Below are 69,448 nucleotides of genomic sequence, written 5' to 3'. Positions count from 1 at the left end.
CCGGGCGCCTTCCACTCAATCTTTCCACACCCTCCCCCAAAGTCCTGGTCAAAGCCCTGTCACAGGCACAAGATGGTGACATTTGGCGCTCTGGGGGAGAGGGCGAGACAGAGCTTGAAAGAACCAGCACCCCATCCCCTTCCCAACAGGACTGGATGGGGGTAGGGGGGCATGTGCCCACTCCCCTTCAGACGTTGTGGGCCTCCCTGCTAAGTCAGAGCAGTGTAGAACAGGTGGTCAGAGCAGCTTAAAATGTCCAGCAATTAAATCGGCGACCAGGGCTGCGGGGACAGGCATGGGTCGTGACAGTACGATCCAGGAGCCCACGTTCTGCGGATGCCATGCAGCGCGGTGGTAGGCAACCCGGCCCCCCGGAGGACCAGGGTGAGGACGACGACGTGACTGCCCACCTCCCTGGGACCAAGAGGCTCAGAGGGCACGCGGTTCCCATCAGTGCCAAGAAAGGGGATCGTGACTAGTCGTGGAGGCCCGACCCGCTGGTGCCAGGGGGTTAGGTGATTCTGCCTCTGCTGGAGAGCTAGAAGCCGCCCCTGTCTGACTACCCCAGAGAAGGCGCGCTGAGCCGCGGGTGCCAGAGAATGACACCCCCCCCCACCCAACCGGTGACAGACCCCGGACGCCGGGGGCGGAGCCCCCCATGCAGAGCCCAACGCCAAGACAGCCCGGATCGCCAGCGCGCGGTGACACCCCGCCCGGGTCAGCACCAGGTGGCCGAGGGATGCTTGCCGCCGCCGCCGCGCTCACCTGTGTCCGAAGAGCCGCAGCCCTGGGAAGCGCCGCTTGCTGAGACGCCGCGGCGCCTTGTCCGGCTCGGGACCCGCGTCGTGCTCGGAGCCGCTGGACGAGGCGGAGGCCGACTCGGAGTCGCTGCTCCGGGCCTCGGGGCTGCCGTCCCGCGGCTCCATCCGGCCCTAGCCCCGGCCGGCGGCGGGCCCGCGGGAGACGCCCATGCTGGGCCGGCGGCCGGGGCTCAGCACGCCGGCTCCTCAGCGCCCGCCTCGGCCATGGCGCGCGCTGACTCCGCCCGCCCCGCGCCGCGCGCCCCCGCGCCCCACGCCCAGGTGCCGGGGAAGCGGCCGCCGCCGCTCCAGGAAGTGCCGCCAGCTGCGGCCGCAGGACCCCGCATAGCTGGCCGGGCCGCTGCCTGCCCCGCCGCCGAGCACGCCCCCTCGGTTCGGCCCGCCGCGCCCTCTGCCGGCGGCCTGCCGAGACGCAAGCCGCCTGGGCCGCCAGAAGGGCGGGGCGGGACTGAGAGGACGGGGTGGGGCCGCAGAGGCCACGCCCACGGGCCCGAGCGGGTCCACCGCCCACGAGCCCGAGCGGCTGCCCCGCCCACAAGCCCGAGCGGGTCCACCGCCCACGAGCCCGAGCGGCTGCCCCGCCCACGTGCCCGAGCGGCTGCCCCGCCCACGTGCCCGAGCGGCTGCCCCGCCCACGAGCCCGAGCGGGTCCGCCGCCCGGATCCGATAGTCTCCGGCTTGACACGCCCGCGCAGCGCGCGAACCCGGACACGCGCAACCTTGTTTTCTTCCTCTCAGCCCCCGCTCCCCCCGCCCCCACCGGACCACCCACATGCTCACAAGTGAACACTCGCGAGGGGGGCTGTCGCCCTCTCCCCTCCCACGTCTACAGGGAGTAGACGCCTCTCTCGCACACCCGGTGCCTGTCACGGCCACTTAAAGCAGCTCAACCCCTACTCGCTCGGCTCTCCGAAATCACGCCCACGGGAACAAAAGTCACACGGCGCTCCCGGTACACACGGAAACAAACACACCTCACACACGATTACGCTCACCCATTACTCAGTCGAACACTTCCCACCCCCAGCTTCTCACACTTCAGAGACTTTATACCAGGACCAAAGTCACTGAAGGACCCTGGCGCGCATCAGTGACATGTTTGTTACCCAAATTCATCTTTCCACATCTCTTCAAGGCTGTTTCTAACACTGTCACACTCCCAGTACATGGCACTTTCCCAACACAATATGCAATGGGACCTGACTCACCTGCATGTCTCTTACACAGAAATACGTACACAAAAGGGAGGACCGCACTGTCATTCCCCAGCATACATGGTGTCAGGAACACATACGTCTTTCTTGCTCAAATATAACCCAGGACAATGGTTACATTTGTTGCATCCCACTTAAGTGTACTTTGTGCGTTTGTGCTCAGCCGCATACAACAGTTTGTGACTTCATGGACTGTAGCCCATCAGGCTCCTCTGTCCACTGGATTTTTTCCAGGCAAGAATACTGGAGCGGGTTGCTGGTTCCTCCTCCAGGGGGTCTTCCTGACCCAGGGATCGAACCCGTGTCCCCTGTGACTCCTACCTTGGCAGGTGGAGTCTTTACCATTGAGTCACCTGGGCTTCCCTCCATATACCTTACTCACCCAGAAATATACCTCAGAGACATACAAACACAGCCCCTCAGACAGCAAAGCGTGTCCCCTTCTAGAGATGAGGAACCAGAGCCGTCACCTGTGTGTGGTTGGCAAGGCCAGCACACACACACTTGGGAATCAGCAGCTTGGGGGCTGCCTCTGATAGCTCCTGCAGGGCTGACAGGAGGGGGCCAGGCGGCTGGAGAGGATGGTCTTCCCCCTCCAGCACTGCCAGCCTGATGCCCATGTGAGGTGCCCGCTGTTCTGTTAGCACTCCTCTCTGCAAAGCCACACCCTGTGCCACTTCACTTTCACCCTCTCTGGGGTTCTGGCAGCCCATTTTCCAGCCTCAGCCAGCCACATATAGCCAGTGCTGGGAGCTGTGACATGTGGGCAAGCCTGCCGTTTGGAACCAATAGTCACCATCCAGAAGCTCAGAACCTTCTCCTGGCTTCCTTCAAGTTTCCTCCTGGCCTGGACCAGGCATGGGGTACCACCCCCCGGAGTGCTCCCACCAGCAGCAGGTGCCACGGTGGCAGTGAAATCCCCCAGGGGGCTGGACATGGTCCTCCTCGGGTGCCTGAGACCCTTTGGGAAAGTTTCCCAATGGCTCTGACCCAGCTCTGAGTGAGGAGATCAGAGGCAGCTGAAGACCCTGGTGATTCTGTGCAAGACATCCACTGCCACATTCCTGTGGGGGCTTCTCTTCCAAGATCCCATTGCTCTTAGATCCCTCGACTCCGCCTTCTGCAAGCTCAGCCCCCTGCCACACCGCCCCCCAGCAATTCAAACATTAGAGCCCCTCTTACACGCTGCCAAGAAGCCCTCTGTCCTTTTCTGAGCCTCTGCAGAGCCACCGGACACAGGGAGAGAGGTAACCCCACTTCTGCCGACTCCCCCACCCCAGATAAAAGACTCATGGACGGATTGAGGGCCAAAGATCCCTGTGCCCATTCTCGGGCCACCCAAGTACCTACTGAGACTGGGGGACCTCAGCTGGGATCTGTGGGACGTCCCAGGAGCGGTAGCGCCACATCTGTCTCAGAGCCCCGGACCGCTCCCCTTCTTCTGTCGCCAGAAGCTCCGCGGGACCCAGAGCTGCAGCCTCATCGCAGCCTCCCCCAGTACTGTGGCCGGCCCCCTGTGCGCTCATCCTGCCCGGCGACTCTCTTCCTCTTTCGGCACTTCCTGACCCGGGGGCCCTGCGAGAGGCCGGCCGGCTGCCCCGGAGAGGACCACAGGCCTCGCAGACGCCTTCCGCTGGCCAGGGCAGGAGGCTGGCTGGCAAGAAGGGCTTGCCAGCCCAAGAGGGCGAGAGGCAGGTGAGGACAAGCCCAGCCCAGCAGCCGGGAGACAATACCAAGTCAGAGGCTGCCAGGCAGCCGGCAGGCCTGCCCAGGCTGGGATCTGAACCTCGGCCCCCGTCTGGCCTCCCTCTCCGCCTAACAGCTCCGATCTTCACCTCTTGGTCCTGCCGAGGCCGCCCACTTCTTCGCCACCACCGGGTGCCCTGTGCCCAGCCTGAATGCAGCTCTGTCTCCACTCAGCCCTGTGAGCACCACACCGCCTAACACAGGGTCAGGCACACAGAATGTGGCGGAGTGGACAGGACTGGAACTAGAAGGTGGGGTCCTACGTCCTGTTTCTGCCCCTTGCCAGCTGTGTACCCTGGTCCGAGAGGTCTGTCTCTCCAAGGTCACCTGAAATCCTTTTAGGAATAAGGTAGGGAATAGACTAGGGAACACGCGTGTCAGGGAGCTTTTTTGAGCCTCGATTTTCTCATCTGTAACGTGGAAGGGGGCACTAGTAATAACTAAGCTCGTGGAGTTTTTTGTTGCTGTCGTTTCGTCGGTAAGTAGCGTCCGACTCTTTGCGACCCCATAGGCTGTAGCCCATCAGGCTCCTCTGTTTGTGGAATTTCCCTAGGCAAGAATACCAGGTGGGTTGCCATTTCCTTCTGCAGGGGATCTTCCTGACCCAGGGATTGAACCTGCATCTCTTAGTTTTAGGAGGATTAAATAAGAGGCAAAAGGGTTTATAAATTAATGCATTCAATAAACAGTTACTGAGTGTCTTCTGTGCATCAGGCTCTATATCAGACTAGACAGCAGTATGCAAGGAACCAGCGCTCTAACCTCATGGTGCTTAAATTCTATTCTAAACAAATCACATATGAAAGAATGTCAGGTGATGAGATGAGATGAGCTACAGAGAAAAATGAAGCCAAGGTGAAGGGGGAAGAGGAGGATAATGGAGATGCTATTTAGGGAGGGGGACTGAGGAAGGCCTCCCTGAAGAGGTAACGGTAAGGAACAGATTCAAATGAATTGAGAGAGCAAATGGTGTGACTGCCTGGGAGAACAGCAGTCTAGGTGGAAGGAGCAGTCAGAGCGAAGGCCCTTTGAGCAGGAATGTACTGGATGTGTCTAAAGAATAGCAAAACGGCCGCACTGGGTGGGCTTTGAGGCCATTTCTGAGAGTTTGCTAACTAAATAGTAAGGCATGCACTTACCCTTTATTATTAGGGTTGGTTCAGTGATGGAAATCATACCTTCCTCAAGCACTCTTTTAATCATGTTGCTCTATAATTAGGTCTTTAGCTCTATATGTGTTTGTTACCCCCAGAAAGGCTGTAAATTTCTCGAGGACAGAAACGGTGTCAGTTCAGTTCAGTTCAATAAATATCGACACTACAGAAGCTGCAGACACAGGAATGAATGTACACGGTGCCCTTCCAGCCCTTAGAAACTTCATCTGGGGACTTCCTTGATGGTCCGATGGCTAAGACTCCGTGCTCCTGATGCAGGGGGCCAGGGTTTGATCCTTGGTCAGGGAACTGGATCTCACATGTCAGAATGAAAATTCCACGTGCTGCAACGACGACCCAACACAGCCAAATACATAAGTAAACAAATATTAATTAAAAAAAAAAAAGAGAAACCTCCGTCTGGTGCTGTAATCACCTTTGCAGCCCTCATGACTGGAACATAATACTTCTCATTAACTATTCGTTTCATAAATCATGCTATGTCATGAATGAGTAATACTTGGTAATAATAATAATGATAAATAGCTAATATTTCTTGGACATTACTGTGCCCCAAACCTTTGAATTCCTGCGACAACCTTATGACATAGATCTTGTTATTTACCCTCTTTGACTGATGGGGAGCCTGAGGCACAGAGCAGCTAAGCTCATTTGTCCAAGGAGACCCAGCCTGTGAGTGGTAGAAATAAGACTTCCACCCCGGAGAGTCGGTGCCCATGAATAAGACATCCTCTTGTCTCTCTGGGGTTGGGGACAGAGCCAGGTAATGCCTCTGAGGCTTGGCACTCCCTTTCCCAGGGCTTCCGCCTCCAGCCCATCATCCTGCCTCGATCAAGGCAGGTCCTGTGTGCTGTAAAGCCCCAACAGAGACTCTGCTAGCCAGGCCAAGGCCTGTTCTAGAAGGAAGCTGTTGCAAGGCCTTGTCTTCCCCCACCCCCACCCCACCCCCCAGGGATTCTGGAAGTAGCTTGAACAGTTAAACAGAGGAAATGGGGCTGGGCTTGTTTTCAGTGAGGCTTCTGGCAGCCCTGGAGCAGCAGAGAGCAGGAAATATGACTCCTGGAGGGGGAAGCCAGGCAGGCTGGGGACTCTGAGAGGCAGAGCAGCCTGGCCGTGGACCACGGCCCCCTTGGGCTTGTACTCACTGAAGCTGTAGGTGTTTTGCAGGTGGGGTGGGGAGGACGAAGCTGGAACGGACAGGTGCACTGGGCCGGGGAGAGTGCCCTTGGCAGTTCCTAGGACAAGGTGTGCCAGCATTGGGTAGCTGGGGACCCCTCAGAATCCACGCAGATACTCACAGGAAGAGGAATCTGGGTAAGAAAATTATTCTGGGCTTGGTCAAGGCCCCAGAGGATGGGGTGTTCTACTTTCCATGGCCTGGATGAGCAAGTGGGAGCTGGGGAAAAGAAATGTACCAGGGCACCAGACACTTAAGCCACCATCTGGACAGCCTCTGCTCTCAAAACCAGCCAAGCCAACCTCCTTGGCCTGACCTTCAGGGCTCCTTATGTTCTGGTTCCTTTCGTTTTGGCCTCTTGGTCCAAGTTTTCCCTGCAGAGATTTTTCTCTCAGCTCACACTATGCTGGTGCCTGCCTCTCAGTAAGTACTCAATAAGCATTTCTTCCCTCTTTCTTCACACTTCCTTAAACACGCTGCCCTCACCCCGCCACTCCATTCTGCTTATGCTGCCTCCTTTGCCCCATCTGCCCATAGAGCTTGGCCAATCCGAACCTCCATCTTGCAAAACCCCAGTCCCCAAAGCAAAAAAAAAAAAAAACAAAAACAAAAAACGGGAAGGTGGAAAGAGTCGGGTCAAACCCCAGCCCTTGCTGTGCAACAGTGAGCAAATCACTTAACATCTCTGGGTTAGACCAGATGGTTTCTAAGATCTTGTCCAGCTCTGACAGTTTCATTTGAATCTCCTTCCCTGATCTTCAGGTTTCCACTCATTCATTCATTCATATGACACGTATTTTATAAAGACCTACTAAGTGAAAGGGGACACAGAGAATGAGATGGTTGGCTGGCATCACCGACGCCATGGACGTGAGTCTGAGTAAACTCCGGGAGTTGGTGATGGACAGGGAGGCCTGGCGTGCTGCGATTCATGGGGTCGCAAAGAGTCGGACACGACTGAGCGACTGAACTGAAGTGTCAAATGCTGCTCTAGAGTCAGTCCTCCTACCCAACTGATGTCTCTCTGACACTCATCTTTCTTTCCCCCCACATACTCCTCCATTATATGACTTTTTCTGCATATGAAGTCTTATCTCCTTACAGGATTCCTGACCCCAGTGTTGCTTCTGGTTCCATGCTGGATGCATAGGATGTGCTTAGTAACTTCCTATGGAAGTTGAAATAAGCTGAATATAGCAGGCCAACAAGTGGAGCAGAGGGAGGGAGCTGGCTTCCTGTTTGCAGGAGTGGCTGTGGTGAGACATGGGGGATTTTTGGAGCCCATGTCCCTTCCCAGCAGCTAAGTCTGTGATCCAGGTACCTGGTGGAGTCCTTGGGAGCAAGCTAGAGCCCCAAGGCACCTGCTGAGCCACAGAGGAGACAGATGTACCTGAGCTGGGCTGCAGGTGCTGCTGGCTAGTGACAGATGGAATTTTGATTAGGCTCCTTCTGGGTAGCCTCATTAAAGTCATGTGTGGGAGGAAATCTGGAGGAGGGCTTGGGGGTCCTTTCCCACTGGGGCAAGAGAGCTGTGAATATAGCACGGGTAGCTCCTGACTCATGGGTGGTCCCTCAAACCGTGATCCCTCTTGGAAACTGTCCTTCAGCACCTCCCAGGTCCCCAGGCTGGGGGAGAGGGGTGCAGGGAAAGGGGAGAGGAGCCTAGGTGTCTGTGCCCTTGCTTGGGGTTAGCTGGTTCTGCCCTCAGGAGCTTCCTGCTGCTTGCAGCTTGGATGGTAGCACCAGACCTCCCAGGGCAAGATAAGCAGGCCCTTCAACCTCTCACCCCCAGCTGTTGGATCACAAGCTCTGATTGCAGAACCACCTTCCAGACCCCCACCCCTCTGCTATTATCCCCCCCAGGGATCTGTGCACTTAGTACACAGCCACGAGGAAAGCTCCCTAAGGATGAACGTCCAGGCCTTGGGAGCCTGACAAAGGGCTTTGGAGTGAAACTGACCTGAGTCTGGATGCTGGCTCTCCCAGTTACTGACTGGGGGATCTTAGGACATTGCTTAACGACTCTGAAGCTCAGTTTCTCATCTGTAAGATGCTGCCCAGCGGTCCTTGGATTCTCCCTCACTCTATGAATCCTGATTAGCCTTCCTTCCCCAAACATCCATAGGCCAAGAACCCTGGTTAAGCACAGAGGGGCCCAGCAGAAAACAAATCTGTTCCCGACGTCTTCTCTACCCACTTTGTGCATCCTCGAAGACACGTGTCCTCCCTGGCCTGTGCTAACCTTGTCTTTGAGACCTGAATCCTTGAGGGCTTCTCTCAACGCTCTGATCTGCAGTGGTACCGGTGGAAGTGAAAATGAGCCTCCAGCCCAGGCTTCCTGATGCCTTTTCAGCAGCACAGCAGAAAAGAACCTGTTCCGATGCCTCTGCTGGAACTGGTCTTCCCAGCTCCCCTCCAGAAAGGCCGCTGGTGCGAGAGGTGGGGGACTTGGGATGCTGAGGGGGCCTGTCTCAAGCACCCTGGGCCAAAATAGGGTCTGATAAGGCCTACTTTCTGGAATCCCAATCTCGACACAGCTGCCTTCGCGATAAGCCTGGCCCCACCTCTGGGCACAGCCCTCCCTGCCGGCCTTTGACTCACTAGTCAGCAAGAACCTCGGGTCCCTGAGGGGAGGAAGGAGTTCCGGGCTGGGCCTGGGCCCCCGCCCTTCCCAAAGGAAGGAAAATGATAGACCCCCCAGCTTCCGGCTTCCTCTGGCAGTGGGCCCCCTCCTCCAGCTCCAGCTCCTCTCTCTGCCCCCAGTTTTTGCATTTTTAATTCAGGACAGAATGTGATCTCTTGCAGCTCCTTGCTTTATCCTGTTGCTATTTAAATTACAAATCGGCCCCATCTCCCTGTCACTCTTGGGTTATTTTTAGCTTCTGGTAAATAGCAGCAGGGAGAGTCGGATCAGGTGCCCCTCCCTCAGGAGCTTTGTACCCGCAGTCCCGTGCCCACAGCAGGGGGCACCCTCCCCTGCCAGCTGGCGCCCCGGGCTCTTCCCCCAGCCTCTCCGTAGGGGTGGAGGGGGCAGAGGGAGGACTGCAGTCTGGGGACATGCACGCATGCTCAGGCTTTGCTCTTGCACTCAGTTGCTCAGGGGATCTTTGTGACCCCATGGACAATAGCCCACCAGGCTCCTCTGTCCATGGGATTCTCCAGGCAAGAATACTGGAGGGGGTTGCCATTTCCTCCTCCAGGAGACCTTCCCAACTCAGGGATCAAACCCGCATCTCTTGTGTCTCCTGCATTGGCAGGTGGATTCTTTACCACTAGCACTACCTGGGAAGCCCTCCCTTTGTTGAACTCTCACTCCCAGGTCTCACCAAGCATCCATCGCTCCAGGCCAACTTTGTTCAGGGACCTTCCTGGCCTGCCCTGCACCCCCAAACCACAAGAAGATCTAGCTAGAGAGGGTAGAAGATCTAACTTGCTTTTCACTCCTGCTAAAAGTCAGGAACTTTACATGTCTTGCCAGCTGCCTTCTGGTACAGGTATTACTGTTCCCATTTTCCATAGAGGAAATGAGGTCAGAGGTGAAAGTGACTTACCCAGCTAGGAAGGAGCAGAGCTGGAATTCAAACTCAGATTTCTCTGACCCTGAAGACTGCATACGTGAGCATCATACTGTCTCTCTCAGGGCAATGCACGTGCCACTTTGCTCAGTGCCCAGGTTTGTTCCCAATGCCTACCATCAGCTGTCTTTCCCAAGTGTTTGTCTCATGCCATCTGCTGGATCAGGGGTTGGCAAACTATGGCCAGTGGACTACATCTGGCCCGCTGCCTGATTCTGTGTGGCTGTGAGCTAAGAATGCTCTTTATAATTTTAAATGGTTGGAAAAAAAGCAAAAGAATAATATTTGTGACAGTAGAAATCATATGAAATTTAAAGTTCAGTGCCTATAAATAAAGTTTTACTGGAATCCAGTCACTCTCATTGGTTTCCATATTGTCTGTGGCTACATTTGCACTGTGATGGCAGAGCGGAGCTACAGGACCATGTGACCTGCAAAGCTGGAACTATTTACTGCCTGGCCCTGGACTGAATCATGCTTTTGTCAAGAGAAGAATGTTATCTCATACTTGTATCTCATACAGTGTCTGGCCCAGGGTCAGCTCCAGACAGAGGTGCTGGTGCTCCTTTAAGGTCTTTCTAGGGCCACAACTGATGCTGGGAAAGACTAAAGGCAGGAGGAGAAGGGGACGACAGAGGATGAGATGGCTGGATGGCATCACCGGCTCAATGCACATGAGTTTGAGTAAACTCCCGGAGTTGGTCATGGATAGGGAGGCCTGGCACACTGCAGTCCATGGGGTCGCAAAGAGTCGGACACGACTGAGCGACTGAACTGGCTGACTGAGGGCTGCAACAGCACCCAGTTAAGGGATGCCCCCTGCCAGCCACGCCTCCAGTGATCCAGCTCACTTTTTACCTTTTGTCTCTCTCCTCCAGCATCTGCATAGGTAAAGCCCATGGTTTCCAAACCTACTTGACTATCAAAATTACTTGGAAGAGGTTTTTCTTTTCCACCCATTTTACTATTTTAAATTCTTTTTATTTATTTTAATCTTATTTATTTACTTATTTGGCTGTGCTGGGTCTTAGTTACAACATGTGGGATCTAGCTCCCTAGGTTGTATCTGGGCCCCCTGCATTGGCAGCACAGAGTCTTAGCCACTGGACCACCTAGTAAAGCCCCACCTGGAGAAGCTTTTTAAAAGTCTAGATGTCCAGGCCCAACCCCAGACTCTCTGTATCAGGATCTCTAGGGAGGGCTTTAGAAATGATTTTAAAAGGGATCCTCAGCTGATCTGGGGTTTGAGAACCGCTAGGCTTATCTCCAGAGGTTCAAGTTCTGCATCTTCTGACTGGTCCTTGCAGACCAAAGCCAGTGTCTCTCATACCCCCGGCTTCTCCCAGGCTGGAGGCCACCCCTCAGAGGGCTTTGAGCTCAGGCCTTGAGTGTCTGGGAGTTTTCCTCAGGCCCAGATGCAGAAACAAGGTGCCCTTGCACTTCCCTCCCCGCTAAGAGTTTCTCCTGCCAGAAACCTGCTGCCTCTCCATCCCCCTGAAGCAGCTGCCAGGGCCGCTTCTAGCCCACACCACCGGAGCTGCGGGGTGGAAGGGAACCTATTTCCCAGAAACCCCCAAGTCCCTAAAAGCTCCTACTGTCCTGCCGAAAACCCCCGTCCTCTCTGACGTCAGAAGCAGCCAGGCCCGACCCCGCTTCCGCTGCCACCCCTCGCCCTCGAATTTTTTTGCCCCCGCACTTCTGTCTAAAAAGCCTTTTCTCTCTGTGAATGGTTTTCAACTGCTTTTCTTAGCAACTCCTCACAGCGGGGTGGGAGGTTTAGCAGCGAGCCAGAGCTGCATGGAACTGCAGGCAGGCGGAGGAGGTGGAAAGGCCTAGGCTGGGCCTGAGCTCTGGCCAGCCCCCAGTGGCCTGGAGGACAGTCACAGGGGAGGGCTGAGTCCTCCCACTGGGGTCCCGTGGGCGGACCCGGGCTCTGTCACTTTCTCAGGCCTTCCTCCACCCTTCTTGCCCTGACGCTCTGTCCTGTCCTGGTCCTAAGACAAGACTTCTGGCCTTGCCTCTAGGTGTGAGGAGTCGCCTCACTTGATCTGTCCAGGGGTGACGACAGCTGGAATCCACCATGGTGCTGTTCTCCACAGCCCTCACACAGGTGACCCAGAGGTCTCCCCGTCTCCTCATCCTTTCACAGCCAGAGGGGAGCCACAGCTTGGTGACCCTGCGTCCTTAGTGACTAGAGGCCTCAAGTTTGGGCTGGGGAGCACCCTCCATTCAGGAGCCACCCTGGGCAAATCCCAGCCCTCGTGTCTGTCTCCGAGTGTGTACGTGTTCCTGCACAGCATCTCTTCAGCCCTTTGGTTATTCTCTGCCTCCATCTCTCTAAGCCTCTACTCCATGCTGGCTTCCTTTTCAGCTCCAGATGCTGTTCGGCCCTGACCAACGGCTTAAGGAAAACCTTGGGTCACTCTCTTATGTCACAGGTGAAGAACTGAGGCCCAGAGAGAGAGAAAGAGTGTGTGTCTATCTCAAGGACACGCAAGTCACTGGCAAAAGTGAGAATACAATTCAGGCCTCCTGACTCCCAGAGTAATATTTCTTCCATTCGACGCCCCATCACCCATCAGTCTCTTTGTACTCTCTCCTCTCCCAGGAGACTTTTAGGGGCCTCTCTCTCAGCAACTAGGGGACAGATGACGCCCTTCTCTCAGCACGGTGTTCTAGAAGAATGCAGTACTGTAGTCCAGGGTACTTTTGATTCCTTATAGGCCTCAGACAGTGACAGTAGGGCCATGGGAACCTCACCTCTTGCCCATTTATTCTGAGCATCTCACTTCATTGTGGTGGAAAAGTCCCCTCCTCTCCTCTCTCATCTCTCCCCCTGATGGTTTCATAGCCATTAAAAATATTGGAGTCCAGGACTTCCCTGGTGGTCCAGTGGCTAAGTCTCTATGCTCCCAAAGCAAGGGGGCCTGGGTTCGATTTTTGATCAGGGAACTAGATCTCACATCCCGCAACTAAGATCCAGTGCAGCCAAATAAATAAAGGTAAATATATATTAAAAAAAAAAAAAAAGTTGGAGTCCTTCAAGCTCCCAGGACTGGTCAATTTTAGGATATTCCTTCCCAGAAGCCCTGGGGAGAAGCAGGGCAGCCTCACACATCTCAAGTCCTCAGGGTTGTGAACAGATAGGAGATCCCTCTAACCATGCTGATGGCTTCAAGGACTGCAGATACCTTCATGTCCCTGCCAGACCCCCCAAAGGTCACTCTGAGCCAGGGGCTTTTGAGAGAGGCAGCAAGTCCTGGTTGAGGCTGTGACCTGGGAGAGATGGGGATGGTAAAGGCTGTCCTTGCCCTGCCTCCACCCACCTTGGACCCCTCCCCTGTGTAACTTACCCACCCTTACTTGAGGGGCAGTCCTCCCTGTGCCCCATCCCAAATCAGAAAAGTGGTCCCTGGGGCCCGCTGCTCCAGCTGATTCCTCTGGGCACAGGTGAAGGTAGGGTGGGAGGGCAAGTTTCAGGCTGCCACCGCGATGCCAGGGAGGATCTGTGTGGGCAGAGGGGTCCACGGGGCAAGGGGGAGGGATTCCTTCCTTTTCTCTAGGCAGCAGGGTCTCAGCCATGGTGGCAGAGAGTGCCATCTCAATCACTTCCACAGGCCAGTGCCTAGCATAGGGTCAGCCCCCAGGAAAGTTCAAGTAAGGCCTATTGAATGAATAGAGGGGGTCCCTCTTTTCCCCAGAAGAAGGGCCAGGGGGCATCTCCTGGGTCTCCCCAGCAGACAGAGGTTTGTAAGGATCATATCTTGATTCTTTTCCCCCCTCAGCACCCAGTACAGAGCCTGACAGGCAGTTGGCATTGGTAACTCCACGTTGAATGAATAGGGCTTTCACTGTCCATTAGAGGAAGGGCCACAGAAGCTCCCCCCTGGACACAGAGGATGGAGACCCCCCTGGTAGTTGATTCTGAACCCCAAGGCCTAGAGCAGTGCCAGGCAGGCGCTCAATGAGTCTTGATGGAAGGAGGGGGTGGTCCCAAGCGGCGGGTTCCCCTCTGCCCTGCCCGCATCCTCCTTACCTGTAAGACACCTGTTTCTGTAGGTGCATCTGGCGGAACCGCTCCTCCACCGGAGGTCCGGCGGCCGCGTCCCGGGGTGCCTCGGCCTCCTGGCCTCGCCGGCAGCGCCTTCGTACCACCTCCTCCTCGGCCGCCCGGCCGCCACCAGCCCCGTCCCCGCGGGGCCCTCCGCCGCCTGGCCCCTCGGCCATCCTGCGGCCGCCCGCTTCCCGCGGCTCCGGCGGCCTTTCGGAGTTCCCTGCTCAAGTTCAGTCTCCCTTCCTTCTGAGCCCGGGGCCGCGAGGCGGGGGGTTGGGGGGTGGGGAGCGCGCGGTCCCGTACGTCCCTCCCGACGTCCGGGGCTCAGACGGCGGCTGGGTGCCGCGCCCGGGGTGGGTGGGGGCGGCTGGGAGCCTCCGGCGCCCCTCGGGGGAGCGGTCTTGGTGGGTGTCGGGGTGCTGCGTGGTGAGCGCTGGGGGCGCCCCCCGGACGGCTGGTGCCCGATCCCGGGCGCTGAGCGCGCTCCTGCAGCCGCAGCCGCTGCCGCGCACCCAGACTGTCACCTTAGAGACACCCGCCCGCCCGCGGGGTACAGGGGAGGGCGCCGCCCCGCCCCGCCAGCCCGGCTCGGGCACCGGAGGAGCGAGCCCGGCCCAGCCGCGGCGGGCACGATCCCGGCCCCGGGCGCCCGCCAAAGCCCACCCCCGGACCCCCTCCCCTGTACCCCGCCGCCCGGCAGCTGCCAATCATCGGCCCGCCCGTCACTCAGAGGCAGTGATGCACCCCTCTCAGCCCGCGCTTTCCGGCTTCGGCATTCGCCGCGGCGGCGGGCAGGGGGGTGGGGGGGAGAATGTTGGCGGGGGCGGTGACACGAGCTGGCTTTAACCCCGTCGGTGCCATGGGACTTGAGAGACCCAATTAGATTTGAAGACGGGGCACAGGAAGGGCAACGTGAGCCAGGATGCCTTGAACTTGAGGATGGACTTGATTGCAGGTAAAGTGTTAGCTCTCTAGGCCTAGCTCTCTGCTGAACCTTGCCCAGATGTTGGTGGGTGTGGGATGGAGAGCCTGCAGCCTCCTGTGGCCTGTCCCCTGAAAGCCCTGGGCCAGGGTCTCCCAGAAGATTGAATCCATCTCTGGGTTGGGAGAAGGGAGAACCCAACTCAGGAAGGAGAGACTAGAGGTCTCTTTGAGGTTCATCTTCTTCCCGACGGAAATCCCGTGGCTCCTCCTTGCAGCATCTCCTCTTGTCCTTGGGGTGTTCAGCACTTGAACCTTTCAACTGACTGATGGCAGGACCCTGGGTAACTTCTCAGATCTAATGCCTCCTTATCCACTACCCTAGACTCATCTTTCTGAAGTTGACATTTTGATTTCGGGTGGCCTGCAACGGCTTGGAGCAGGGCTTGGGTTCCCAGCCAGAGATTGAGGCTGGATTGCGGCAGCGAAAGCACCAGATCATAGCCCCTAGACCAGTGATCAGTGCCAAGGGCCCTCACCCAAGACAGACAGTATCGAAGCAAGTGGAGTATTTATTAAGAGGAAAAGAGTAAAGTACTTGTAAATAGACACACAGGCAGACTAGAGGAAGAATCCCTAAGTCGTGCCCCATGGCAGTTTGAATTACTTGTATGGGGTGTTTCTCCTGGGTTTCCTTTGGCCAGTCATTCTGGTTTGCCTGGTTCAAGTCCATATTTGGCAGATCTCAAGATCCTTGAATGTGTGCACACGCTTCTCTAAGCCAAGGTGGATTCTACCGCAGAGGGTATTGGTAGAACATCCCTTGACATAACTCACCCTTTGACCTCCAAGGAGCCTTTTCTGCACCTGTGTAGTCTGAGAGGTCTCCTGACTTGAGAATGAGAAATATGTGGTCTGGGCAGGGCCTAGCTGCCTCTCTTAATTGTCCTGCTGTTCTCCTCTTGGAGTTTCGGCCTGCAGGGAATGAATCTCCAATCGCTTTGCCCTGGGGGAGTGGGGAACCCAGTCTACCTCCTGCCTCACTTTGACCACAGCATTTACTTTCCCTCTGCAGTATTTAGTGCCCCCCCCGACCTTGCTTGTAGTTAGCCTGGCATTCAAGGCCTGCCTTCACCTCCCCACATCCTGTTCTCCAGTTCCATCCATTTCCTTCTGCTCCTCTGTGTTCCGTATGCTGGGAATTGGCATCAGCCCTGAATAACATCATTCATCTGAAATCTTCTGTTGCTGTACTTCAAATTTGATCCGCTGAAATGCCGCCACCTCTAGGAAGTCTCCCTGGAAGGCCCCAGCTGAAAGGCACTCTTTTTCTTCCCAGGCCCCCTCGTCCTCTGCACCCGGTGTCTAGTCTAGTTTGCCTTATCTTTCCCCACTGTCTGTGAGCCCCGGAAGGTGGGAGGGACCAGACTCTCAGAGGTAGAGAACGGATTACAGAGGGGGAGAGCTATACTGCTCGAGCCTCCTCCAGCTCTCACCGGCCCTACAGTGGCTGTCCCGCTCTGTGCCTTTGCTCACGTTGTTCCCATTGCCGGCAGGATGTCCCTTTCTCTGAAATCCTGCCCATCTGTCAAGGCCATTCTCGGATGCCACATTCCCCATAAGGCCCTCCCCGAGACTCCGCTACAGACGTTGTCTCCCTCCTACAGCCCTATAATTGCTTCCTGGGCCCCTCTCCGGGCATTCCCCTTCACCCTCTAACAACAACTAACATCTCATTTGATTCTTACCACAAGCCCGGGTGGTAGATGCTATCGCTTCCTCCATGTTACAGATGAGGACCCTGAGATGTCATTCAAGTGATTTATTTGCTCCAAGATGGCTCAGGTGAGGTGAGTGAGTGGCGAGCCAGGGTTTAAATCTAGGTCTTTTGGCCCCAGAACTCATGCCTTTTCCCACTTCCCCTGGGCTGCTTGCCACACAGTAACAGCCTCACCTTGGCCTGTTTCCCTCACCTTTAAATGCCCCAAAGGCAGCTGCCTCCATTCTGCCTTCCCTCTCTCTTCTGGTCTATCAATTCCATCTTGGATGAATGGAATAAAAGGAATTGCATTAAGCATCTTGACCACTGAGGAGCTTGCACTGGAAAGCCAAGTTCTAAAGAAGTCCTGTCGCGGGGTAGGGGGGTGCAGGAGTGCGGAGTGAGGGAGTGAGGCCCTTGAGAGCTCCTCCCTGCCCCCACATCTTTGCCCCTGAGACGGCCTCTAGGATTGCTAATTTTCCAAACAGCCAGACCCGGGGTAGCCTCCTATACCGAGAATTATGGCCGTTCTGCTGGATTTGACATTCCTTCACAGCTGCTTAGCTGCTGAGTCTCCAGGTCGGTTTTTTGGTTGACTCTTTGCCAAGCTAGCCCCTCTCAGTCCTTTTTCAATGGAAGCTTCTCCCCTCTGTCCTCATATCTCCCCCACTTAGGACCAGCTCCTGACTGCGTTATTTTTTTAGCTGTGTGGCTCTGCCCTCTTCCCAAGAAAGGGAAGAATGAAAGCCCCCCTCCCCCGCCACCAGCCTGACCACCTTCTGCGGCCTGTCCTAGCTGCAACTGCCTCCTTGCTTGCCTCTGCATTCAGAAAATAATAGCTAATGCCTTTTGAGTGTTTACTGCCTAACTGACCTTGTGCTAAGAACTTCGTGGGCAAGCTTTCAATTACCCCTCACAGCAGTTTTATGAGGGTGGGTACTATTTTACAGACGAGGATGCTGAGGCTTTGAGAGGTTTGTTTGGTCGTTTGCAAGGTCACGCACAGAAGTGAAGCAGGAACGTCAGACGCATGCTCTTAACTCACTCTGATGACCAAGAGACTCAGGCTTCCTTGAAGGTGAGTTCCCAGCCTGTCTCCTCCCTCCTAGTGCCCCAAGGGGCACCTGTTACCCTCGTCAAATAGGTGCCCCATTTGGTCAGATGGCTTCTGGGGTGGTCCACTCTCTGGAATTGAAGCCTTGCCCCAGCCCATCCCAGCTCCGGGGCATCACTCATAGCCGCTCTCCATGCTGACAGAGCTTTGGTTTCCAGGTGTAACAAAGGGTTTGTTGTGGCAATCTGAGCAGGGTGACTGGCCTCATGCAAGCCACCGTGTGTGTGTGTGTGTGTGTGTGTGTGTGTGTGGTCAGTGCCAGCTGCCAGGGCTGACAGTACAGTGTGAAGGCTGCAGTTCCATCACATCCTGGGGACATCCTTAGGGACAGTGACACAGTGCTGAGGAGGCAGAAGTCAACAGGTGGCTTGCATGAAGGAGGTAACCCTGATTTCCAACACAGGCGGGGAGGACCGTCTGGGCTGTATGGGCATGATGACTGCAGATGACCACGCCTTGACCCACTTGCTAAACCCTGGGCTCCAGGAAGCCCCCCAGTGTGCTTGGATCTTATGCCAGATTAAGAGCTAGGTTGAGGGGAAGGAAGGTGGAAGGGGTGCTGGGGTGAGAGCTGGAGAGCCGGAGGGGCAACATGAGCTCTGAAGCCAAACAGATCTGTCTTCTTTTTACAGTTTTCTTTCTTTGTTTATGTTTGGCTGTGCTGGGTCTTCATTGCTGCGAAGGCTTTTCCCTAGTTGTGGCGGGCTACTTGTGGTTTGCGGGCTTCTCACTGCGGCAGCTCTTCATATTGCAGAGGACAGGCTCAAGGGTGCGTGCGCTCAGTAACTGCACCTCACAGGCCCCTCTGCATGCGGGATCTTCCCAGGTCAGGGATCAAACCCGTGTCTCCTGCCTTGGCAGGTGGATTCTTTCCTGCTGAGCCAGCAGGAAAGCCCCAGACCTGTCTTCAAATATCCACTTTGCCACTTACTTGCTGTATGACCTTGGTCAAGTCATTTCACCTCTCTGAACCCCATGCTCTTCAGTTGTAAAAATGCTTACCCTAAGTGGGACTTGTAAAGTTCTCAGTCCAGTGCGTGGCAGATGGTCACAAATCAATAATGAGAGGATGCTAGATTTCAAGCTTTTTGCTATCAGGAACTGGGCCTTGTTTGTGCTCCAAGCTCATCTTGGTTCCGTGCATGTAAGAGATACCCTATAAATATTTGTGGGTCCCATTCCTCTGAGCGACTATTTCAAACTTTGCCCCTCGCCCCCCTGTGCAACTCCCATGCTCACCCTCCCCGTTGTCTTGTCCTCAAACTTCACAGTCACAGGGGGTCTCCCTCAGTTTCCTGTCTCTCCATGTTCTTCAGTCACACAGTGCCCTCCATTTCCATCTAGGCTTCTCCAGGCCAAAGTGGGTCTTTCCACCTGCTCCCTGGATCCCTTCCCTTCCTGCACTCCCATTCCCATCGGCCGTCATCTTCCCTCTCTGTTGACTCCTTGTCTTCTAGACATTATTGTTGTTCGGTTGCTCAGTCGTCTCAGACTCTTTGTGACCCCATCGACTGCAGCACGCCAGGCTCCCCTGTCCTTCACCATCTCCCAGAGTTTGCTCAAACTCGTGTCCATTGAGTCGATGATGCCATCCAACCATCCCATCCTCTGTGGCCCCTTTCTCCTCCTGCCCTCAATCTTTTCCAGTATCAGGGTCTCTTCCAATGAGTCGGCTCTTTGCATCAGGTGGCCAAACCATTAGAGCTTCAGCTTCAGCATCAGTCCTTCCAATGAACATTCAGGGTTGATTTCCTTTAGGATGGACTGGTTGGATCTCCTTGCTGTCCAAGGGACTCTCAAGAGTCCTCTCCAGCACCAGTTTGAAAGCATCAATTCCTTGGCGCTCAGCCTTCTTTATGGTCCAGCTCTCACATCCAGATAAGCAGGGAGACAGTACACAGCCTTGATGTAATCCTTTCCCAATTTGGAACCAGTCTGTGGTTCCATGTCCGGCTCCAGCTGTTGCTTCTTGACCTGCATACAGGTTTCTCAGGAGGCAGGTAAGGTGGTCTGGTATTCCCATCTCTTTAAGAAATTTCCACAGTTTGTTGTGTTCCACACAGTCAAAGGCTTTAGGGTAGCCAATGAAGCAGAAGATGTTTTTCTAGAAATAATCGTGGTCATCTCTCCCTCATCTGAAAGAGCAGTCCCAAAGCGCTCTTGATCACCCCAACAGCTGCCTCTTGATGCCACCCTCAGTGACGTGTGTTCACTGCACCCCCGTCTACTTCAGTCTTCACATCCCTCCCACCTGTTCTCATCTCCACCCGAGTCTCCCTTCTGGCTCAGTTCTACCCTACACAGCTCCAGACACAGCCACAGGTGATCTCATTATCGGAGCGAATGGACACCTTGTCTTCTGATCTTTCCCAACCGCTCAGACGGCATCTGACAGCTGTGAGCTCCGCTCCTGGAAGCTCTCTCCGTCAGTTTCCAAGACACTCACCTCTCCCAGCTTTTTTTCCCTCTCTGCCCATTCCTGCACAGCCTTCCTGTTTTCTCCTCTTCTTCCACTGTCTCTTAACGTCCACCTTCCCTGAAGTTCCGCCCCAAGTCTCTTTTCCTTTATGCAGATCCAAGATGTTAACATACCACCTGGATGCTGACAAGTTCCTAATCTCCGCCTGGGATCCCTCTCTGCCAAGTCCTAGACGTGCATGCTAATGTGCACTCTCTACAGGCAGCTCAAGTGCAAGATGAGCTCAAATGAATTCTTTCTCTCTCCGGACCTGCTCCTCCTCTGGCATTCCCTGCCTCAGTAAATGGTCTTATCCGCCACCATGGCCTCGAAGTCAGACATCTAAATGTCGTGCCAGGCTCCAGCCTCACTCTTGCACCCCACAGCCAATTTGATGTCAAAGCCTGTTGATAATTTCTTCTAATTATTTCTGGAATCTGTCTCATCTTCACTCTATCCCCCGTAGAGCCTCAGGACAGGCAAATCTGATTATCTCACTCTCTGGTTTAAAAACATTCAGTAACTCTCTATCACCTTCAGGATAAAATGTTTTTTCTTTTTAGATGCCTGCAAGGGCCACACTTTCTGCCAGGGCCAGGAGGAGGGTGAGGCAAGGGTGACACCTTAGAGTGCCACATTCAAGGAAGTGCTCATTCCCGGGGCTGCACAAGCGCCTCCTTAAAGTTTGCACCCTACCCACTCCTTTGCCTCACCCCAGTCCTAGCCCAGCTCTTCATGGCTACATGTCTGCATGATATTCTCTGCACTCCAAACACTCTAGGCCCTTCTGTACCTTGCCGACTCCTACCCACCCTATAAGACTCAGTCAAGGGACTTTCCTGGTGGTCCAGTGGTTAAGAATCCACCCTGCAATGCAGGGGTGTGAGTTTGATACTTGGTCAGGGAACTAAGATCCCACATGCCGCGGAACCAAAACTAGAGAGCCCGTGCACCTCAACGAAGTATCCTGCATGTCGCAACAAAGATCCTGAGCGCCGCAACTAAGACCTGATGCAGCCCAACACACACGTACGCACATATGAAAAAAAAAGACCCAGTCAAAGGCCACCTCCTCCAAGTTGCCCTCCCTGATCCATGGAATCTGGACTACATGACAGTCTTCTGTATTTCTTTAGCACCCCTCCATCACACTGGGCCTGATGACTGGTTCACTTCCCAGCTGCTTCCACAATCCTGGGGGATCTTTGAAAGCAGTTTGTTGAGTGACTAATAGAGGGAATGGATGAATCAATCAGGAAAGGGGGTTGAGCTAAAAGTCCTTGTTAATGATAATCATAGCTCTGGCCCAGAGCCCGGACTTGAATGCCTTTGCTTTAAAAGGCCTGCATATTTTAGCAGTTAAAACTAATGCCCTGCAGCAGGCAATGAGGTCCTCATCAAGTGGTCAAGATGAGGCTATGGGAGAATGGGGAGAGAGGATGGGCCTTGAAGGCCAGTCCCAAAGCTCTAGAGTTCTGTCTGGTCTTGTCCATCTTTGCTTCTGGTGGGCAGCTGACCCAGGCAGCTGATCCCACCACAGTCCCTGCTTCCGAGTATGAAAGCATGCTTGTGAGATAAGCCTCGACATCCAGGCATTCAAGGCCTTCTGGCTCTGGCCCCTGATCGCTATCCAGCCTCAGTTCGCAGCATTCTTTCTGTCTACCTTCCAGCTATTCTGAACTATTTGAGATTTTCTTGAAGTTTTCCTGCTCTCTCTCCCACCCGCGCCATTTCTTTCTGGGATGCCCCTTTGTCTCTCCTGTCTACTTCCAATAGTCTTTCGTGTCACCTACTCCGGGAAGCCTTTGCCGCTTGTCTGGGGGAGGCACCCTCTTCTGTGCTGTAACAGCACCCCTAGCTTGGCCCTTAGCTCATTGTATGAATACTGTCTCTAAAGGCACAGCTAGGGACTTCCTCATGCTAAGACTCTGTGCTCCCAATGCAGGGGGCAAGGGTTCGATCCCTGGTCAGGGAACTCGATCCCACATACTGAAACTAGGAGTCTACACGACACATGCCACACAAGACCCAGTACAGCCAAACAAATAAGTAGATAGTTTATATATGTGTGTGTGTAATTTAAAAGGGGCTTCCCTGGTAGCTCAGATGGTAAAGAATCTGCCTGCAATGCAGGAGACCTGGGTTCGATCCCTGGGTTGGGAAGATCCCCTGGAGAAGGGAATGGCAACCCACTCCAGTATTCTTGCCTGGAGAACTCCATAGACAGACCATGGGGTCACAAAGAGCCAGACCTGACTGAGCAACTCACACACACATATGTTAAAGGCACAGTTAATCTTTCTCAGAGCCAGTGTGCACTGGGTCCCATTCTAAACAGCTCACTGAATTCCCGTAACCTCATGCACTGAATGTTATTTATATTCTTTTCTTACAGGTGGGGAACTGGAGGCTCAGGGAGGTTCAGGTTACGTGGCGTCTTAGTTTCCTACACTGCGTAAACCAATTACAACAAACACGGCGGCTTAAAACAACACAGGTGTGACCTCCGTGTCTGTGGCTCAGGGCACAGCTCAGCTGGGTCCTGTGCTCAGGCCCTCCCCAGGTGGCTGCCCAGGTGTTGGCTGGGCGGGGGCTTCATCTGGAGCTGGGGTCCTCTTCTAAGCTGCTCAGGTGGTTGGCAGAATCCAGTGCCTTGCCTCCAGTGTGTGAGAGCCTAGAGACCACCCTCTCCATGTGGTACAAAACATGGCTGTTTGCTTCTTTAAGGCCAGCAGGAGACTCTCTTTCTCTTTGGGAAGGGCTCAGTCCCTCTTTTCAGAGAAGGCAATGGCACCCCAAGTACTCTTGCCTGGAAAATCCCATGGACAGAGGAGCCTGGTAGGCTGCCATCCATGGGGTTGCTAAGAGTCGGACACAACTGAGCGACTTCACTTTCACTTTTCACTTTCATGCATTGGAGAAGGAAATGGCAACCCACTCCAGTGTTCTTGCCTGGAAAACCCTAGGGACAGGGGAGCCTGGTGGGCTGCTGTCTATGGGGTCGCACAGAGTCGGAGACGACTGAAGTGACTTAGCAGCAGCAGCAGCAGCAGTCCCTCTTTGAATGGCTTTCACCCAATTAAGTCAGGCCCACCCAGGGTGGTCTCCCTTAAAACTTTTATTTATTATCTCTTTGCTTGGCCACCTCACATCCTATTTGTGGCATGCGAGATCTAGTTCCCTGACCAGGGGTCAAAACTAGGGCCCCCTACATTGGGGGCACGGAGTCTTAGTCGCTGGACCACCAGGGAAGTGAATTAACTCAGTGAATTAACTCCCTTTGAATTAACTCAGAATCAACTGATTTGGGACCTTCATTACACCTGCAAAATCCCTTTACTTTTTCCATGAAAGGTCACCTAACTATGGGAGTGGCATCCCTGACATGCAGAGGTTCTCCCCTCCCGACCCTAGGGGAAGGGATTGGAACTCTGCCCACTGCATATGGCTAGCAAGAGGCGGTTCCAGTAGCCAAAGGCAGCTCTTTTTCCTCTGAAGTATGCTCCTCTAATGCAGATGAGGCAAAGATACAAGAAAGTAAGAAATGGCAGGAAAGAGGAGGAGCAACCTGGGTACTGTGTGTACAGTGCCGAGGACAGCGTCTGGCCACCCTGGACACTGAGTGCTCACAGTTCCCACCCTTAAAGGCCGACCCGGTGACCTATATGCCTCTCTGCTTCCACACACAGTAGTGGTAGGAGCTGGGAGGAGCCTTGGGGTATGGGGATTGCAGCAGAATTCTTTCACCATCTGATTTGAATTCTGTGTCTGGCTGGAGGAGGGAACCCAGTACAAATGCCTTCTCAAACCCCTCACTCTCGATCACTACTGATCAGAATATAAAATAAACTTGTGTGTGTGCTAAGTTCCTTCAGGCCCGTCTGACTCTTTGTGGCCCTATGGACCATAGCCCACCAGGCTCCTCTATCCATGGGATTCTCTAGGCAAGAACACTGGAGTGAGTAGCCATCCACCCTCCAGGGAATCTTCCCGATCTAGGGGTCGAACCAGCATCTCTTATGTCTCCTGCATTGGCAGGCGGGTTCTTTGCCACTAGTGCCACCTGGGATAGCCCCCAGATAAACTTACCCTTCTTATTCCTTCGTCTTCAGTCCTACCCTCCCCCCACCCCCACAACCCTTACCATGAAGCAAGGCACAAAGTCAGGGGTTGATGCTGCATATTTTTTTTTTTTTTTACTTTTGCCTTCTTAAAGCATGTGCTGAGCTGATGGGTGAAGCGGTTTGGCAACTAAAAAGGCCCAGCGGCTTGGGCAGCGGCAGGGGGGAGGCCAGGTGAGGGGTTTGGGTGGGGGGACCCTCTCTCCTGGGCCAGGGAGCAGCGAAGCCCGCACTAACTTCATAAAATACAAAACAAGGGAGGGTTGAAGGTAGGAGGGAGACTTGTAAAATACAATATCTTAGGGACTGGCAATAATAAAAAATAAGGTTCATTATTTACAAACAATTTCTGTTCTTGGTCTCTGTACAGTGGGGGGGCGGGGAGGGGCTTAGTGGGTCGGTCTGTTGATGTGTCTGTGTGTGTGTACGTGGTCGGGGTGGGGCAGGGAGGCAGTGGTCCTCTTGGTCATTATGAGAAAGGAGGTGGGTAACCCAGTGAGTGGTTTATCTGAGAAGGACGGATGGTTGTGGGAGGGAGGGGGTGAGAACAGAGTGGTTGGCCCAAGGGAACAGTCCAAATGTGGGGGGAAGGGGGGCCCAGTCAAGATCTGGGGCAAAGAGGGGCTGGTCGGGGGTGGGGAGTGGAACCCTTTCTCCTGGGAGGGGATCCCAGGGGGCAGGGGTACGAGCCGGATCCGGGTTGGTGAGCAGGACGACCCCTCTTCTGAGTACCAGAGGGTACGCCCTGTGTCCTGGGTCTTGGCACGGCCTAGGAGAGCTTGACGGTAGTGTTGGGACCCAGATCCCTGGAGAGAGAAGAGAAGTCAGGGATGACTCTGTCTGAGGAGGACCCTCTGGCCCCTCTGCAAGCTGGGTTTGGACTTGGGAGGGATGGGGCCACGGGAGGGTGTGGCTGACAACCCGGAGACCAGGGTGGGCTGAGGCTGGGTGGAGCCTGGGAGCCCAGGAAGGGAAGGGGCCACCCACCCACCTCTCATGGAACCACTCCTTAGGGTGGGAGAAGTCAGGACCCGTGCTGTTCCCACCGACGTCCTTCGGCCAGGCCTCACTCAGGTACTTGCTGGTCTCGTGGGTGCTGTCCAGGGGGTCATGCTGCAGGTGGTCCTGGGGTCGCTGCTCCACCGGCCCCCCGGGCTTGATCTCCCAGCCATCCGGGGGCTCCACGGGCAGCAGGGCACTGCGGCCATCCTCCCATGAGCCCGCTCCCTCGTCATAGAACAGGAGGCTCCGGGAGGGCACTGGAGAAGGAGCTCAGGGTGAGCCACGGTGCCAAGGCTCCCTCCCCGTCTAGGCTGCATTCAGCACCCAGTGGTCAAGGACCTGGGCCCTGGACTCTTTCAGGCCTGGATCTGAATCCAGCTCAAATGATTCCCAGCTGTGTGACTGCAGGCAAGCCATGCCTTTGCTTTCACCTTTCTGAGCTTGCTCATCTGTAAAGTAGGAATACTAGGGGCCAACCTCCTGTCGATGTGAGGTTTAAATGAGATAACAGAGTGACTGAAACTGCACTCAGAGCAAGTTAGCGCTCCCTAAGCAGAGGGCACTGGGTTGGAGCATCTGAGAGCTGGGTTCTCATCCTACTGAACCACTCCCTTCCTGTGAGACCTTGAATAAACCTTTTCCCCATTTGAGGCCCCAGTTTACCCCTCAGGGAGATGAGGAAAAGAGAAAACACGTTTGTTGGATATCTACCATGCCTATCAGCCATTGTTGGCATCCTTTAACCTATATCAAATCATTAACAAAAACTCTCAGAATGAGATATTTTTAGGTCCATTTCACAAAACAGGCCACTGAGGCTCCAGGTTGTCAGGGGCGCTGTCCCGGCCTGAGGTTGATGCACTGCGGCCGAGCTGCAGACCCTGGCCCACCTGGCTTCAGGAGCCACCAGCACCCTCCTCACTCTTGGGGCCCTGACCTCACGGTCTGCCTGAGCAGGGCCCCTGCATCTGTGCGCTGCCCCAGCTCCGTGCGCCAGCCTGCTCCAGGGCTCACTTCCTCCTCTTCACCCTGCGGGGACCCTGAACCTGAAACCCACTGCGTTCACTCTGAGGGGCTCATGCATTCCCACGCTCCTCTGGCTCCTCTGACTCTGCTTTTGTCATCAACACGCCTCCCCCGCCCCCTGACCCCACTCCCCCAGTTTGCATTCCTTCCTTTCCGGGGTCCTCTGTGCCTCCCATCACACAGACCCCTCTGGCCTTAAGGAAACGGACATGTGCCTCTCAGGAACTTACATCCCTGCCACCCACCTCCCTTAGCAACTGTCTCTTCTCTGGCTGCTCTGGTCCAGGGAGGGGTTTTCACTCCTCGCTTCTGCTTCCTCTTCCCCTAACCCTCCCCACAGCCTCAAGGCCCTGCAGGCCCAACTCATTCTCCCTGCAGCATCCCTCCTTCTTGAAACTCACTCCCCCCAGCTCCTCGCTCCCTCCGACCTCCCGTCTGTTTCCTTTTCCTCCTCCTGCCCTGCTGGATGATGCGCTCCAGGAGGCCATGAGGGACTTTCTGGAAGTTCCTCTGAAGGTCTGTCTGAAGCATCCTCTGCCTCCGGAAATCCACACTATTCTTCGCTGCCCCCTGGGCCGGTTCTCCCCTTGCCACTGTGTGTTGTGTCTTTTCTCTCCTCTTGTGAGCGCATCAAAAAGGGAGCGACTATTGTTCGTTTAGTAAGAGCCTGCTGTGTACCAGGAACTGTACCGAGATCCTTCATGCACCATGTCATTTTGTCTTCACAGCAAACATGCTCAATAAGCGTGGAACTGGTAACTCCCATTTTCGAGATAAGAGATTAAAATTTAGCATGCTTCAGACACATGCCCGAGGCCACGCACTTAGCGAGTGGCAGATATGACTGACTCGGAAATTCCATGTTCTTAACAGTCCTCACAAGCCCCTTGGGGTGGTAACTAGCTGAGTCCACACACCACTCCCACGCTTCTGCCCATGACAGACATTACCAGTGGATCTTGCCACTCGTGCCTGTTGATCCTGAACGGGGCCTCAGAGTCCTTCTTAACAGTGCTTCATGCAGCCACTATCATCTTATGGAAGATGGCCCTGGAGCTGAAACTCACTCGCTGCCCCGGTTGTAAAATCTTGATGGTGGCTTAGCAGATGTCCCCTATCAACCGGCACCATAATACATGGGGGCTAGGGTGGGAACATTCCTATTATTCCCTAAACCTCCTCCCCTGGCCAAGCCACTCCTGGGTGGGTTGGGAATCAGGGGCTCTGCACTGTAGTTTTAATTCTATAACTAACATCAAACAAATCATAGACCCTTGGGAGAGGCCTCAGTTTTCCCATCTGCAAAATGGGAAGGTAGAATGAGACGGTGTCAGCCCCAGACCCGGCTCCTCACTTGCGTCTGTCTTCTGCCCAGAAGTTGGGGCTGGCGTGGGGGGAGGGCAGCCCTGCTTGGGGCACTCACTCTGACTGGCGGTGTAGACGCTGTCAGTGGCCATCGGGTCTTCCTTCACAGTCTGGGAGCCAGAGGAGAACTCAGGGAGGCAGGGCACCAGGGAGCCCAGCACCAGGACGAAGCACAGGGCTGCCACCTGGCAGTGGAGAGAGTGTGGTGGGCAGAGCTGGGCCAGGGGATGGCTGCAGCCCTGGCCACCCCCAAAACCCTCCCCACTCCATAAGCCAGTGGGGGCCAAAGGCTCATCATTTTTTCAGGAAATCTGCTCCCAGAGCCATGTGGTGGAGGAGAAGGTGGAGGCTGTCAGGCCATCTCAGCCCACTGGAGAGGGGCCACCCCAGGCAGTGCTAGAAAAGAGAGGGAGTTGGCCAGTGTAGCTATCACCTCTGGGGTGGAAAGGAACCAGGAAAGGAAGGAAGGAGTAGGTGCTGGAGGAGACTGAGCCTGGGGCAAGGGACGGGGACATATCTTCACACCAGGTTCCTGGCAGGATTCCCAGGAAGACTGGCCAGCATGGGGAGCTAAGCGTCACAGAGCCCAAACTAACACCTGCCTCTACTCCAGCTTTGCCACCTGACAGCTCCAGGATCTCAGAGGGCCTGGGGGCAGTGATTAACCCGGAGGCAACAGGCTGTACAGCTACAGGGAACGCGGAAAGGAGCTAGCAGAGGCTCCGGCCACAGCCTGGACACCGCACCAGGCATGTAGAGAGACAGGCCCATATCTCCCCGCATCGCCCCAGGCCCATCCCCCCAGGCCCATCCCCCCACTGGGTCCTCAGAGGCGCCGTCCTCACGGCGCTTGGCCTGTCATCCCCTCGCAGGGTTCCTGTGAGGCCCTACACATCCAGACCGTGTCAGAACTGGTCAGGGAAGGTCATGTTCCGGAAGGTTCCACGGGCTTTGGTGAAAGAGGCGGGGGTCTGCTGGAGCCAGGGCACTGACAGCTCTGCACACACACCCCCCACCCCCAGGCCCCGGAAAGCCGGCCTGGGGGGGAGACCGGGCCTCTTGCTGCTCTGTGGGGAGGGAACAGTAACCTACCATGAGGCAGGTCCCCGTCTGGGTGGCGGCCATCTTGTAAGGTCTGGAGATCTTGCTGGTGACCAGAGTCTGGAGTTTCTGCAGCTGCTGGAGCAGAGTCCTGCGGGGGGCACAGCGGTCACCCGTGGGCTCTGCCCCAGCAGGCTGGCATCTCTGCCTCCTGGAGCTCTCCCCCGTGTGGGGTGGGGGTGGGGGCACCTGGGCTGGCCCTAGACTTGGCTTCCACACCAGGTGCCTGCTTCACTCAAGGCAGAAAAGGTCACTTCCCGCTTGGCTCCTCTGTGGCGTGGCCGGGGCACCTGGCGCCCGCTTCACGGTGCGTAGCTGGGTCACCCTGTGGGAGCTCCGAGGAGCCCCGTGAGGCTTCTCCTGGCCAAAGCGGAGGTTGGAGGCGGGTCTAGCCCGCCTGGGCTGCGGTCACCTTCTTCTTTAACCCCGCACCAGCCGCAGCTAAACTGAGCTTCCCTCCTCCTACCCTGAGCTGATAAGAAGGGCGCGTCTGGCAGCGGCCTGGTACATGGTGAGGGGCGAGCATGCGGGGAGTGGCAGCTACCATTTTTTTGGTTAATTTTGTCACAGTTTTTGCTTTTATCACAGCACCTGTAACACTTCGTTTATTTACAAATTTCGATGTCATTCCACGGGGTTGCAAAGAGTCGGACACGACTGAGCGACTGAACAACGAAATCAGTCTCTTTCACTAACTGTGGGGGCTCCTTGAGGGCAGGGACTGGGTCCTCCCCAGCAAGGAATCAGCCCACCCTTGGTGAACAAATGTTGAATCATCTCTTCCCTCCCGCCCAGCTGGTCCATGCGGTTGCAGTTCCCAGAATGTACAGCAGGTGGCAAAATAGCTCCAAGGGCCTGGCCCTATTTGGGACCAGAGAAGAATCTGGGCCAGAGGAAGGGGGTGAGGGGCGAGGGCTCCCACCCCTCTTCCCTGAGTCAGGGGGGCATTCTCCAGGTCAGTCAGGGGAGTGGCTGGATCCCACTGGAGAAGCTGGGGGAGAAGGAAGGAAAGAAGGAAAAAGCCTTCTGTCGAGTACCTGCTCCCTACCAGCTGTTGGCTGCTGCTTTAATTACTCCCGGTGAACAATTATTAAAGACCTACTGTGGGCTTATGACTGGTCACTAACAAGAATTCAAAATAACAGCAAGAAAAAAGAAGAAGAAAAGTTAACACGAAGGGAGCATTCTCAAATGCCACGGACAGTGCTGGCCCTTTACTTGCTAGGTTTCATCGCATCGTCACATGAATCTGGGGAGATTCACTTCCATCGTCTCCACGTAGACAGAGAAACTGGGGCCCAGAGATGCATGACAGTTTTCCCGGGATCACAAAAACAGCACCCAGAGTTGTGACTTTCTGTGGCCACCACTTGCCAGGCCCAGTGTGGGCTCCAGACTGTTTCTCAAACTTAGCCGTGCACATGAATCACTTAAGTGTGTTGCTGAAATGCAGATTCTGATTCAAGTTAAGTGTGGGGAGAGGCCTGAGATTCTGCACTTCTGCAAGCCCCCAGCTGATGCTGACGTGCTGGTCTGAGAAACTCACATTGGTGCTCTAACTTCAGGGTGCCTCAGAATTACCTGGAGGGCTTGTTAACACATAGGTTGTGGAACCTTCCCCGGATTCAATAGGGCTGGCACGAGGCCCGGGCACAAAGCATTCCTAACAAGTGCCCAGAGGCTGCTGCTGGTCTGTATTATTACCTCATTTAAGCATCTCGACAGCCCTGTCCGGTACCTAGAGCTCTGAGTGGATAAAGGAGGATGAGAAACTGAGGGTCCCAGGCTGCAGGGCCCCTGCTTCTGGGATTCGCATCTCCCTGAGCTCAGTGGCCTCTCCTCTCTCCTGCCTCCCAGAGCTATGCCAGAGCCAGCCACTGGCTGCAGAAGGGCAGGGGCCAGGGGGAACGCAGGCGGCACCACCCACCTGTTGGCATTCTCCAGGGTCTCCACCTTCTTCCACAGTTCATTGTTCTCAGATGTAAATGTCTCCACCCTGTGGGGGCCAAGCAGGCACAGGCTCAGCGGCAACCCCCAGACCTGGCTTGCCCCTCACTTTCGGGGTCACATGGTGTGGGGCATGCAGAATCTTAGTCCCCGACCAGGATTTGAACCCGTGCCCCCTGCACTGGGAGCAGAGAGTCGTAACCATTGGACCACCGGGGAAGTCTCTCTGCTGCCCCCTCTGCCCTGCCCACCAGCATCCTACTCCCCATGCCACCCCCCACCACCCCCAAGAGGGTGGGAGAGGAAGCCAGGTTGGGGAGCGGAGCCCAGGCCACCCAGGCTGTCCACCCGCCCCAGGCCTCTTACTTCTTTTCTAGACACTCCACGTATTCCTTCTTCTTACGGCGGCTCTCCTGGGCCGAGATCTAGGGGGGAAGCCCCCAAACGGGGGTTGTTATTGTTCAATCACCAAGTTGTGTCCGACTCTCCGTTACCCCGTGGACCGCAGTAGGCCAGGCTTCCCTGTCCCTCCCGGAGTTACCATGCCACGTATCCACTTCCTGGGCTCCCCAGTTTCAGGACTGGCATGGCCAGGTGAGCAGAGCCCCACCCCCAAGGAAGCCCCAGGGCAGGGCTAGGGTCTGTCTCGTGCTTTACCTTGTTCTTGATCTTCCTCCGGACCCTCTTCAAGGCCTTCTCCTCGGCTTTGGTGAGGGGGAGTTTGGTGGGGATAGGGTAGCCCTCAGCAACCAGGGTGCGCTTCTCCTCCTCCGTCAGGAGCAGAGGCCCCGACGTCCCCTGTAATTTCTACGGCAAGGGGGACATACTAGTTAGGAACCAGACAGCCCTGCATTCAAATCCGAGCTCACCATTTACCCTCGGCGTGACCTGGGCAAGGCACCCAGCTCGCTGAACCTCAGTTTCCTCATCTGCAAGAGGGGCGGATCTGAATTAAATCCAGTAACATGTCACAAGTGCTGAGGATGTTGCTGGCAGCCTGGCATGTTAGGCCCTCAATATACTGTTGGGAAGGGCTGGTCTCTAGATCCCATCGCGGAATCCACAGCCTCAGAGCTTACTTGTCCAGGGCCCCGTGAACAGCACCCACCTTGGACACCTACCACCTCTAGACTGAGGGTTCCCCCACCCGTCCCAGGGCTTCTGGGCCTCCTGAACATTGCTCTGCAAACAGTGCTCCTTGGAGGCAGCCTGGGCCATCCCCCTGGAGGTCAGGAATGTCAAGTTGTAGACCTAGCTCGGCCACCAGCGGGTTCAGCGGGCCTCTTGGACTCTTCCCGTTTCCTATTCATCCCCAAGCACAATTAAAAGACCTTCACTCCCATCTGCGGGGCAGGCGCCTCCTGTGTTCTGATGTGGGTGGGGATCAGGCTTAGGGCTCCCCCCAGACACTGGATTCTTAGACTCTGGGGTCAGTCCGGCCCCAGCTGCTTACGTGAGGGGCGGTGAGGAGTGGAGAGGTGGAGATGGCCGTGGAGGAGCGGGCCATGGGCCGGATAGGGCTGGAGGGGGGCAGAGAGCGGGGACTCTGGGAGCCGTCGCTGTCGCTGCCGTGGCTGCTGGGGGGCGTCGGGGGCATCTGTAGCAGGTCCTCTGCGGGGAGTAGGAGAAGCCAGGTCAGTCGGGCACCCCAGCTCCAGGCAGACAGAGTTCAGCACAGCGGGGGCCCAAGCCGGTCCCGAAGGCATGTGGGCAGACTGCTCGGGCCTTGACCCTAGAACGTCAGGGGACACCCCCCCCACCCCCACCCCCGGACCCTAGCATGTCAGAAAGTAGAGTTGACATCCCAGAAGACAATATCTGAGGGCCATGCCCTCTCTGACTCCACCAAGCCTAGCTCCTTTAAACCCGATTCTTGGTGGGAATTCCCTGGTGGCTCAGACGATAACGAATCCCCCTACGATGCAGGAGACCTGGGTTCCATCCTTGGGTTGGGAAGATCCCTTGGAGTAGGGAATGGCTACCCACTCCAGTGTTCTTTACTGGAGAATTCCATGGACAGAGGAGCCTGGTGTAGTCCGTGGATGGGGTCGCAGAGTTGGAAATGACTGAGCGACTAACACCAACACTTGGCAGGGATAACACAGAGGCTGGGTTCTCGGGGCCCCTTTCTCTGGTGGCTGAGTGGGTAAAGAACCTGCAGTGCAGGAGACTGCCAGAGATGCAGCTGACCCAGGTTTGGTCCCTGGGTCGGGAAGATCCTCTGGAGAAGGAAATGGCAGCCCACTCCACTATTCTTGCCTGGGAAATCCCATGGACAGAGGAGCCTAGCGGGCTACAGTCCCTGGGGTTGCAAAAGTCAGACACGGCTTAGTGACTAAACCCTGACTTCACAGGGCTCAGGGTCGGTGAGCCTCCAACTTGGCAACCCCAGGAGATGACTAGATTCTGCCCACAGCGAGACCCATGGGGATCAGGCAGAGCAAGCGGCATCCTCTGTCCCTTTCTTTCCATTTCAGAACACCAGGGTGTCTATTTCCCACCTCAGGGTAACAGGGCAGTAGGCACTGAGCTTTCAGCAGACCCGCCAGGAGCACTGCTCTCCCCAGCACGCCTTCCCTGCTGCCTTTCTTGGCCGCAGCATCAGGAAGAGGCCTGGGCCGAGCCCAGAGGACCAAGAGCCTGGAAGGCTGCAGTCCCTGGGACTGCACAGCGTCAGACACGGCTGAGCATGCGTGCACGCACACACGGGAACCTGGAGCCCACTGCACCACAGAGCTGGGCTGAGACGGGGAGGAGGAACCACTGCGTTGTTCCGGGCTCTGCCCCCCACCGCCTCCTACAGGAGTCCCCTCTCTCTTCTTTGGTGTCATCTGCCTCTCGTGGATGCCCTACTGTAAAGAGCACTGAACTTGGAGTCAGACCTGAGTTCAAGTCCTGACTGTTGTACCCCACAACTATGTGACCTATATTCATGCTTACTCATCACCTCCCAGCCTCACTTCCCTGTTGAACTGGGGGTGGAATGATTCCCTGTGCGGAGCTGGGAGGATGCAGTGGGCTGATGGATGCGACCATGCTTTAGGATGTAAGGTGCTTTCACACTGGTCCCTTTCTACCTCCAGTTAATTCTGTCTTCTCTCAGAGGCTGTTGTGAGTAACTTGAGGGTGAAACTTGGGCCTTATTCATCTTCCTAAGCCTTGGGGTGGTTAGCCCAGGGCCTGATACACAGGCGATGCTTAATCAGTGTTGGATGAATGAATGAGGTGGGACTGGAGAGATTAAGTTAGCCCTCTCTCCTGCTCAGTCCGAGAAGCTTCCTCTGTTCTCTCCTGTCAGGTCTGGGGAGGGGTCTCCTGGGATCTGTCATCTTTAACCCATAACACAACTGTATAATTAGCGGTTTGTCCGTGACCCTACTGTGTGAGCTCCTGGGGTACAACGACTGTTTTCTCTCTCTGGGTCCCCAGTTCCTGGAACTAGGAGAGGCCCAATGTGCTCTCGTTGGATGGGTGGATGAATGGATAGGTGGAAGAACGGACAGATGGACGGATAAATGAGTAAAAGGATGGGCTGATGGCTACGGAGAGGACCTCAGTTAGTGAATGATGGGAGGGAAACCTGGCAAACAGGGCGAGAAGGTGGCGATAACAGTGACGACAGCTGTAGAATGAGTAGGAAGGGGACCGGAGAGACGGAGAACGGGCACAGAAGGGAGGAGAGACTTACGGGGAGAAAAGGGACGTTTTGAGGGAGACCGGGCTGAACCGAGGGGTAAGGAATGCGGTCTGTCCAAGACTGGAGACGAAGAGCCCCTCTCCAGACACACTCACCTGGTGTCACTTTGAGGAACTGGTTCACCTCCTGGGGCTCAGCTTTGATCACTGGCAGCTGAGTCATCTCTCCTGGGGCCTGCGGAAGAGGCAGGGCTCCAACAGCTGCTCCAGGGGCCTGTCCCCACCAGGCCCGCCAACTTCCCTCCCTCCCTGGGCCTTGGCGGAAGGGGGGGGGGGGGGGGGGGGTGGTGTCTGCCCTACAGCATTAAGAAAGAAGCTGGGCTCAGGGTTCCAGGCATATCCCAGAGGGAGCAGAGGCACGTTCTTGTGTTTAGAGAAGGCAAGTCAGGCCTCAGGGAAGAGAGTGGGGGCCCAGGAACATCCTCTAGCTCCCGAGTTCAGGAAAGAAGGGCTTCCCGTGGCCTCTGAGCCCAGGGCCGTCTTGTTTGGAGGAGAGTGACCCTACACCGACTGTGAACACCATGCAGGCCTGGGTGTGTGTGTTGCCATGAGACCCCCATAATGTAATGTCTGGCAGATTACGCTGCCAGATACACTGCCAGATTCCCTGAACGGTAACCACAGCACCGACGAAGGAAGCATTAGAGAAAGGTCCCCGAGCGTCCCTGAGCAGCTGAAGTCTGAGTCCTGAAGTAGAAACAGCAGTACTCCAGATACAGGGTGGGGCAGGACGTAGGCAAGGGGAAAAGCACCCCACGTCGAGGAAAAAGCACTGCGAAAGCACAGCGCCCAGACAGAGTCCGGACAAATCTGGAAACGGCGTGCACAGAGGGCGTCCAGAGTATAGGCTGTGTCAGAGGTGCAGTGGCAAGACACAAGGCCAGAAGACCTGGGGAGAGGACGTGGCGGGAAGAGGAGAATCCAGAGAAAGAAGCCAGAAACAAGGAGGGCCCCTGACGGGCTTCAGCGGCTCCCCAGGTATCGCTGCTGCTGCTGCTGCAAAGTCATTTCAGTCGTGTCCAACTCTGTGCGACCCCATAGACGGCAGCCCACTAGGCTCCTCTGTCCCTGGGATTCTCCAGGCAGGAATACTGGAGTGGGTTGCCATTTCCTTCTCCAGTGCATGAAAATGAAAAGTGAAAGTGAAGTCGCTCAGTTGTGCCCGACTCTTCGAGACCCCATGGACTGCAGCCCACCAGGCTCCCCCGTCCCTGGGATTTTCCAGGCACGAGTACTGGAGTGGGTTGCCATTTCCTTCTCTGCCAGGTATCGCTAGTAATAAAGGAACCACTTGCCAGTGCAGGAGACATGAGAGACGTGGGTTCAAACCTTGGGTCGGGAAGATCCCCTGGAGGAGGGCATGGCAACCCACTCCAGTATTCTTGCCTGGAGAATCCCCATGGACAGAGGAGCCTGGTGGGCTACAGTCCGTGGGGTTGCAACGAGTCGGACATGACTGAAGTGACTTAGCACGCACGCACAATGGGTTTTAAGCAAGGGACTGGTAGAATTAGATGAATGCTTTAAATAAACACGCATTGCTATTTCTTTATACTGTTCCAGCACGGTTTCAGAAAGGACATCTGCATGCATGGCTTCCTATGCAGGAGTACCAACATGCACATACGGGGTTTTCTCTTTGAGAAGACACAGTGTTGGGTGCTGGATTTCAGGCCCATCTCTCCCCTCCAGGTCCAGAAGCCAGCAGAGAGAGGTCATGATATCATGGGTGGGACCCAGAATCCTGAATTTCAGCAGATGAGTCGAAATCATAGGACGGTAAGGCTGGCTGGGACCTTGGAGATTCCCTTGTCTACATTCCAGCTGAGCCCTCTGGTGACAGATGAAAGGACTGAGACGCAGTAGGGGGACTCCACTTCCGTGGGTCACACGCTCATTCTCGCCACCCAACTCCTGGTTCCCTCACCTTCTGCTAGGGGGTCGAGACCTCATTAGAGGGGAAAAGGTGGGCTCTGGGGTCTGGTGGCTGAGTCTGGAATGCAGCTCCATTTCTTCCGACTGTGCAACGTGGGGCAAGTTGCCTAACCTCTCAGTTCACTCCCCTGAGCCCAGCGCCTAACTTCCATGACCTTGACTCCATGGCCACCTGTCTTCCCTTCCTGCTCTGGGGAGGCCTCAGAAGTTGCAGAGCCAGCCCTGGAGATGGTCCCCAAAGATCCTCTCGGTCTGAAGCCAGCCCTGAACCCTCCAGTCCCTGGTGGAGGAAGAAGGAAAGCCCTTTCTTGCCTCTGCATGTGGGCTAAGTCGCTTCAGTCATGTCTGACTCTGCGACCCCAGGCTCTCTCGCGCCCATGGGATTCTCCAGGCAAGAATGCTGAAGTGGAGTGAGTTGCCACTTCCTCCTCCGGTGGATCTTCCCAACTCAAGGATCAAACCCGCGTCTCCTACATCTCTGGCACCGTCAGGCAGGTTCTTTACCGCTGCTGCCACCTGGGAAGCCCTTGGGCCGCGTGTGTTTTGAGCCGTGTGTCCAGCAGGGGGCAGTGCCAGCCACACCCCGACTCAAGGGATTCCAAGGGCTTCCCGGTGACTCGGTGGTAAAGGATGCCCCTGCCAGTGCAGAAGATGCGGGCTCACATCCCTAGGTCGGGAAGACCCCCTGGAGAAAGAAAAGACAACCCACTCCAGTATTCTCGCCTGGGAAATCCCACGGACAGAGGAGCCTGGCGGGCTACGGTTCATGGGGTCGCAGAGTCAGACACAATGCGACTAAACAATTCGTGTTTTAGACGCAAGAGTAGGAGCCCCTTAGCTGTAGTTCACGCTCCCATTTTACAGAGAAGGAAGCTGAGGAATAAAGAAGGAAGGCACCGTGCCCACAGCACAAGTGGGAGCAGAGCCGGGACCAGGCGGGGCCTCTCCCAGGCGCCGGGAGTCTGGGCCTCCCGGCCCCAGAAGGGTCTTCAGATGTCAGCTTTGGTGCTATAGCTGAGCGATGGTATCTAGACATTCATGGGGGGAGGGCCAGCCTGCGAGTGTAGGTTAAACATATTCATCTCATGAATATAAACAATGGAAATAGGGTATAATTTTTATATTTCCATTTAGGTGTTTCTTCATTTTAAAAAATCCAGACACTGAGAAAATTAAGTGGCCTGGGCTGTCTCCTACCCTGAGACCCTGGACGGGGTCCCTGATGCCCAGCCCTGCCTGGGTCCCTTTGTCTTCTTCCGCACACAGTGAGGGCCCCTGTGGTCTGAGTCTGTTCTAGGTTGGTGAAAGGGTGGCCCAAGGTGGGGGCAGAGACAGAGTCCGGAGACTCCCAAGGGCCACGCTGCTCCCTGCTCAGAGCCCTGGGGTGCCCAGGGTTTCGGATGGCCCTTCCTACAGAGATCCACCCCCCTCCTCCCACCCTCGGCCCCTGTAAACAGGCCCCAGGCTCACCTGGTGGGGGACGGGCAGCCTGGTCAGGGGGCTGAGGCCCCGCAGCGGGGTGGTGGCCATGGCGGCAGCGGCCATAGCCGAGGAGGCGGCCAGAGGGTCCACGGGCAGCTCCGGGCTCTGCTCCTGCTTCACCATGACCGAGCACAGTTTGTGCCCCAGCACCCACGCTCCATGTTCCACATCTAGGGAAGGGGGCAGGGCCCAGGCTCAGGGGACTCCCAGAGCAGAGGGCTCAGCCTCCTCCTGGCCCCTTGCTGGACAGGGCCGTGGAGGGATGTTAGGCAGGCAGGGAAGGGCATGGTGGGGGGGCAGACTGGGCAGACTGGGCTGGGCCCAGAACAGATGGAGGCATCTTCTTCATTCAGCAGTTTACAGAGTAGGCTGGGACAACAGACCCCTCCCGCCTGGCTGTGTGACCTTAGGCAAGTTGCTTAACCTCTCTGAGCCTTAGCTTCCTCACCTGTAAAAGTACTGGTACTGGTCGCGAAGTAAATGTTCAACAAATGGCAGCTATTGTGAATACGATTACATTTATTCAGCAAACATCTAACGAGTGCCAGGCTAGGTGCTGGGGGTCTGGAGAGAGTCACAAGCAGTTTAGTGCAGTTAGAATGCAAAGGGAAGGAGGAAGATGGAGTCAGAGAGGCCAGCAGGGATAGGTCGGCCTTGGAGGCTAGACTCGGAGCTGTGACTTTGTTCTAAAGGTAACGAGGAGACGCTGAAGGGTTTTAAGCACACTCAGGTTTGTAAGGTTAAAAAAGATCACTCTGCCTCTGTGTGCAGACTGAACTGACTGCAGGCGAGACAGAGGTGGTCAGACCCTCAGGAGGCTGTTTCCGGAGAGAGGAAATGAGGCACGTGCTAAGGCAGTGGCAGCAGGGGTGGAGAAGAACATACTGGAGACAAGATAAGAAGGAAGACTCCACAGGGCCCCCTGGTGCCTGGATGGGAGGATGGGTGATGCCCAGGTTTTCCAGGGCAGCGTCCACCTCCTGCCCACCTCATGGGCCTCCTGGCCTCATCTGGGCCGCAGGGCTGCCGGGCATCACCCCCTTTCCTGATGGGTGCCTACAGTTTTCCTCTCCAAGTCAGCTCTGCTGCTGGTGGCCCCAGCACCTGGCTCGGGTAAGGCTGAGGTCTGAGGAGCCAGAACGGAGGGGCTAGAGGGACCGCAGGCTTTGAGGCCCATTATGGGTGGGGAGAGGGGTCAACAGCCGCCTTATCCCACCTCTGAGGCCAGGCCCCACCCTGCAGGGAGCCTGAGGGCCCCCGCCCCTGGGCTCCAGGAATACCCACAATCTTCCCAAATTACAGGGCCAGCCTGCCGGACTCCAGGAAGCTGCCCCCTCCAAAGGACCCACAGACAAATTGCTCTAAAAATAGACTTGGGGTGGCAAGGAGTTGCCGGACTGGGAGGCGGTCCACCCCACGCTGCCCTTCCCCAGGCTGGGGTCCGCCGCCCCGTTGAGGTGACCTCCAGATGGCAGGGCTGAGGTCAGGGCATGTAGGGAAACTGCTGGGACCTCCACAGCCACGAGCCCTGGAGCCTCTTAAAGCCCCAGCAGGCGTCCCTGCCCTCAAGCAGGGAGGTGGGGGGAGGGATGGGACGGGGTATAAGGGCCCGTCTCTGCCCTTGGGGAATCTCAAAGACCCTCAGAAGCAGCTCACACATCATGCACTGGGACCAATTCCAAGCTCTTGATGCATATGAATTTGTGTATTGCTACCATCAACTCTGGGGGCCAGCACTGCTATTCTGTCCACTTAATAGATGAGAAAATTTTAAAACTCCACTCAAGACCATTGTCCTCTGAAGGGAAGGGAAACCTGTTCATGGTTCTAGCCACTATCTTCTTAATAGGACTTTATATACACAATGAAATAGCCACAAATTATATATACAGAGATAGTGGAGGACAGGGAAGCCTAGTGTGCTGCAGTCCATGGGGTTGCAAAGAGTCAGATACACTTAGCAACTGAATGAGAAAAAAAATATATATAGGTACACACGCATAAATATATTTATATAGGGTCTTCTCTAGTGGCTCAGACAGTAAAGAATTCACCTGCGATGCGGGAAACCTGGGTTTGATCTCTGGGTCCAGAGGATCTCCAGGAGAAGGGAATGGCAACCCACTCCAGTATTCTTGCCTGGAGAATTCCATGACAGAAGAGCCTGGTGGGCTACAGTCCACAAAGTCTGGAACATGGCTGAGTGACTATCACTTTCACTTTCATATATGTGTGTGTGTGTATATATATATATATATATATATGCCAGAATTCTCAAGCTATTTATGTCTTCATTTGATAATTGAGATTCAGAGAAGTTAAGCAACTTGTTCAAGGTCACACAGCAGCTGGTGGAGGCACTGGGATGCACACCAAAGCCAGTACCCCTTACTGCCCCTTAAGGCTGGCAAGTGTATGAGGTTTAGAACCAGGGGGCCTGCTTGCTCCCAGGTCCCTGCTCTGCATTTTACTATGTGTGTGACCAAAACAACTCAGCTTTCCTGAAGTCTCATTTTCCTTACCAGACAAATGGGGAGTATGATTAAAGTGACTCTGACCTCAGCTGTGAGTTGTGAGAAATGAACGAGATAATTAACAGGAAGGCACTTTGTAGACTGTTTTTCCCATTTGATTTGAAGAAACTGAGGCTTAGAAAGGCTGAGTCCAGGATCACCCAGCCTAACAGGACGGAGCCAGCACCACCTGTATCTGAGGAAACCCCAAACAGACCATTTCTAGGGAGGGCACAGGCTGGCGTTCTGGAATGTTGATCGCCTGAGAGGAAAGACTCAAAGGGTCCTTTGCATAACAGGGGAAGAGGTGGGCAGAGGAGAGCTTTAGGGAACCCCGCCTTTGGGAGTAGAAGTAGGTAGGGTGTGGGTGGCTCTCTCGGAGGACCTCACAGTGGGAGGAGGTGGTAAGGCTCTAGAGTCTTGGTAACTTGTCCACACTTACTGTTTAATCCTCCCCATCCCAGCCCCTCAGTTGTTTCATCTAAGACTGGTTCTCGGACCTAAGTATCACCTGGAAGGCTGGAACCTCCCCACAGGGTTTCTGATCTGGCAGGTTTGGGTGGGACCCGAGAACCTGCCTTTCCAACCAGTTCCCAGGTGATACTGCTGGTCTGGGACCTGCCCCTTTGCACATCAAGTCAGTGGAAGAGCCTCTGGACAAGGGCCCTTCTGGGTTGGACTTGAGGAAAAGCCGAAACACGGAGGACGGTCTCCCTTGAGAGAGGGCTGTGAGTGGCTTCTCTGGGTCTGGGGTCCTGGGCCCTGCCACCGCTTCTTACCTTGGGTGGTGTCTTCCATCTTGATTGGCACGACAGGGCTCTGAGGTGCCGAATCACCGCTTAGGGAGTAGCTGTGCTCGGCCTGGATGCCCGGCGTGGGGGAGTCCAGTTCCATGTCCAGGAGAGGGCTCTTCTCGTCCAGCACAGGGTCATCAAAGAAACTGCTGAACAGGTCGTTGGAGAAGTCCTCCATGTTCTCTGCAAAGTGGTCCAGGTGCTCGGGGAAGTGCTAGGGGAGGAAGAGGGGGGAGGAGGGGGTTAGCTTATCCACCTTGGTCCCTGTGTCAAGGACAAAAGGGCGCTTGCCAAGGCTATTTGCCATCTGTCCACCCACTCCAGGATTCTCGCTTGGAAAATCCCATGGGCAGAGGAGCCTGGCGGGCTGCAGTTCATAGGGTCGCCAGGAGTTGGACATGACTGAGCAACTAAACCACCATCTGTGGAGATTGAACGCTGTGCTACTGCAGCTGTTGACCTTTGACACGCCCTGAGGGGAGTTCAGGGAGGAGAGTCAGGCACTCAGTGCTCCAGAAAAATGAGTGACACAGGTCTTTAGAGAGTTAGATATTTTCAGCAACTGATTTCATGATCCCAGTCCTTGCATCTCCTCCTATCTAGACAAGCACTAAATCTCTTCATTAGTGACATCAGCTCCTCGTGACTAGCAGAACACCTTTTGTAAGTTAAGTGCTGGATTGCATGGAATGCCCCCTTCAGCAGAATCATATGCACTGATCTTTCCCCACAACCTCTTTGGAGCAGTTTCTCAAAACTGTCTGAGGTGCTGTCTCCTGGGCTACAGTCCTCATTTTGCCCCCATATAAAACTTAACTCCCAACTCTCCTGTTGTGCATCTTTTTTAGTTGACACCTGCAACCTCCCCATCACTCTTCCCACTGAAAGCATGTACCTCAGATTGGGACATGAACCCACGTGGCCAGGATCCCACAGGTGCAGTATGAGGGATCTAATTCCCTGACCAGGAATCGGCCCCCTGCATTGGGAGCTCGGGGTAATTTTAGCCGCTGGACTTCCAGGTAAGTCCCCCAGCTATCATCCCTTCTGTCTCTACTGTCACCCCGTCAGCACGTTACCATCACCACCACCCCCACTGACGTCCCCAACCTCTCCGGCGGTATCCTCAAGGTTGTGCCCTAGATGGTGTGAAAGAATCCAAGCGATAGGACACGCGGCTATAATTCTGGCTCTGTGACCTTGGTCAAATCGCTTAGACTGCCCAAGCCTGCTTCTCAGTCCACCCTACTTCCATCACAAGAGGGCTAAGGAACTAAATACTAAAGAATAACTCTACCTCCGCCAGCAAGTTTGCGTTCCGAAGGCGATATCAGTGACTTTTGTATTCTATTCTCTTTTGCTGGAATGCAAGGTGGGGAGATTATCAAGGACTGCTCCCCTCAATGGATATGAGTTTGAGCAAACTCCGGGAGATAGTGGAGGGCAGAGGAGCCTGGTGAGCTGCAGTCCTTGGGATCACAAAGAGTTGGACACGACTGAGTGACTGAACTGCTGCTCCCCTCATTGGCAGGGTCCTCACTTGTCCTCATGCCTCCAGTGTTTCCATTTTCCCAGACATTCTTTCTGCCAAGAGATCAGGCCCCAGGGCCATATCACTTGGTTTGAATCCTGGCCTTGACGCTCCTTGCTATGACTCAGTACTGTTCAGACTGCAGGGGGTGACTCAGTAGTGGGTTGTGAAGCAGGTCATGACCAGAATTTAAGGAAAAAGAAAACAGAACAAAATAGATTAGAAAAATACCAGGGCGTGCTGCGCATAGGGAAGTTAAATACGTGGTAAGTTTTTATCTCAGTTACGGGTGTGTGTATGTTCATGCTGCTGCTGCTAAGTCACTTCAGTAGTGTACAACTCTGTGTGACCCCATAGATAGCAGCCAACCAGGCTCCCCCATCACTGGGATTCTCCAGGCAAGAACACTGGAGTGGGTTGCCATTTCCTTCTCCAATGCATGAAAGTGAAAAGTGAAAGGGAAGTCGCTCAGTCATGTCCGACTCCTAGCAACCCCATGGACTGCAGCCCACCAGGCTCCTCTGTCCATGGGACTCTCCAGGCAAGAGTACTGGAGTGGGGTGCCATCACCTTCTCGAAGGATGTAAAATATATTTCTCAGAAACAAAATAGTCTGAAAAATATTGGTCTCCATGATCCTAGGAAAGTCGATCAATGTTTCTATGCTTCATTTCCTCCTTTGTACAGTGGGGGTGACAATAGTTCTTATCTGCTAGGGTTATTGTGAGGATTAAACAAGTTAATATATGTAAAGCACTTAGAATAGTTCCTGGTACATAGTAATTACTCAACAAACCTCTTATTAATAAAGCATCCAGCAACAGCTGGTACATAGGAGGTTCTTGTTTTTTCTCTCTAAAGAATTATAAATATGTAAGGACATGTTAGTGTTCTTTTTTTTTTTTTTGGCTGCTCTGGGCTGCACGTGGGATCTTAGTTCCCCAGTCAGGGATCGAACCCACCCCCCTGCCCCCACCTGCAGTGGCAGCATAGAGTCTTAATTAACCACAAGGAAGCCTCCTGTTCATTTGTTTTTCACTGACTGAATGAATTTGCTGGGGTTTTGCTTCTGACCCTGGGGATCCCAGCTGGTGAATGGGTAAGAACTGACTTCTGGAGTTGTTGGGTTTCTGGCATGGAATAATTGGCGCTTGTCCTAGTCTGGAAGGGGTGAGCAGAAAAGCCCTTGGTGTGAGAATAAGATTCAGGGGGTCAAGACTTTTGACTTACCTCACTCCTTGCTAAGTTAACTCACTTTTCTAGGCCTCAGTTTCCTCATCTGTAATGGGGAAAATAATAGTTCCAACCTCATAGTGTTGTTCTGAGGATCAAATATGCATTAGGTGCTTAATGCTGCTCTCATAGGATTATGAGGATAAAGTGAGGAAATATATGAAACATGTGTATCCAAATGACACACAAACCCATCTGTGCAGTAGACACCTATAACACTGAGGACAGAGCCTAGTATGCAGTGGGTGCTCAATAACTGCTGTCTTATGAAAAGCCTAACCCTGGGCCTGAGGTGAACTGAGCCTGGAGCCAATGCAGGGAGGTGGTTTGGTCCTCCCCCCACAGATCAGAGAATCCAGGATAAAACGAGTTCAGAAACCCATTGACTTAAGCACTCTCACTTCTCCCCAGCTTGTCAGAACTTATCATCACTAGCCTACATTTGTCTTGCGATGTAAACTTTCCAAAGTGCTTTCATAGGCACTGTCTTATTTAATCCTCACAACTACCCAAAGAGACAAGGAAGTTGCAACGCCCCCCAACTACACAGTCAGTCACAGGCTGGACTGTGCCGGCTGCACCTCTGGCGGGGTCTGGGCCAGCCCAGCTGGGGGCGCCCTCTCTGTCTTTCCTTCTCTTTCTCTGGGGTCTCTCAAAGGCCTGGTGTGGGGCCCAATGGGAGAGGGCTGTGAGGAGCACAGTGAGTCAGCTGCTAAGGTATTTCTTCAGCAGCTGCGTCTCAGGCGATAAGGGTTTGCCAAGCCCTTTTCCGGGGCCTGGGAGAGGAGAGAGGCTTCCTCCAGTCTGGGCCAGGGTCCCTCAAGGATTCAGCTCCATGCAGATAAGCCAGTCCTTCTCAGAGACCCCTTATGGGGTGCCCATAGGGAACCTGCTGAGGGAGCTCAGTTGGCTCCACTTTGTGAGCAGCCCCCACCCCACCTGCTGGAGACAGCAGCCAAGGCCCAGCCGGACAGAGCTTCCAGAGGGTGGGAGCCAAGTGGAAGGGGAGGGCGGCCAAGGGTCAGACAGTGGAGGGGGCAGGGGACACTCAGAGAACCAGGGCTTCCTTGCTCAGGACTTCCCTGTGTGCTGGGTGGACCTCTGGTGGCGCGGTGGGCATGTCTCATCACCCCCAGGCCCACCCTCTGCTCTCGGGAGGATGCCAGAATGCCTCCCTTTAGAGAGATTTTTCCCAGTCCTATTTCTATCTGATGGCTGGCCTCTCAGCCAGTTATGGTTTATACCATCAATTTAGAGGCAGAAGGGACCTGAGAAAACCCATGATCCACGCCCCCTCTCCCACTTGCTAATGAGGAAGCTAAGGTCCAGAGAGGGACCTCACCTAGTGAGGCGGTGATGTTGAGGGAGGGGTTCTCCACAGCTCTGGGGCTCCACAGGAATAGCGGAGCAACTTCTTGACCTCTCCTCTTCCTCTGTAACCACCTTCCCCACCCCCAACCCTGGACGGCCCCCTCTGGAGATCTCAGGCCGCCTAAGCTCCAGCAAGACTCCTTGTCCTGCCTCCCTACCCCGCCAAAACTACCACCAGCTCGTCCTCCAGTTCACACACACACAGTTCAGGTTTCAGACCACCTGATGGACACGACAGGGGTGGGAGGCAGGATCCTACCTACTGTTCTGAGGGGTACCGAGTTCTACTGGGGGTGAGCGTTCTTATGGGGGTGCCTTTCCAAGCAACCAGGGTGGGAAGCCAGAGAAGGAAATATTATGATTTGTTTCCCTCCTTGTTAAAAGACTTTTTCCAAGAGTCTTGCCAACATAAGCTCCCTCTCGGCGGCCACGCGCAGCAGGCGCCGGTTCCACTCTCTTGGAGGAGAGGTCCCGAGCTTTCGGGGCTCGAGATCCCGCACACCCCTCCCCCGTAGGCAGCATCTCCTCCCGAGACCGGGTCTCAGCAGCCTGCCCTTTAAGATTAAAGAAGGACCGGGTCCTGCCTGCCCAGCGCTGGCCCAAGGGAAGTTAACGCCGGTGCGCGGGGGGCCGCCCCGTGCCGGAATCCAGCCTGCTCATTGGTCGGATCTGCGGAGGTCTGGGCCAATGGGAGGAGGCTGCGCGAGGCCTGCCGCAAGAGCGGCGGCGAGGAGGTGGGAGGAGGGCGTGGCCTTTGGCAGGGAGGTTCCTCGGCTCCGCGGACCCCGCGGGGATGATAAGGGCCGAGTGTACGGCGGGGTCTGGTCTTGCGTCCCTGCCTGCACCTGGGGCAGAGGCAGAGACGGCCCATCTGAGCTTGCCCATGGGCCTGGCAGTCCTACGGTGCCCTGAGTCCCTTATCAGTTGGCCTGGCCTCAGCCCCGCACGGGGAAGTGAAGACCGAGGGGTTCTCCTCGGACATCTCCAGCTCGAAAAAGGGAGGCTGGATCCCAACTCTTAACTTCCTTTGCGGCTCTTCCAGCTCCTTCTTTCCCTCCTGGAGTCATCCTAGCTTGGGGCTCACTGATGGGGAGCGGGGTCTCTCCCTGGGAGAGGTGGAAGGTGAGACACTCCTGGGGCGGTAATAGGGCCATCGGAGGTTCCTCTCGGTTCCCCAGCTCGAATTCCTTCCAGAGAGTCGATGCAGAGCGAGGGGAAAGCTCTGGGGACGCGACTGTCCGCTGAGGATGTGTATGGGAAAGGAGACCCCCCCCCAAGCTGCCGCAGCCTCAGAGCGCCCCCTTCTCTCAAGCCCCCTAGAACGTCGGCGTGGCTGCGCCCCCGTCACGGTCTTCTGCCCCTCCCCCGGTCCAGGCTGATGCAGTCTGTTTGGGGAAAGGAGGGAGGAGACCGGAGTGGGTCCAGGCTGAGCTGTGGGATAAGGATTGGGGAGGGGGGGAATGCCGAGCCCGGACATTCCTTCCGAGAGAGTGAGTTCTGCTGAGAGACGGGAGGAGAGCCCTTCCCCTCCCCCGCAGGCTACCCCCCTCATACATTCCCGGACGGTTACTTGCCTCGTGGTCACTAGAAAATTGCCCCCATTTCAAGCTGAGGGGCCACCAGTCTGAGTCACTGTTGTGCCCTATGTGGGGGTGGGGTGGGGGTAGGGTCAAGAGAGAACAGGGAGGGGCTTGGGGAAGGGAGGTGGGCCCCTGGGTACACAGTTGTCAGGCCCTCCCAGCCTTGAAGCATCACACTCCAGTCATTTGACTTCCCCGACGGCTCAGACAGTAACCAGTCTGCTTGCTGGGCAAGAGACTCCAGTTCGATCCCTGATTCGTGAAGATCCCTTGGAGGAGGAAATGGCAACCCACTCCAATATTCTTGTCTGGGAAATTCCATGGAAAGAGGAGCCTGGTGGGCTACAGTCCATGGGGTCGCCATGAGTCAGACATGACCGAGCGACTAACACATTCATCCAGTCATTTGCGGGAAGGGGGTTGCAGGTGAGATCCAGGCATCCTCCCAGAGCTAGACTGGAAGGCTGTCCTGGACTCAGACCCAGGAGACCCCAGTTCAAGATCCAGCTGTGCTCTGAGATCTGGGCAGGCGCAGGTGGCGTCTTCTGTCCAGGCCCACTTCCCCTGTCTGTGTTCCTGTTAAGGTAGGGACGGCAGGCGCGGGTGAAGTGCACTAGTCCTCAGAAAGTGGGCTCTTTTCCTCTGCCCTGGCCTCTCTAGGGACTATGAAGGGATGCAGCCAGTTTTCCTCATCCCTGGAGCCAGCCCCTCCCTGAGCCTTCCTGGCAGGGCATGGGGGGTGAAGGGAAGCACATTGTTCCAAGCTCCAACCTCACTCTCATCCCCCATTCCCCACAGGCCCCGGGAAGGCAGCTGCTGAGGTTTCATATTTTCCCCCTACCGAACGAACTCTTCACCACAGAGCCCAAGTCCAAATAAGCACAAACACTTCCCTGTGTGTGTGTGCGCATGCGTGTGCGCGTGTGCACATGCTACGCAGATGTGGGCTGTGAGGATCCTTCTTACACAGGGAAACCCCACCCCCCTGACACCACGCAGCCCGAGATCCCTACCCGTAGATACATTCAGACTGTCCCCTATAGAGCCCAGCACGGGTGCTGTTGGATCAATACACATACCCTCTCTGGGCTCACACAGGCTGTCACCGGCCGCCACTAAGACAGAACCAACAAGAACACACTCCTCATATGTGATCAGACAGACATAGACACCCACTCACACGTGTGGTCACCCCAGACAGTCACAGTCACAGACGTGCTCATGCACATTCTTACAGGAACACATACAACGTCTCACACCACCACAGAACCGAATGCCAACTCTGCCAAGCCACACGCCTGAGTCATGTGACCCCCCAGTGAAGGAGCCTTGGGATTCCTGGGCTGGCCTGGGGCTGGGACAGTGAGGCCTGGGACTGGGAGAGGGCGCTGCATGGGGAACGAGCTTTTCTGTGCCTTTGTGCTAGAGAATGGAAGGGGGGAGAGGGAAGGGCAGCTGGTACCCACCACGGGCTGCCGGTGTGCAAAGAAGGGGCCACAGTCTCTCCAGCTCGCCCCCGTCCTGTTAGGCTCTCCAGCTCCCTCTCCTGACTTTGTGAGCCCACCCCTGGCCAGGCCACGGGGCCCTCAGGAAAGTGGGGAGCTGGCCTGCAGGTTCCCAGCCAGCTCCTGGCATCTTCTAACCAGGCGGCCCGTGTGCTGTGGCCCAACCCTGGGGCTGGTGCCAGGTGCTGTCTGGGCAGGAGGAAGCGATGGCAGTTAGTGCCGCCGCCCAGGGCTGGGATTAGCTGTGACTGGCACTTCTGAGGGCACAGCAGCCCATGGTCTGGCTGCTGGAGATGTTGGTCCATAGGCAGTCGCCAGAGGATCCCTGCGGGACAGCTCAGGACACTGGAGACTAAGTGCCAGGACTGGCACTGGGGGAGAATCAGGACGTCTAATCCCAGCTCCCTATTCATCATTTATCTTCGTTAGAGTAGTGGTGAGTTTTCCTGCTTGCCACTTATTCATCATTTATGCATTTGTTCAGGGTTTACTGAGGACCTACTGTGCGCCTGTGGACACAGAGATGAACTAAGCCCAGTTCCTGTTCACAGAAGGCTTCCTGACTAGCAGGGTGACCACCCATTTCTGAAGGTAGGTCCAAGGCTTGAACTCTCCTCTGTCTCAAACAGTCTCAACCTTGCGTCAAGAGGGATCTTCTAACATAAATATGACGATGTGACTTCCCTGCTCACTGCCCACTAATGACTCCCTTTGGCTCTTAGGATAGTTGAGAAGTTCCTCAGTGTCGCTTGAAATGACCCAGCCGTGTCACCTCTGGGTCTTGCTGTGTCCAATCCTCATCTGTGTCTCCAAAGTCCAGCACCAGTCCCAGCACATCACAGGTGCTCAGCTGTTTGCTGAGTGACTGAGCAAGTGGGTGAATGAAGGAAAGAGCCAGGGAGCAAAGGGACGGAGGCCTTTTTTTCTGCAGCTGAGCCTCCAGGAATGAACTGCCCTGAATTCCGCTCTGATGCCAGCTTGCTCCTGCTCCAGGCAGTTTCCATGTGTCTGGACGCCTTCCCTCAGCTCCTCCCTAGTGGGGCCCATTGTACCCATTCTCCGGGTTGTTCCTTCCCAAGGCTTTGCTCTCTTAAGCCCCAGCCAGACCAGGTCCCCAGGGAACACAGCCCCCGACTCAGCGCTGGAGGCACTGTCCCCAGACTTAGGCCAGGCCCAAGAGTATAAATGAAGCCCAGCAGCCAGCCGGCTGGGCTGCTCTCCCGGCCCCTGGCCAGCTGGAAGGCCCTTTTGGGCCGGAGCCTGCCACCGGGCTCTGGCTGGAATTCCCTTGGCCTCCCCTCTCGCTGTGCACTCAGCGTTTGGCCTCTGGCTTCCTCAGCGGTCCCGGCCTGTCTGAGTTGTCCTCAGGTTTTATTTTTGGAAGAAGTTGCATTCTCTCTCTCCTTATTTACTCCCTTCCTTCAGGGAAGGTGTGGGACCCCTGGGCTCAGCTGGGGATCGGGCTGTGACTCCGAGGGGGTTGGACTTCTCTGCAGGAGGAAGCTCCAAAGATGCCTGACCCATCTGATGCTTCAAAGCCAGCGGCCTCTCCTCTGCCCTCCTTCCCCCACCCACTGTGTGACTAATGCCTGCCCCTGCCCTTCTCAAAGAGCTCCACGAAAGCCAAAAGGAATCATTACAATCTTAAGAGTTGAAAGGAATTCTGGCATCATCACGTCCATCCCCTTTGCCTTGTGGAGGCAGTGGAGTTTAATGGTTAGGAGCAGACAGACCCTGTTCTAATCCAAGCTCTGCTGCCTGCAGTGTAGCCTTGGGCAAGTTACTTAACCTCTTTGAGCCTCTGCCTCAGCTATAAACTAGGAGTATTTATACCTACCCCAGCACCTGTGAGGTTGCTGTGAGGGTCAGATGAGGTCACATTTGTCAACTTCTTTGTGCAGTGCAGGATACATAGAAAGCTCCCTTCAAATCCAGTTATTATTATTATTAAGGAGAGGGAAACGGAGAGTCAAGAAAGGGAGTGGACTTGCCCAGGACCACATCGCCCAAGGTACGCAGCCGCTCCCAGAGTCTCCGTTCTGTCTCCATCTCCCCTCCAAGGAGAAGGGAGGGGGCAGGCATCATCAGCCCAGAGGAGGAATCTCCTTGAGTCAGTCACTTGGGCAAACCCCTGGGTCTTTCATGTCTGCCTCCCACATCAGGCCAGGCCCTCCTCTGACTCAGGCATTTCCTCCACTGCCCCAACGGTTTCCTTCTTGCTCCCTGGGAGTGAGAGGTCCAGCACCCGGCCCCGAGGTGGACCCTAGGCCAGTGGGACTCTGAGAGGAGGGGGAAACGCTGGGTCCTGACATCACAGAGTGGAGAAGCTGCAGCCATAGCCATGAGGCCAGCTGGGGCCCTTCCAGCGCGTCCAGATGTCTCAGGAATGTGCTGAGCTGGGAACTACCTCGATCCTTCCCTCACCACCCCCAGCCCCTCAGCCCCTCATCTGCTTGCTCAAGCTCTGCCTCTGCCCACCCCCTGCCCTTCCTCTTTCATCTCTCCCTGGGAGAGCCTCGTGTCCACTGTCCCTCTGGTACCTTGCCTCAGTCCAGCTCCCTCTCAGGCCTCTGAAGGGTCGCCAAAGGCCAAAAAATTAAAAAAAAAAAAAAAAAGCCCTTCCCCTTCCACACACCCCATGGGCTGACCATGACCGATGGTGAAGAGATGGAAGCCTGAGCTAACTGGGAGGGGAAAGTTCTGAGCAGATAATGCCTGCCAGATCCCAAATGTGGAACTGATTTGCAGCCTTGGGAGAGAGAGGGGTGAAGGCTTTGGGGTGGTAGAGGGCAGGGTTGATCCTCCTCTCTGGGAGGGTGATGGAAGGGGCTTTGGGTATCTTGTCCCAGCTGATTGGTGCGAGGGCCAAGGAGAGGAGGTGCCAAGCGGGGCTGGGCTCACAGGGAGGGCTCAGATCCTTCTAGGTTCCTTCGAGGTCAGTAAGGACACGCTTGGTCTGATAGTGGAGGGTCTTGAACTGTAATGTGGGGGTAAAGGAACCCCCTTAAGGTCTTGGGGCTGGGCCAGGAGGCAGGACATGGTTCAGATCAGAGCTAGGACAGCTTGTATCTCTGCAAGGGTGGAGCTGCCTTGGGCCTCCCCAGGTCAGCCTGGCCCTGAGTGCTGGGGATGAGGCAGTCAGCAGGGAACTGGTGCTCTTGGCCAGTGTGCGAGTCACATCAGGGCAAGGGGTAGAAATCAGAGGAGAGAAGGGCCCTGGGGTCTGCTGCTGCCTCGGCCTGCTCTGGGCACAGAGAGGGCCCACGGTGCTGTCTGTCTTGGGGGAGAGGCCCTGTTCATGCAGATAGGCAGATAGCTGGGTTATCCTAATGGACCCTAGACCTCCCAGCACTGAGACAGCTCAGGACAGCTGGGACCACCACCCTGTCCAGCTCAGAACTCTGTTTGAAAACTTGCGTTGTCTCCCTTCTGCCAGCTGAAAACACTCCCAGTTCCTCAGCACAGCATTCAAGGTCTGTTACAGATTGATCTCAGCTTCCCACTGTAGCTGGAATGCCTCATCTTTGCTTTCCCTCCAGCCTAGTTGGATGGCTCCTTAAACATGGAGCTTCCAGCTCCATGGCTGCAGGCCTTTTTGCTTATATCATTCCCTGTGCCTGGAAGGCCTTTACCCTTTATCTCCTCATTCTAACTCCTATCATCTTTTAAGGTCCAACTTGGTGCTGCTTTCCCCAGGAAGCCTTCCTTGATCATCCAGGTGGAAGAATCCTATCCATTTTCACTGTAGCACTCATAGACGGTTAGGTCACTGGTTAATATCATGCCTTGAACTCTAATTATCCACAATGGGGCCCATCTCTCCTTCTAAACTTTAACCACCTTGAAGGTCAGATATAGGATGGATTTTATCCTGAACCCACTGCAGGGCTTCACATAGGCCTGGCATATAGTATACCTAATAATAATAATAACGATAGTTGATATTTATATGCCAGGTATTGAAGCTCCAGTACTTTGGACACTTGATGTGAAAAACCACCTCACTGGAAAAGACCCTGATGCTGGGAAAGACGGACAGCAAAAGAAGAAGGGGGCGGCAGAGGATGAGACGGTTAGATGGCATCACCAACTTAACAGACATGAGTGTGAGCAAACTCTGGGAGATAATGAAGGACACGGAAGCCTGGTATGCTGCAGTTCGTCGGGTCGCAAAGGGTTGGATACGACTTAGCGACTGAGCAACTGTTCTAGCTCCTTCCATGCAGTTCCTGATTTAAATTTCAGAAGATCAGGTAAGTACTATCAGTTCTGCCATTTAACGGGTGAGGAAACTGAGGCATAGAGAAGAGAGAGTAAGCGAGTGGTTGAGCTGGGATTTGAGCCTAAGCTCTGGTTGCAGAGCTTGTGCTCTTAAGGACCCATGATGACACTGGATGTGGGAGGAGTGATGGATTTTTCTGCCACCCCAGCCCCACCTAGTACAGGGCCAGGCACAAAACATGGGCCCCCCTTCCATGCACTGGGTCTTCACCTGGGTTTCCGGGTTTGCCCATCCCTGGCCATCCCTCTCCTGACGTCCTGGAAGACAGAGGCCTAAGAAGGGGCCTAGGGTATTCGGCTTTTACCCAAAGAAGGCAGCTTTTCAGCTTCAGAGAGGTCAAACAGACAGGCAAATAAAACCCCCATGGTTAGGGATCGGCAAAGGGATGAAGCTGGGACATTCCTCCAAGGGCTGTCCGGTGCTGGGGACCTGCCTTTCTGAGAACGACAATCAGGATAAAAACACCAGTAACAACTACTGTTTTGTTTATGGGGGCTTGCCATGTGCCATGCGCTGTGCTAGATTCTGCCAGAGTTATCTGACTGAGTTCTTAAGAACCCTGTGAGCTGCAGTCATCTTTCCTTTATGGATGAGGAAAATAAGCTCAGAGAGGTTAAGGCACCTGTCCAAACTGACCCAGATGACGAGAGGTGAGAGCCACAGTTTGCTCCCAGGTCTGGCCAGGGCTAAAACTGACCACTAGTGGTCATCCTACCCCACCTCAGGTATGGCTTGGTTTCCCAGGGCTTCTGAGGTATCTGCCATCTGACCTGGGACTTGCTGTCTTGTCAGGTGGGGTCTGGGAATAGGCACCAGGTCTCAGGAGAATTCCTATCCAGGATCTGCCCAGAGTGGAGTGTGGATTTAGAGTCTGCCACTCAACTTTTCCACCAACTCATGCAACTTTGAGAGCCCAGGATATTGAGAGCTGGGTCAATTGCTTGAGCTAGTAATGAGTGCCTAGGTGTCCATTTTATTATACTTTGTAATTCATATATATGCGTATATATATATATATATATATATATATTCTCTTATGTGCATGACATATTTCATATAGAAAAGGCCACCATAATTAGGAGATTGGGATTCATACACACACTACTATATATCAAGTAGATAACTAACAAGGACCTACTGTGTAGCATAGGGAACTCTACTCAGTATTCTGTAATAACCCATATGGGAAAAGAATCTGAAAAAGAATGGATATATATATGTATGTATAAGTGATTCACTTGGCTGTAAACTCGAAACTAACACAACATTGTAAATCAAGTCTACGTCAATAAAACTTGGAAAAAAACAGAAAGAAAAGGCCCATGATAGAGTAAAAGGCATATGTGGGATTGAGGTGAAGATTCACTACTTGATAAGTAAACAAAAGCCACCTGAAGTACCATCAAAGCTGGACGTGTGGAAGTACCCTTTCTTCCATTACCCAGCCACCCCCTTGTTCATCCATCTGTCACCCCTTCCCACTCCTTCCTTCCATCTATTCAATAAATAAACATCTCCTGAGCACTCAGTCACTATGGCCATGACTAGGGAATAGACAAAAATAATTGCCCTACCCTCAAGAACTCTCAGTCTAGTTCAGCAACGAGGAAACTGAGGCCCGGAAAGCGGAAGTGACTTGCCCAAGGTCACTCAGTGAGCTGGGGAGATGAGGTGAGGGGTGGTGAGGACATTCCACAGAGGGGAACACGTGGGGAAGGCTTAGCCCTGCCTGCTGCCCTGGCAAGTCCCCTCGGTTGCTTTAAAATTGCCTGCCAGGGGCTTCCCTGGGGGTCCGGCGGTTAGGAATCCACCTGTCAGTGCGAAGGACAAACGTTCAGTCCCTGGTCTGGGCTTGGGAGGGGAGCATCCACACTCTGTAAGGCAGCGAAGCCCCTGCGTCACGACTACCGAACCTGCCCTCCCAGAGCCAACGCTCTGCGACAATAGAGGAGGCCCTGCTCGCCCCGACTGGTGTAAGCCTACACGCATCAGCGAAAGCCTAGCACAGCCAAAAGCAAGTAGATAAGCACTAAAGAGAAAAGCAAGGCAAACTGCCTCCTGGCTCTCCATGAGGGCCTGAAGAGCCGGCCTTTCTCCACTGTTGCTTTCCTTTCTGTTATTCTTTTGGAAGGGGGAAGCGGGGGACAGCTGCTGCTGCTGTCCAGCTGTTTGGTCGGACCACACAGCCCAGCCCAGATGCGTCAGCCGCAGCGAAGGCTCTGTCCTTCGAGAGCTGGGGGATGAGGCACACTGAACCCGGCAGCAGGGAAGCCCAGTGTTGCTCCAGCCGTGAAGCTGGCCTCTCGGATGGCGTGCTATGTCCGGGTTGAAAGTTTCGGGATCTTTGACTTTCCAGGGATACCCCTTTGATCTGTTTTCTCTCACGGTCAGAGATCTGGGCTGTGTCTTGCCCCTCCCAGCTTCCCCTGAACCAGACATCCTCAGGCCTACCTTCTGCCCAGTCCTGCTCCAGGGTTCTGCTACCTCCTCTGCCTGCTGAAGCAGGTCACATTGTGTTCCAGCCAGAGCAATGCTCACGGTCTTGACTCAACTCCACCCAGACCTTCCTCCTCCATCCTGCCCTCTGGAGTGCTGAGCCGGCCAGAAGAACAGCCTGTTCTCTGGCTTCTGGAGCTGGTTTCTTGATGGAGGTTCAAGGGCAAGCCATGTCCCACAGAGGGATGCTCTGAGAGGGCTTGGGCCCAGGACTTGCAGGAGAAACACCATATGGGGGGCGGGGGGGAGACACAAAGTGGGGGGCCCTTCATCCTTCCCTGTCCTGGTACAGTGGGCAGCCAGGCCCTCCTGGGGAGTCCTGGGAGCTGCACAGAGCAAAGCTCCAAGATCCCAGGTGGGCCAGGGAGTGAGGATGAAGAGAAGGTAGGGGAAGGGATGTGGGGTCTCTCCTCTCACAGGCCAGGCAATGTGCTGGCTCTGCCCTTAAGGCTCTAGGCATCCATGGTGCCCCAAAGATGGGAGTAGGTGAGGGTGAAGGCGAGGCCCCTCTGCTGTCTGCCACCTCAAATGTTCCTTGTCCTAGAGGGCAAAGTTCAAATCAGAACAAGAATGGTAGAGATGACAGGGCTCTCTCCCCCTTGACCCCATGGGACCCTGCCCTGAAAACAGCATTTAGATATCCCTTCCTCTGTAAGGGTCAGTTTTCTCATCTTCACAAGGGACAATAATGCCTGTATACCAGGCTCAGTAAAAGGGACACAGCCCCAGTCCTCCCTGCTGAAATGCCTCCTGATAACTCCTTTGCCAACAGGGATGGGGATATTGGAGAGGGAGGGAGTGGAGGTCATGTCCTCTGAGTCTTCCAAGACCAGCAGCCCAGCTGGGGGCGCCTCCTTGGCTCTCTTGGTGCCCTGCTCCCTCGTGGCATCTGCGGTGCCACTCTGTCTACATCCCTGTCTCTCTCACTCGGTCGTGAGTGGCAGGAGGTCACTCTGCACGGTGACCAGCACTGGCGCTCCTTTAGTTTCCAGTTGTTAAAGGACGGGATGTGTGTATCGAAGAATAACCCAGCAAATTCCCGGCCAGTCCAGGGAAGCCGGAGGGCCCTCACAGCAGAACGGGGCATAGATAGCATTTTCGTGGGATCCAGTATCCCCGTTACCCTCAGGGCTGGCCAGGCCAGGACCCCCTCTGGAATTATCAGTACATGTCCTGAACACTCAGGCCTGTCTTCACGAAAACTGTCTCCCCTTCCCTTACAAGGACTGCCTTGATCTGCAGTCATTTTCTCTATAAATATAGTAAACCCTTGAAATGGAGCAAAGTACACTGCAACATGACCCAGACTTGGCTTCTGTCCTATACCTGGGGCCCATCTCAAATAAAGGTGGGCAAAACTCTTATCTTTGTGGGGCTGGTAAAGAAGTGGCTGCCTTGTGCTCCTTTGGAACGTCCTTCGTTTGGTCTGCTGCATGTACTGAGGTTTTGCATCTTTATTTTTGTGTTTTTTTGTGATAGTACAGACCAACTGAAAAGTACTACTTTTCATTGATCCTACAATAACATAACTCCACATTTACACGATTGACAATTTCTGCACTTGGCTTATTGTCTCATGGCAGAGTTTTACTATATCAAGTGCCTGTTTTGTGCCATGGTACTGTCTAGGTTTATGACGATGAACACAACTGACATGGTCTCTGTTCTCAGGGAACAGGCTCACTCACAGAGGAAATGGACAATAAGCTGGTAAGATAACTGTAAACTGGGATATGGGCTATGAAGAAATCAAAGGGCTGAAACCAGGACTTCCCTGGTGGTCCAGTGGCTGACTCCACACTTCCACTGCAGGGGCCATGGGTTCAATCCCTGGTCAGAGAAGTGAGAGCTTGCATGCCGTGCAATATGGTCAACAACAGCCGGAAAGGACTGAAACGAAATGATAGAGGGATTCACTTAAGGTGGTTGGAAAGGCTTCTCTAACAAGATGACATCTGAACTGAGAAAGATGAGATGGAGAGAGCTGGAGGGAAGGGAAAGCCTTCTAGAGGTCAGGAATAGCATGTACACAGGCCCTGGGGCAGGACTAGAAAAGATTTAGTTTTAAGCTGGGTGAGTGTGGATCCAGGTGTCCCAGAGCAACCTGAACAACGGGAAACTGGGGCAGATGGAAGCCCTGGAGCTAACCAGTGCTCAAGGGTGAGGCCTAAGCCACAAGTTCAAATAGGCTGTGGATCAGTCAGCTGGAGACCATCCTAGACCAGGGGCTATGGGAGTCTGCACCGAGGGTAGGGTTGATTCAAGGCAATGATAATTTATTGGAAATCTTCCTGAATTTCAGAGACAGTGTGGGCCACAGGACCCTAATGGCTGGGAGGAGATGAGGATCCTTTTTCCTCTTCCCTAAAGAATGTGCGGCCTGGCCTGGGTTCCCTTTCATTCATCAGCAAGGGTTGGTTGAAGCCTCCTTTGTGCCAAGCACTGTGCTAGGCACTGGGGGGATACAGCAGTGAACAAGACAGATAAACACCTGCCCTTAAGGAGCTCACATCCTAGCTGGGAGGAGGGGGAGCAAAAACAAAATACAAAGCTGCCCACAACAAACCCAGCATTTTGGAAGAGGAGGAAGTGTCTGGAGTGATCCCCCTTCCTGAATGGGGGCTCTGAGATTTAGGCTCCTCCATTAGTTTTTCTCTATTAGCTTTTTTCTAGTGGATTCTATTTGGAGACCAGAGTTCTTTCCTCCTTGGATCCTCTTTCCTGTTGGTGAAAATTTAAAGAGAAACACACACACACACACACACATCTCCCCTTTTAAGGGCCCACACACAGACAAAGAAACACCCAAATGCACATACTTCTCTAATCTCCCTAAATCCCCCAAAGGCTGGGGTGGTGATGGTAGCGGTTCCCTGCTCAGCACAGAAGAAGCCAGGCTAGGGGGCCTGGGGACAATGATCACCCTTAGCTCTCACACCCCTCTTCTCCAGGCCTGGTCCCTGGTCCCAGTCATTCCCACACCTGGCCTCCCCAGCTGCAGGGAGGTGAATGAGTGTGCTGGGCAAACATCCTTGCGGCTTCCTGCTGCGCCCCTCGGAGACAACAGAACTCTTCTTCCGCCTGCCCCTCCTCCCCACACCCTCCCAGCTGTGGGGCTTCTCTGGGATCCAGAGCCATTTCCCTCTAGAGAAACCAGAGTCATCCTTTCCCCTGAGCCAGAGGACAGAGCTGGTATCTCTGGGGACGTGACCTGTTCTCCCTCTGGTCCTTTATCCCAGTTGTCTGAACACCAGGCCCTCTCTCCTATCTGCCCAGGGGTTGAGGGGTCCCAGGGAAGAGGGCTGTAGTTTGGGGGAGTGGTGCACATTAGGAACTGTGGGAGAGTGGGGAGAGGATGGGAGGAGAAGCCCCCTCATTGGGCAGGAAAGGGATTTCCTTCCCAGGGATGTCTCTGAGAATCACATAAACTAGATTGCCAGAGGATAACGATGTCCTCATAGAAGGAAAAATACAGCACCCCTGGCCACCTCCAAGCACACAAGACTTATGCAGAGTAGGCAACTCATTCTCCTGTCTCTGATTTCTTACACACATGTGTTCAGGTGAACATCCTTTTTAATTTTTGCCTTTTTAATAGAGTAATAGAGCATACATAGTTTCTACTGTGACTTCATGGCCTTTATCTGAATTTTTAAGGATAGTGAATAACCTACCCTCCATCTTCCAGACTGAGAAGCACACAGACCTCACTCATTCCCATCTTCAACCCTGGAAACACTTTCCTATCCTTATGCAGAAAGAAAGGGGAGCTGGGGATGAGGTTGGAATGGGTTCCCAACTGGGAGGGACCTTAGACATCTAAAGGGAGGCACCAGAAAAGGAAGGTAACTTGCTCAGGGGCACACAGCAACTCCTACCCGAGCAGTCCTTACCACCGGCACCATTAGCCTCCAGAGCGTGTTACCTACGGAAACTTACCTGGCAGGCGTCATCCCACAGTCATCTTCAATTTTCTCACTAAGTCTCTATAATAACACTATGGGAAAGCCTTCTATAGCTCCATGTTTCAGATAAAGAATCCAAGGCCCACAGGAAGAAAAGTCACTTGTCTGAACTGCCCAGCTGGCTGGTGGTAGAAGCACAGCTAGAACCCAGTTTCCTGATTCCCACCCCAGGAGCTTTCTTTCCTCCTAGAAATTCTTTCCTCTCCACCTGCCTCACCTGGCCTTGCTTGGGCCTGAGATAAGGCGCTCCCTCAGCAGAGTTTTTCCTCTCCAGGCCCAGTACTGGATATCACTGTCTGATCACAATCACGCATCCTTTCCTGCACTGGACCAAGGCCCAGATGAGCGGCTGGGGGACACAAGGCTCAATGCAGCCGCAGCAGGAGGCTGTAGGCGGCAGAGTTCATTCAGAAGAAAGCCCAAATCGGAGGGGCTGCGGGCTCAGGGAACCTCACAGGGGGCTCCACCAACAAAGGCATGCGCTCCAGCAAGCCCCCCTTTCTCCGACCAGTGTCTGTCACCAACTTCAGGAGGGGTGTGTGGAACCCCAGATCCCTGGGCCACAGCATCCTTGGAAAGACTGATCCAACCTCTCCCTGTATTGTAAATGAGGAAACAGGCGCAGGCAGGAGAGAAAGCACAGCCCAGGCTCCCAGGGAGAAGCAGAAGCAGAGGCGGGACTAGAACTCTGGTCTCCCCACTACCGGGTCAAGCTCTCTCCCCTCCTCCTTGTCTGCAGAAGCGTGCTCTCTCTAACTGGATCCCGGGACCTTCCTCAGAGAGCAGGATGACCTGGATCTGCTGCCTAATGGAGGATCAGGGGACCTCTCACCCCGTGCCTCCCTGACTCAGGTTCCTGTCTTTGGGCTTGTTTACCCATCAGCAGCATGGGACAGTTTAGGTGGAAGTCCAAGATGCCCAATCCCTTAAGTCTGTGTGCACTCGACTCTTGTCTGCCAAATTCATGGTACTCCCAGGAGTTAGAGGTCAGCAAATAGAGACCCTTGAGATGATTACTATGTGTATGAGAGAGGCAGTTCACTGCCCGGGGTGGGGATCCCCTCAGAACCCCCAAGCTGCCCACGTTTCAACTCTGCATGCCCTTCTGAACCCCAATACTTTCTCCCCTTACAGAGAGCCCATCTCCCATCCCACCCCTCACCCAAGCGCCCTAAGGCTGAGCCCGAGAGAAGGAGGGAGGGAAGAAGGAAGAAGCCACGTTTCTTTACCCGGGGTGGGGGTGGGGGTGGGGGTGGGGAACAGAAGAGAAGCACAAGCCGGGAGACACGGATAGTTACAAGCCACGGGGGGAGCGAGACTCGAGGGACTGAAACAGACCTAGAGAAAAACCTCCCTCCTCCTGAGCGATCACCCTGTGCTGCCCCCGACCAGTTGAGGGTCAGGTCCTTCCCTGGGGGAAATCTCTGGCCTGATTTCCTGGGGGGGCAGGCACGGCACACCCCTGAATTTCCGAGTCTGGCTCAAAATCGGGGTCTGGCTCCGGCACCCCCACCCCCAATGGGCGTCTGGTCTCTGGCCCTTCGAACATTCCCCTGTGCGCCCCCCAGCGGAGAGCCAGAGGCAGAGCCATCGAGGTCCTAAAGGGGGCGCAGGAAAGGGCGCCGCCACTGTGTCCAATCTGGCCCCGGGCTGGGGGCTGGAGGACGACTGGGAGAACCGCGACAGGGGCAGAATCGGTGTCTCTTGAGCTCATATTCGGGGATCGGATGGCCCCGACTCCTCGACAAGTTCCCTTCCCCTGGAAGGCCAAGGCCACTGTATCCACACGGACGGAGCCCCCAGGAGGAGCGCGGACTGGCGCAAGCTCGGAGGCTCTGGTCCAGGCTCGGGGTTCCAGGGAAGTGTCGAGGGATCGGGTCACCGAATCTCAGAGCCCTAAGTACGTGTCTCTCAAGGGGACCCAGCGTCGAGCCGCCCTCCCCCCACTTCTGCCCAGTGATGTGTTCTGGAGGCCCCAGGTGCACCGCGAAGAGGCGTAAGGAGTGGTGGCAGGCGAAGCCCATACCCTTCATCTTACCGCATTGTTGAGGAAATCCGACTCGTTCAGATCCCCCAAGTCCAGGAAGCTGGATCCGGGAAACAGCCTGTCGGCCGGGAAGGGCTCCAAGACCGCGTCCATCGCGGCCGGCTCCGGAGACCCCCCTACGGCTGGGCTTCCCCTCACTCCAGGGCGGCGGCGCGCCCGGCCCAGAGCTCCGGCCCGAGCGCTGGCAAGCGGGCGGGGGGGTGGGGGGGCGGGCAGGTCCCGGGCGAAGCCCCGGGGGAGGGGCGGGCAGAGGCGGCGCGGCCCCGGGTCGGGGGCGCCGGGGGCGCGGAGGCCTTAGGGCAGCGGTGCAGAGCGGGCTGCGCTCAGGGGCCCCGGGCGCACCGCGGGCATCTAGCCGACTCCTCCTCCGCCGGCTCCTCCCGGGGCACAGCTGGCTTCCATGGGGAGCCCGGGAGTGGGGCTGAGGGCTTGAGGAGCCCCCCCGGACAGGGTGGGAGCCGGGGGCGGGGGAGCTCAGCGCTCCCCCCCGAGACTGGGTGGCTGCCGGGCGCTCCGCTCTCTCTGCGTCTCCCTCGGCGCGGCTTCTGTCACTTTTCCTCTCTGCGAAGCCGGGAACCCCGGGCTGGTTAGCCCAGCTGGCCGAGGCGCCACGCCTCCCATATCAATATTCACGATAATTTCATATTAATGAGGAGGGGGTGTGGTCTAAGGAGTTATTGCCCTGCTCCTTTAAAGAGACAGCTCCGAGCTAGTCTTGCAAATCTCTGTTGCTCAAGGTAGGGGCTTGAAGCAAACATTTCCTGGCTCCAGTAACCTTGTTCTTTGCACCTCAGCTTTTTAAGGCTTTGCCAACCACACTCCCATTAAGTTCACGAGGGAGCTGAGTTATTTCTATTCCTCTAGGCTTATGCAGGAGTCTTAACCAAGTCCATAGTCAGGGAATTCCATCTCATGGGCCCCTCCACAAATCTCTCATTGGGGGGATTTTCAGATCTCCTCCTCCAAGAAGCCTTCCCTGACCCCAGACTGAAGCAGTTACCATTGCTATACATTCACAGGATATGGTGTGCTTACCTCCTTGATCGTCATTGTTTGTTCCTGTGTCTCTGACCCCTCTGGACTCTGAGATCCCTAGGGCAAAGACTGTATCTGGCTTTCCTGTGTGTGAAAGTTACTGGGGGGGGGGGCAGGGGGGAGGGAGGGCAGGAGAGATGAGGTAAGGACCCCTCTTCTCATCAAGTACCCCTAATGGTTCTGAAGAGCTAGAAGTTGGAGAATAGAGGCCATGTAGTCTGTGTGAGCCAAGATGTGGGCTGGCTGCATGCTCTGCGGTCACGGGACACTCCCAGGCCCCCTGGATCCATTATCTGAGTGACTTGCTCCAGAGTACAGGTTAATCTCTTGAAAGGGCTGATAAACAATCACCAGGCACCTGAGCAAATGGATATGGCCAGAAAGTCACTCCCTCAGAGGGCTAGGCTCGTGGTTCCTGCCCAGAAGTCATTAATAGGATTAAGTGTGTCCTCCTTGTTTGGAGCTTTTAATTAGCTCAGGAACCAAAAGGCCTTTAAGAAGCGGAGATGTCATTGCAGTTAAGCCAGGGATGTCACCCAGATTGCTCTCTCAGTGCCAAGGTGGGGAAAGGGCACACCTAGGCTGAGATAGCAGCTGTTTGCCTGGGGTAGGCTGGGAGGCATGTGGCTTTCTGCCCATCTCCTGATCCAGTTGACATAGTTCTGGAGAATGAAGTTCTGACCCTCCAGATTGTCATATGACTATTAGCTCCTGGACCTCCTGGAGAGTTTGTTCCTAAGAAGCTGGGAATACAGCCCAGGCTCTGGGGATCGGTTCACCAGCAAAGCAACTCTGAGAAGCTGTGTTATGTGCTGTCTCTTCTGTTGTGTTTGACTCCTTGCAACCCTGTGGACTATAGGCTCCTCCGTCCACGGCATTCTCCAGGCAAGAGCACTGGAGTTGGTCGCCATGCCCTCCTCCTGGGGATCTTCCTGACCCAGAGATTGAACCCACATCTCCTGCATTGCAGGGAGATTCTTGACCACTGAACCACCGGGGAAGCCCTCTGACAGTTAGGCTGGGCCAGAAAGAAATCAGTTCCCTCTCGAAACACTGGCAGGTAGAATGAGGGTGCTGAGACTGTGGGTGTTTTCCCCAGGTGTGTCACATCTGGCCCTCTGGGGAGCGGTCAGACACTGAGAATTTGACTGACCCTTCGTGGGGAGGGGGGCAATGGTTGTGATCTCTGGCTAGGTGGACAAGCCAGTCCATGGTGGGTGATTTTGTGACTACAGGTGTCGGGAGTCCTGGCTCCTGAGCTGGAGTCTCTGCAGGCTCCCAGGAGAAACAAAAGTGCCCCTCTGCCTGAGGTTGGCTGGAAACTGTGCCTGTGTTCCTCCCAGCCTGCTCTGTAATTAGAGACACAGCCACCACTTAAGTGATTGGGGAAGATTATATAGTTTTAGATAAATAAGATTAGAGTGTCCTCTCTTTCCTGATTCTTACCCAGGTGAACACCCCAGGAAACCATTGAAAATAATCCTGGGGAGACACTCTGGTTCTGGCACCTCCTGTGGAATCTGAGAGGGGGGAGCTCCCAAGAGAATTTCTAGGGGGAGGAGAGAAGAGCGGGAAGAGGAACGGGCGGTGCCGAGCCTAGCACGCCCCCAGCCAAGGTGAGGATGGCAGGGGGTTTCTGCATACATCCTACAGGCGTTATTGAGCACCTGTGAACAGTCCCTAGACCCGGCCCTGGGGTACAGTGGTGATTCAGAACTTATATTCTAGAGTGAATGAGGAAGGAATGGGTACACAAATAAATAAATAGTTAATTTCAGATAGTGACAGGACTGTGAAGGAAATAGTGTGGTATGATGGAGTGTAAGGAAGGCTTCTCTGAAGAGGTGATGTGTGAACTGAGAACTGAAGTTATTTCTGGGGCAAAATGGAGGGAAAAGCATTCCAGATAGAAGGAACAGCAAGTAGAATAGAAAGCAAGAGAAGGACTGGGAGGGAGGGGCAGGCAGTGACATGGGATAGAGAAGATGGGTGTGAAATCCCGAGGCCAAATGCACATATACCCTGACACTGTTCAAGTGGTAAAAAAGAACTATGCCTATTCAGATTCAAGGGCCCACCTGAAGCCTTCTATAGCAGCCATCCCCTCTGAATCTATTTCTCTCCTTTTTTTTCCCCCATACTGCAGGGCATGCAGGATCTTAGTTCCTCAACCAGGGATTGAACCTGCACTCCTGCAGTGGAAGCACAGATTCTTAAGCACTAGACTGCCAATGAAGACCCCATTATCTATATCTCTTAAAGATTTTCCAGAAAAGGAGACTAGACAGCTCCCCGGGTCTGCAGTCTGGGCTCTGACCAGCAGGGAGGGTCTGCTTCCTCCAGGCCTGTCCTGAGGCCAGGCCTGATCCCACAACCCAGATGTCTCAGGCCCCTTCTGTACATCTGAAGGGGTGGGGAAAGGAGGCCCAGATTGGTGTTTCAAACATCCCCAAATTCTCCAGGTCAGGAAGAGCTCACAGACCATAGCCCCTCCGGTTGTGGGCTCAGCAACATCCGGTTGGTGCTGTCTGCAGCAGTTCCAGCTGTGAAGCGTAATACATAAAGATGCCGCAACCCAGGCAGTGACGCACAGGAGAGAAGGTTCAGAGATAAGCTTCCTGCCTGTCCCAGACACTGTAGGTCAGGTGGAGAGAGAGCTATCTGCCAGATTGAGCTGTGAGCAGGAAAGGTGTGTGTGCGTGTGCATGTGTGTGTGCGTGTGTGTGTGTGTGCACGCGAGTGTGTGAGGGTAGGGGGCCTGGCTGGGGACTGCCACACTTTGACACCCTTAGAGAGTCACTGCCCTTCTCTGGGTCTCAGTTTTCACATCTGTCAAATGGGAGAGGTATTCATGAGGCCTAGGGACCTGTCTTCTCCAAGCACTTTCCAAATGCGTCCTTAGCAGGCCAGGAATGGTACAGAGTAGGGGGAGATGGGGTGAAGGGCCTGCCTCCTTAGAAGGCCCACTGCTCTGATTTTCCAGGCTTTGGCTCTGGAGCCTTGAGGAGGGTGCAAGGCTGGGTGTTTACATTTGGCAGGCAGGCCCTGGGTGGTGGTGAGAAGGTTGCCCAAAGTAAACCTGCCTTGTTTGCCTGGATTGCAAAGGGAAAAACGCTTTGGCACACTGTACCAGGAACTTCTGAGAAATGAAAGCATATTCATCCTGGAGATTAGGCTGACTTCCGGGGCACAGACGGGGCCCTTTGTTCTCTTGTGGCTCTCTCACAGGGGCCACATGACTGCCCTCCCTGTACCTCCCGCCGGGGTGGAAGTGGAGTCCCAGGGGTGGCACCCTGCCAGGAGGGTGGGGGTGCACCTCAGACCCCCAGCTCTCCATCGTCTTGGCCTGCGGTTCCTTCCCGGCTCCACCGGGAACAGTAAAATACCTGACTGCTGTTGAGAATTTGCTTTGTGCCAGGCACTAAATACTTTGACTTGTATTATCTCGTTTAATTCTTGGAACACGCTGGGGAGATAAATATCATATTCACTGATTCTGAGAAGCACATTTAAACATCTCTGAAATCAGAAAGTGTGTTACAATCAGGAGCATGTTATGCTTGAATGGACAGTGTTTTTTTTTTCCTTCTTAATGTACGGTGCCAAACAAATGGCAAATTGCACGATTGATAACATCTTTGATTCGATGAAACAGGATATTATTATCATCCCTGCTCTGCAGATGAGAAAACGGAGGCTCAGAGAGTTCACCGGACTTAACCAGTCCTTTATTTTGCAGGAAACCAAGCCCTCGAGGCCTCGGAGGCTTTCCTTAGGTCAGCCAGCTTCAATGAGACAGAGATAGGACTGAAATCCGGGCCTCCGGGCTCCTCACCCGGGGCCCTTTCCACTCACCCCAGATGAACTGGGTTTGCTCACTAGGGAGAGGCAGGCGCAGAGGGGAGGGCCTTCTCAGCGGCGAGTGAGTCACCAGCCACCCTACCTTGGAGAAGGGCCTTAAAGATAGAATTTTTTTCCCCTCTCCAAATTCTCTGAAGACTGAAGTTCCTTAAGGACTAAGAAAACACTTGTCTCCCTTCCAGCTCCTTTTCCTGGTAATTATTTTAGCTTGTCTTTCCCTGAATTTCTGCTCGCTGTCCCATCCCACAGCGACAGGCAGGCCCGCCCCTTCTTGGCCCAGCGCCTGCCCGGAGGCCTGGGGAACAGCTCCACCCACTTCCTGCTCTGCTCAGGGTCCTGCTCTGATCTCCCCCTTCTTTCTTCTACCTCGAATCACCTGCACCAACTGGGCTTCCAGATGCCTCTGTCACCCAGGCTGCTGGCTCCAACCCCTAGGACGTACACTCAGGCATATCATCCTGCATCCCGCTCGCTCTCCCAAGTGTAAAGTCAAGGGAGAAAAGTCAACAAGGCAGGTCTTTGGCCTCAGGGAGCCATCATGTCGTCGGGGATGCTCCCCTGCCACTCTTGCTTCACCGGGGGCTGACAGAGCTGGGACGGTGGATCTCAGAGAAAGGGCAGAAGCCTGGAAAGCCAGAGGCTTGACTTTGCCGATGACATACTGCCCTTGCCAAGTACCCCTACTCTGTCCCGTATAGAGCCTTGGTGTCCCCAGCCTCCAAGGCTGGTGAGGCTGAATGGCTCGTCACCAGGAAGCGGAGAGGCAGCGCTGGGAGTTTAAACCAAAGGCTTTGCGAAAATGCCACCAGGCACGGTTCAGTTCAGCGGGGACTGATCGCCGTCCAGGTTAAGCCAGGGCCTCAGATTCTTCCCAGTCGGAGGAGGGTTTTGGATGGAATAGTCTCTCACATTCCATCCTACCGGCTCTGAACCGCTATGATTCTGTCTCCTTCTGCCCAGAAAGCAAATATGGGCCTTGTAACTGAGGAGCCCGTGTGTTTTCCGGACATCGATTTGGCGAGAGGCTGAGCGTGCCGCCCACGATGGTGTGACCGCTGCTGGGCGGGTGATCCCGCTTATGGAGGTGTGGGCCTGCACGTGGGGGTCCTGCCATCCCTGCGCATGTGCAGTCCTCCGGAGGAGAGAGCGCCCGTCCACACGGAGGAGCAGGCCTACCCCTCTTGTGCGTGTCCATGCCAGCGCATGCGGCTGCAAATCTGGTTTCCATCTTCTTCCAATAGGCAGGGGGGGGGGGGGGGGGGGGGGGGGGGGGGGGGGAGCGGGAGACTGAGTGGAATATTAATTGTGCTTTTGCACGTGGCTGAGCTCCATGAATGTAGTGGTCGGAGGGAGCAGCCTGAAGCTATGTGGGGAATGAGGGAGAGCCACAGGAGAGGGGTTCCCTGGGGTTTACAGGCACACTGGAGAGGAGGCAGAGCCCTGACACCCTTCAGGGTGGGTGGCAGGGCAGGGAGAGAGGTTCTGAGATCCAGGATCTGGGGACAGTTGGGAAGATACTAGTGAGGTGTAAGCCGATTCTGATGTGTGCCTATTCCAGAGCCTGGAGCACAGTAGGTGCTCAATAAATATTGGCTGAATGATTAAATGGGGCTTCCTAGGTGGCACAAGAGGTAAAGAACCTGCCTGCCAGTGCAGGAGACATAAGATATGTGGGTGGGATCCCTGGGTCAGGAAGATCCTCCTGGAGCAGGAAATGGCAACCCACTCCAGCATACTTGCCTGGAGAATCCCATGGACAGAGGAGCCTGGAGGGCTACAGGTCGCAAAGTCATACTCGACTGAAGAGACTCAAAGTGGCACAAATGATTAAATAGCTGACTGCTTGTGGGCATGAGAGATCTCACAGATACTTTTACCTGGGAGAAGATGGAGAACCGAGTAGGAGGAAAGAAAGTGTGCACGTTTGAAGCACCTGCCAAGTGCTGGCAACTCCGAGGGTGACCATCAGGCATTTTATTTCATTTCAAGCACACGAAGGTCTAGGAAATAGCGTCACCCTCATTGTGCACAAACTCTCCCCTCTGCAACTTGCCATTTTGGGGGATACAGGTGAGAATATTTTTCTTTGAGTTTGGGGCCCAGAAAAACTGGCTGCTTCTGAGAGGTGGGTCTATTTTTAACTGAACGAACACTCTGGATTTTGTAACTCACTGCATGTCCTTTCCCACTTGGGGTGTCAGGAAACTCAGAGAAGAGTTTGCTGGGCCAGCCTCTTGCAGCAGGCTCTCAAGCGGATGTACTTTACAAGCTGACTGCATCCCTGGCTTCCTCTTAGCTTTTGAATCCCCCTTTCTCCATATCTTTCCTCCCCTCTATTAAAAGCCATTTAATTACCTTGTCAGGTTTCTCAAGCAACTTTAATGCACCTTGAAGAGAGATAAGGTGTAAATACAAAGATATTTTTACTTTTATGCATGAAGAAGATGAGGTTCAGAGAGGTTATGTTATTTGTCCAAGGTCACACAGCTATGAAGCTAGAGAGTTGGGAATTTGCTCTTGGATCTGTTAGACTTAATCTTTTAACTGAGCCAGACTCTAGGACTGGACAAGTTGTACTGCAATCAGGGGGCTTTCAGGGAGTTGGGAGGAGCCTGAAGTCTTCGCAGATTCAGCCTTTAACTCTCACCAGCCCTCATCCAGTCTCCACTCCTTCAAGAGCAGGTTCAGGTAGGGGTTCCCATCCCAGGTCAAAGAGGGGGCTCTGGGGATCCTGGGCATCCCCTGTCTGCAAGGACCAGCCCCTGACCTCATAAGTAAGCAGAACAAACAGAAAACCAGCAGAGCTGACTGTTGCAATCACCAGTGAAAGCAAATATATGTTCCAGTTGCTCCAAGGAATGTTTCTGGAGCCTCCAGAGCTGAAGAGCGGATCAATTCCCTGGAGAAAAGGGAAGGATGGGGGCCTAGGGGAGCCATATTTTTTCTCAGCTCTATGACAAGCAAGCAAAAAGCATCCCAAGGATCAGGGTAAGGAGCTCCAAGCCTGCATATTCTGCATCTGGACCCTGATCCCTCACTAGAGCCCTTCGGACCTGCCCACCTGGGATGTGTCTCCTGTGGGCAGCTCCTGGATGAAGACTTTGGGATTCCCCGGGGAGGCCTTATACTTACCTATCCCAGTGAATCCATTCCTTACAGGAGTGGCACCATACATGTGCTCCAAAAACCTGGGGACCCCTTGGGAGGGCACAAAGGATGAGCCAGATCTAGGGCAGAGGGATGCTGTTATTCTGAAAGCCGCAGTGGAGAATGCATGCTGGACAACCCAGGGAACACTGTCACACTGATAGCGACAGGGAGACCGTAGGTAAAGACTCCTTCGCTCAGGGCTTTCCAGATAAGCCCGGAGGTCTCCATGGGGGACACCTTCAGACTTCAGCATGCATGGCCTGGAGGAGAAATAATCACAGAAATAATGATTTTCACAAACTGCCATTTCTTGTGGGCCCATTGCCCCTCCACGCTCTGCCAGTTTGCAGCGCGTATCTCAATCTTCTGAATCTATAAAGAGGTCCTATAAATCAA

At 54.8% G+C, this 69,448-nt stretch overlaps 2 protein-coding genes across 8 annotated transcripts in view; both read right to left on the bottom strand.

The window, feature by feature from the left end:
* DGKZ (diacylglycerol kinase zeta) overlaps positions 1-13,950 on the bottom strand; it is a 43,494-nt gene extending 29,544 nt beyond the window's left edge. For 2 of the 6 annotated variants that reach the window (XM_040259104.1, XM_040259106.1), the window contains exon 1: positions 13,745-13,950. In XM_040259104.1, the coding sequence (XP_040115038.1) occupies positions 13,745-13,935 (191 nt within the window). In that variant the 5' untranslated portion in view covers positions 13,936-13,950. Of the gene's footprint in view, positions 1-765; positions 1,044-3,381; positions 3,571-13,744 lie in introns of those variants that run through there. The other 4 variants (XM_040259108.1, XM_040259109.1, XM_040259107.1 and 1 more) reach the window with 3 other exon arrangements.
* A 10,234-nt stretch (positions 13,951-24,184) lies between these two features.
* CREB3L1 (cAMP responsive element binding protein 3 like 1) lies at positions 24,185-61,588 on the bottom strand. 2 transcript variants are annotated; one of them, XM_040259100.1, is made up of 12 exons: positions 60,998-61,588; positions 40,982-41,210; positions 37,678-37,859; positions 34,369-34,447; positions 32,030-32,187; positions 31,234-31,383; positions 30,943-31,001; positions 30,557-30,625; positions 28,621-28,720; positions 27,587-27,713; positions 25,123-25,394; positions 24,185-24,941 (listed from the first exon to the last, which is right to left on the bottom strand). In XM_040259100.1, exons 1-12 carry the CDS (start codon positions 61,097-61,099, stop codon positions 24,525-24,527), a joined length of 1,944 nt encoding a protein of 647 aa, XP_040115034.1. In that variant the 5' UTR covers positions 61,100-61,588; the 3' UTR covers positions 24,185-24,524. The 2 variants fall into 2 exon arrangements, with proteins under 2 accessions (XP_040115034.1, XP_040115035.1); XM_040259101.1 differs by having other exon boundaries at positions 25,127-25,394; positions 60,998-61,586.
* Positions 61,589-69,448: the final 7,860 nt, after the last annotated feature.

Source organism: Oryx dammah, unplaced genomic scaffold (assembly GCF_014754425.2).
Source record: "Oryx dammah isolate SB20612 unplaced genomic scaffold, SCBI_Odam_1.1 HiC_scaffold_17, whole genome shotgun sequence".
Lineage (NCBI taxonomy): Eukaryota > Metazoa > Chordata > Mammalia > Artiodactyla > Bovidae > Oryx > Oryx dammah.
The sequence above is the reverse complement of the archived record's forward strand: the minus strand, read 5'-3'. Positions and strand labels throughout refer to the sequence as shown.

Coding starts and splice junctions, on each gene's coding strand:
- CREB3L1 (XM_040259100.1), bottom strand. CDS start 61,099: ATGGACGCGGTCTTGGAGCCCTTCCCGGCCGACAGGCTGTTTCCCGGA. Junction 37,860..40,981: donor GATGGAAGACACCACCCAAG/GTAAGAAGCGGT, acceptor CCCCTTCCCTAG/ATGTGGAACATGGAGCGTGG. Junction 31,002..31,233: donor GGAGGAAGATCAAGAACAAG/GTAAAGCACGAG, acceptor CTTCCCCCCTAG/ATCTCGGCCCAGGAGAGCCG.